Below are 72,089 nucleotides of genomic sequence, written 5' to 3'. Positions count from 1 at the left end.
TCTTGGTTCATGGCCCTTCTGCTACATTGCATTCAATATATCATTCCACTTCCTTCTGGCCTGTAAGGTTTCTGTAGAGAAGTCTGATGATAGCCTGATGGGTTTTCCTTTGTATGTGATATTTTTTCTCTCTGTAGCTGCTTTTAAAAGTCTGTCTTTATCCTTGATCTTTGCCATTTTAATTACTATGTGTCTTGGTGTTGTCTTCCTTGGGTCCCTTGTGTTGGGAGGTCTGTGCACCTCCATGGACTGAGAGATTATCTCCTTCCCCAGATTGGGGAAGTTTTCAGCAACAACCTCTTCAGTGACACTTTCTATCCCTTTTTCTCTCTCTTATTCTTCTGGTACCCCTATAATATGAATATTGTTCCGTTTGGATTGGTCATGCAGTTCTCTCAATATTCTTTCTTTCTTAGAGATTATTTTTTCTCTCTGTGTCTCATATTCTTTGTATTCCTCTTCTCTAATTTCTATTCCATTTACCTTCTTTTCTACTACATGTAATCTGCTTTTAAAACCCTCCTTTGTATGTTTCATTTCAGATATGGAATTTCTTAATGATTGAATCTCCAACTTAAATTCGTTCCTGAGTTCTTGAATATTTTTCTGTACTTCCATAGCATGTTTAAGATTTTTATTTTGAACTCACTTTCAGGCAGATTGGTGAGTTCAGTTTCATTTGACCCTTTTTCTGGGGTTTGTGAGATTTTGGTCTGAACCATGTTCTTTTGATGTTTCGTATTTCTGTGTGGTGCCCACTAATGCCCAGAAGCTCCAGTCTCTGGAGCTGCTCAGCCCCTAGTGTGAGGTTGGGGTCATAGGGGAGCAGACCTGATTCCCATCTGTGGTGCCTGTCTCCCGTGTCAGAGCCAGTGGGCCAAGCACACAGGTAAGCCTCTGTGCTCTGTGTCTCTAGCTGTTGTAGGTGGGGCCTCCCTGTGGATGCCCTGACAACAACACAGTGACTGCAAGTTTGTGAACAGGCTAGGAGGAAGGCTGCATGTCACAGTGGGGGGCCTTGGAGCTGAGTAGGCAGTGAGGGTGATGGGTCCCCTGAAGCTCCCCAAAGTTCCCAACCTGCTGGGCAGAGAGCATCCAGACAACCTTGTCCAGCTCTCCCCTCCCCCGTGCAGCAAGCTCCATGCAAACCCTGCCCCTTCAGCAGCCCTCTCACTGCTAGGAAGCCTCTCAGATCGCCTGTCTTTCCCTTGTCACAGAGCGGCCAGGTGTGGATCCTGTCCTCCACAAATGGCCGTAATCTCAGTCTCTCAAGTACTCCACCTGTCTGAGCTCCCCAACGTCCAGAGCACCACACAGTGTAGGTTTCTGCTTGCAAAGCAGACCTCCAGGGATGGGTGTTTCCCAGTCCCAGGCTTCCAACCCTATCCCTGCTCCAATTCTCTTCCTCCCGCCTGTGAGCTGGGGTGAGGGAAGGGCTTGGGCCTGCTGGATTAAGGATTTGGTATGTTACCCTGTTTTGTGAGGTCTGCTATGTTCATGAGATCTGCATGCAGTCTGGTCCAGCCTTCTTTCTTGTTGCTGCTTTAGGGTCAATTGTATCAGTTAACTACATTTTCATACTATTTGTGGTTTTGGGAGGAATTCTCCATCTCACCTCTCACACCGCCATCTTGAATATCCTCTATCCTGTTTTGCTTTGTTTTTATATTCCACAAATAAGTAGGATCATATGGTATTTGTCTTTCTCCACCTGGCTTATTTCACTGAGCATAAGACACTCTAGGTCTATCCATGTTGTTACAAATGGTAGGATTTCTTTTTTATGGCTGAATAATATTCCACTGTGTATATGTACCTACCCCCTCTTCTTTATTCTCTCATGATGGACACTTAGGTTGCTTTGAAAGCTTGACTATTGAAAATAATGTGGCAATATACACAGGAGTGTATATATCTTTTTGAATCAGGGAATTTGGTTTCTTCAGGTAAATTCCTAGAAGTGGAATTACTGAGTCAAGTAATATTTATATTTTTAGTTTTTTGAGAAATTGCCATACTGCTTTCCACAGTGGCTGCACATGTTGACATTCCCACCAACACTGTAGTTCCCTTTTATCTACATCCTTGCTAACACTTGTTATTTTTTGTCTTTTGGATAGTGGCCATTCTAACTGATGTGATGTGATATCTCATTGTGATTTTGATTTACATTTCCCTCATGATTAGTGATGTGGAGCATCTTTTCATGTGCCTGTTGGCCATCTGTATTTCTTCTTTGGAAAAATGTTCAAGTCCTCTGCCCATTTTTAAAAAACTGAATCATAATCATTTAACAATGAATTTTAAGAGGTATTTTCTAGAATTCATATACTTTGATAAGTTTAAATATCCTACAAAATATAAACAGACTCAAACACAGGGAACAGACTGGTGGTTGCCACTGAGAGGGGACAAATAAAATAGGTGTATAGGATAGAGTTACAAATCTCAATTTATTAAACAATTTAGTCACAGGGATTGAAGTACAGCACAGGCAATAGAGCTAATAATATTGCAATATATTTATGGTGACAAAATAACTACACTTATCATGGTGAGTCTTTGGTACCATAAACAATTGATGGATCATTTCGTTGTTCATCTGAAACCAACATCATCATGTTTTTAATCATCTACATTTGGTCAAAAATGTTTTAAGGAATAAAGGGAGAATAAGAGGGCCAATAGTGTCTAAAGGTTAAGAAACTAGAAAAATTAATTCACTTCATATTCAGTTCTCATTCTCCTTAAAATAAACATTCCAACATGTGTCTTATTATTCAAGGAACTATGAGGTCACAAAACGTATAGATGATTGAAACTCTTTTTCATAGCAAATCCTTTAATTTTTTTTTTACTTTTTTATTTTTTGGGGGATATCATTAATCTACAATTACATGAAGAACATTATGTTTACTAGGCTCCCCCCTTCACCAAGTCCCCCCCACATACCCCTTCACAGTCACTGTCCATCAGCAGTAAGATGCTGTAAAATCACTACTTGCCTTCTCTGTGTTGTAGAGCCTGTCCCGTACCCCACCACACAAATTATGTATGCTAATTGTAATGCCCCCTTTCTTTTTTATGCCCTTATAACTCCCTTCCCACCCATCCTCCCCAGTCCCTTTCCCTTTGGTAAATGTTAGTGCATTCGTGGGTTCTGTGATTCTGCTGCTGTTTTGTTCCTTCAGTTTTCCTTTGTTCTTATACTCCACATATGAGTGAAATCATTTGGTACTTGTCCTTCTCCACCTGGCTTATTTCACTGAGCATAATACCCTCTAGCTACATCCATGTTGTTGCAAATGGTAGGATTTGTTTTCTTCTTATGGCTGAATAGTATTCCATTGTGTATATGTACCACATTTTCTTTATCCATTCATCTACTGATGGACATTTAGGTTGCTTCCATTTCTTGGCTATTGTAAACAGTGCTGAGATAAACATAGGGATGCAGCTGTCTTTTTCAAACTGGGCTGCTGCATACTTAGGGTAAATTCCTAGAAGTGGAATTCCTGGGTCAAATAGTATTTCTATTTTAAGCCTTCTGAGGAGCCTCCATACTGCTTTCCACAATGGTTGAACTAATTTACATTCCCACCAGCAGTGTAGGAGGGTTCCCCTTTCTCCACCACCTCACCAACATTTGTTGTTGGTTGTCTTTTGGATGGTAGCGATCCTTTCTGGTGTGAGGTGATATCTTATTGTGGTTTTAATTTGCATTTCTCTGATGACAAGTGATGTGGAGCATCTTTTCATGTGTCTGTTGGCCATCTGAGTTTCCTCTTTGGAGAACTGTCTGTTCAGCTCCTCTGCCCATTTTTTAATTGGATTATTTGCTTTTTGTTTGTTGAGGTGCATGAGTTCTGTATATATTTTGGATGTCAAGCCTTTATTGGATCTGTCATTTACTAATATATTCTCCCATACTGTAGGATACCTTTTTGTTCTATTGATGGTGTCCTTTGCTGTACAGAAGCTTTTTAGCTTGATGTAGTCTGACTTGTTCATTTTTGCTTTTGTTTTCCTTGCCCAGGGATATATGTTCATGAAGAAGTTGCTCATGTTTATGTCCAAGAGATTTTTGCCTATGTTTTTTTCTAAGAGTTTTATGGTTCCATGACTTACATTCAGGTCTTTGATCCATTTTGAGTTTACTTTTGTGTATGGGGTCAGACAGTGATCCAGTTTCATTCTCTTACATGTAGCTGTCCAGTTTTGCCAGCACCATCTATTGAAGAGATGGTCATTTCCCCCAATTTAAGACCATGGCTCCTTTATCATATATTATTGACCATATATGTTTGGGTTAATGTCTGGAGTCTCTATTCTGTTCCACTGGTCTGTGGCTCTGTTCTTGTGCCAGTATAAAATTGTCTTGATTACTGTGGCTTTGTAGTAGAGCTTGAAGTTGGGAAGCAAAATCCCCCCACTTTATTCTTCCTTCTCAGGATTGCTTTGGCTATTCGGGGTCTTTGGTGGTTCCATATGAATTTTAGAACTATTTGTTCCAGTTCATTGAAGAATGCTGTTGGTAATTTCAAAGGGATTGCATTGAATTTGTATATTGCTTTAGGCAGGATGACCATTTTGACGATATTAATTCTTCCTAGCCGGGAGCATGGGATGAGTTTCCACTTGTTAGTGTCCTCTTTAATTTCTCTTAAGAGTGTCTTGTAATTATCAGGGTATAGGTCTTTCACTTCTTTGGTTAGGTTTATTCCTAGGTATTTTATTCTTTTTGATGCTACTGTAAATGGAATTATTTTCCTGATTTCTCTTTCTATTAGTTCATTGTTAGTATATAGGAAAGCCACAGATTTCTTTGTGTTAATTTTTATCCTGCAACTTGCTGAATTCCGATATTAGTTCTAGTAGTTTTGGTGTGGAGTCTTTAGGGTTTTTAATGTACAGTACCATGTCATCTGCAAATAGTGACAGTTTGACTTCTTCTTTACCAATCTGGATTCCTTGTATTTCTTTGTTTTGTCTAATTGCCATGGCTAGGACCTCCAGTACTATGTTGAAGAACAGTGGGGAGAGTGGGCATCCCTGTCTTGTTCACAGTCTCAGAGGAAAAGCTTTCAGCCTCTCACTGTTCAGTTGAGGTACTTTCCCCTCTATGCCCATTTTTTTGAGAGTTTTTATCATGAATGGATGTTGAATTTTGTCGAATGCTTTCTCAGCATCTATGGAGATGATCATGTGGTTTTTGTTCTTCTTTTTGTTGATGTGGTGGATGATGTTGATGAATTCTCAAATGTTGTACCATCCTTGCATCCCTGGGATGAATCCCACTTGGTCTTGGTGTATGATCCTCTTGATGTATTTTTGAATTCGGTTTGCTAATATTTTGTTGGGTATTTTTGCATCTATATTCGTCAGGGATATTGGTCTGTAATTTTCTCTTTTGGTGGGGTCTTTGCCTGGTTTTGGTATTAGGGTGATGTTGGCTTCATAGAATGAGTTTGGGAGTATCCCCTCCTCCTCTATTTTTTGGAAAACTTTAAGGAGAATGGGTATTATGTTTTCTCTGTATGTCTGATAAAATTCCGAGGTAAATCCATCTGGCCCGGGTTTTTTTTTCTTGGGTAGTTTTTTGATTACCGCTTCAATTTCGTTGCTGGTAATTGGTCTGTTTGGATTTTCTGTTTCTTTCTGGGTCAGTCTTGGAACGTTGTATTTTTCTAGGAAGTTGTCCATTTCTTCTAGATTTTCCAGCTTGTTAGCATATATGTTTTCATAATATGCTCTAACAACTCTTTGTATTTCTGTGGGGTCCGTCATGATTTTTCCTTTCTCGTTTCTGATTCTGTTGATGTGTGTTGATTATTTTTCTCTTATTAAGTTTGGCTAGAGGCTTATCTATTCTGTTTATTTTCTCAAAAAACCAGCTCTTGGTTTCATTGATTTTTTTCTATTGTTTTATTCTTCTCAATTTTATTTATTTCTTCTCTGATCTTTATTATGTCCCTCCTTCTGCTGACTTTAGGCCTCATTTGTTCTTATTTTTCCAATTTTGATAATTGTGATGTTAGACTATTCATTTGGGATTGTTCTTCATTCTTTAAGTATGCCTGGATTGCTATATACTTTCCTCTTATGACTGTGTTCACCGCGTCCCAAAGAAGTTGGGACTTTGTGTTGTTGTTGTCATTTGTTTCCCTATATTGCTTGATCTCTACTTTGATTTGTTCATTGATCCATTGATTATTTAGGAGCATGTTGTTAAGCCTTCATGTGTTTGTGAGCCTTTTTGCTTTCTTTGTACAATTCATTTCTAGTTTTATACCTTTGTGCTCTGAGAACTTGGTTGGTAGAATTTCAATCTTTTGGAACTTACTGAGGCTCTTTTTGTGGCCTAGTATGTGGTCTATTCTGGAAAATGTTCCATGTGCACTTGAGAAGAATGTGTATCCTGTTGCTTTTGGATGTAGAGTTCTAGAGATGTCTATTAGGTCCTTCTGTTCTAGTGTGTTGTTCAGTGCCTCCGTGTCCTTACTTATTTTCTGTCCAGTGGATCTATCCTTTTGAGTGAGTGGCGTGTTGAAGTCTCCCAAAATGAATGCATTGCATTCTATTTCCTCCTTTAATTCTGTTAGTATTTGTTTCACATATGTTGATGCTCCTGTATTGGGTGCATATAGGTTTATAATGGTTATGTCCTCTTGTTGGACCGAGCCCTTTATCATTATGTAATGGCCTTCTTTATCTCTTGTTACTTTCCTTATTTTGAAGTCTATTTTGTCTGATACTAGTACTGCAACACCTGCTTTTTTCTCCCTGCTGTTTGCATGAAATATCTTTTTCCGTCCCTTGACTTTTAATCTGTGCATGTCTTTGGGTTTGAGGTGAGTCTCTTGTAAGCAGCATATAGATGGGTCTTGCTTTTTATCCATTCTATTAGTCTGTGTCTTTTGATTGGTGCATCAGTCCATTTACATTTAGGGTGATTATTGAAAGATGTGTACTTATTGCCATTGCAGGCTTTAAGTTTGTGGTTATCAAAGGTTCAAGGTTAGCTTCTTTACTACCCTGCTGTCTAACTTAACTTGCTTATTGAGCTATTATAAACACAGTCTGATGATTCTTTATTTCTGTCCCTTCTTATTCCTCCTTCCCCATTCTTCATATGTTGGGTGTTTTGTTCTGTGCTCTTTTTAGGAGTGCTCCCATCTAGAGCAGTCCCTCTAAAATACCCTGTAGAGGTGGTTTGTGGGAGGCAAATTCCCTCAACTTTTGCTTGTCTGGGAATTGTTTAATCCCTCCTTCATATTTAAATGATAATCACGCTGGATACAGTATCCTTGGTTCAAGGCCCTTCTGTTTCATTGCATTAAATATACCATGCCATTCTCTTCTGGCCTGTAAGGTTTCTGTTGAGAAGTCTGGTGATAGCCTGATGGTCTTCCTTTGTAGGTGACTTTTTTCTCTCTCTGGCTGCCTTTAATACTCTGTCCTTGTCCTTGATCTTTGCCATTTTATTTATTATGTGTCTTGGTGTTGTCCTCCTTGGGTCCCTTGTTGTGGGAGATGTGCGGGCTTCCATGGTCTGAGAGACTATTTCCTCCCCCAGTTTGGGGAAGTTTTCAGCAATTATTTCTTCAAAGACACTTTCTATCCCTTTCTCTCTCATCTTCTTCTTCTGGTACCCCTATAATGCAGATATTGTTTCATTTGGATTGGTCACACAGTTCTCTTAATATTGTTTCATTCCTGGAGATCCTTTTATCTCTCTCTGAATCAGCTTCTCTGTGTTCCTACTCTCTGGTTTCTATTCCATTAATGGCCTCTTGCATCCTGTCCATTCTGCTTTTAAGTCCTTCCAGAGATTGTTTTATTTATGTAGTCTCCCTCTATACTTGCTCCTTTAGCTCTTGCATATTTCTCTGCAGATTCATCAGCATGTTTATGATTTTTATTTTGAATTCTTTTTCAGGGAGACTGGTTAGGTCTGTCTCTGCAGATCCTCTCTCAGGGGTTGTCTGGACTATTTTGGACTGGACTAAATTTTTCTGCCTTTTCATGGTGATAGCGGTGGCTGTAGGCAGGTTGCGGGTGTGTCAACTGGGAGAAGAAAGTCCTTTCCTGCTTGCTGGACACCTTGCCCTTCTCTGCTGCCTGTGTCAGTTAACCGCACTCCTGGAGCAGCCACCGGGTTAATCCCCTAAACTGCTGTGGGCGGGGTCTCCATCAGAGCAGGGCAGAGCCCTGCAGGGAGTGTCAGGCACACCAGGTGCGCTCCTCCATGATAGCAGCACCCCTGCTGGGCAGCTGTGTGCTGGCAGCAGCCTTTGGGTCGCTGCCACTGCCGGTACATGCGAGCCGCTCCTGGGCCACTCTGTCACCGCTGCCGCGGGCTTGCGTGGACCACTTCCAGTCCCCTCTGGCGCTGGCGCCCCTGGCCCACACTGCCACTCTCCCACTACTGGGCCGGTGTGTCGGGGTCCATGCCAGTTGGGGGAATGACTGGCAGGCTGCTTAGTACCGTGAGGGGCTTCAGAGCTGCGCTGCAGCCCATGAGTTAGGGCGTCTAAAGTTCCCCAGGATTCCCAGCTGCTGGCTAAGTGTGCCGGGATGACTTCGTCCAGCTGTTGGGTCCCTGTCTCTTTAAGACTTGCAAATGCACTCTCTGTGGGAATTTATATATAAAGTATAAAAATCATATGTATAATCACATTTGCCTTGATGGTTTGTTTGTAGTTCATGACAGAAACAGTAGCCAAGACAAAAACAGTTTCTGTAATACTAGTGCTCTTGTATTGTTCATCATGAGAACTTGTTCGTTACATTTCAGAAGGTTGGAAACTGTTGAGAGTTGGGCTTGATTAATGATTGTGCATGGAGACCCCTAAAGAGAACCTTATTGTTGTTAACAACCATTTCATCAATAAATATGAGAGATGTCTTCTCGGCACCACTCTTGCACTGTCACGCCTTGAGTCCCCTGGCTGGTCCTTAGGTCTTCAAAGAACAATCGTGTCTCTTCCCTCATCTGTGGGTCAGAGACAGGGAAGGGACCCAACAAGTGGCGCCCAAACAGGGACCTGAAAAATGGTCGAAACTTAGGACAGGGAACCTCCGCTCGGCGGCACTTGCAATTCATAGGCGGGGAAAGCACCGAAGATCGTCGATCCAGTAAGATTCCCAGGAAATCGCACGTAGGGAACAGGATCGAGACGTCAGGGACACTAAAATGGGCCAAAACAAAACTAAAGCAGCTAAACCAGAGGATTATTTAAAATTACTCTATGCCCTCCTAAAAACATCAGGAGTGAAAACTTCTAAAAAGGACTTTACTCAACTTTATAAATATATTTAAAAATATTGTTATTGGTTGCCACCACAAGGGACACTTAAACAAGCTGATTGGGATAATGTTTTAAGAGATTTAAAAAAGGCTCACAAGCAGGGCAACATCATCCCTGTGCCTGTTTGGTCTTTATGTAATTTGATCACTCTCGCCTTGCAGCCTTTGCAAATTCCCCCACTGTCTGAAACTAAGTGAGATACACAAGAGGGTGAGAGAGAACTCTTAGATAATGTGGAAAAATCAAATAAGCGATCTTCATCCCCACATCCATCTGACTCCTCTTCGTCCTCCTCTTCCTCTTCTTCAGAGACCGATGATGAGAGTTCTGTTCATTCCTCTCATCATAAAATATCCCCAGTCTCTGTTCCTGCTACATCTGCCTTCACGGCAGGAATACGTAAAGCCCAGAGGGAGGGAGATATAGATGCTTATCTGACACCCTTAGTAGCACCAGTTAACTTAACTCCTTTTGGGCCAGGTGAGGATCCTGATTTTCCGCAGGGAGGAGTTAAAGCACTTTATACACCTATTCCTTACAAGACATTGGAAGACTTTAAACAGGCTATTTCTTCTTATGGTACTAATGCTCCATATGTTGTGGGTCTCTTGAGAGGGTTAGCAGAACAGGAAAGGATGATTCCTCACGATTGGGATTTATTGGCTCGTACTTGTCTAGACTCTTCTGAGTTTTTACAATTTAAAACCTGGTGGTATGAGGAAGCAAAAGCACAAGCTTTGAGAAATCAGCATGCCAATCCTCCAATTCTTATAACTGCTGAACAACTAGCAGGACAAGAAGACTGGCTGCAGATAGAAAGACAAGCTGGACATGAAGACATAGCAGTAACACAAGTACATCTGTGTTGCTTAAAAGCCTGGGAGAAAACACAAGCAGCTGGAAAGCCTGCCTTGCCACTTAGTAAGCTTAAACAAGAGCTTAATGAATCCTATGTTGACTTTGTTGCGAGATTGCAAGATAATTTGAGAAAGACAGTAGCACATCCAGGGTTGAGAGATCTGTTGTTACAGATGTTAGCCTATGATAATGCAAATACAGAGTGTCATAGAGTTCTTGGACCTTTAAAAGCCACAGGAGCTAGAATGGAAGATTATATCAAAGCCTGTGTTGATATAGGTTCTCCTACATATCTAGCTAATTTACTAGCAACTGCTATGAAAGGAAAGTCAAGGAGAAATGCAGGAAATTTGACGTGTTTTGGTTGTGGCAGACAAGGGCATATGAAAAAAGACTGCTGATCACAGAAGAAAACAAAAGAGCCAAATTTTAAAAATAAACTGCCATCTGTTTGCCTAAAATGTAAAAAAGGGAGACATTGGTCTCACGAATGTCATTCAAAATTTGATAAAGATGGTAATCCTATCAATGAGTCCCAGCCTTTAAACCTCCAATTGGGCCAGCCTCTGAGGCCCTAGAAAATAATACAGACGCATCCTCTACAATTAAAAGAACATGGCACGATTTACAAGCAGCAACTAAAGGAAGTGCTGCTGTAGATCTTGCCTCTTCTCAATCTGCATATTTACACCCATCACAAGAAGTCCAATTACTTAGTACAAGAATTTTTGGTCCTTTACCAGCCAATTCTGTAGGATTACTTTTAGGCCATAGCATCTGGACTCTAAAAGGATTAATAGTAAGACCTGGAGTTATTGACCAAGATTATATGGGTGAGATCAAAGTAATGGTGTCATCTGATAAGGAATTATATATACCTCAAGGAGAAAGAATTGCTCAATTACTTTTACTTCCCCATCTCCCACCTTCAACAACACCTTATGAAAGAAGACAAGGTAGATTTGGAAGTAGAGATTAACAAATATGGCTTGATACAAAAATTACATCTGACAGACCTCAATGCAAGATCAGTATTCATGGCAAGTCTTTTACAGGATTGTTAGACACAGGGGCTGATGTATCTGTAATTGCTCTTAAATATTGGCCAAAAAATTGGCCCAAACAAGAAAAGCATATTCAAGTTTCAGGTATCAGTACAGCTTCTCAAGTATAGCAAAGTTCAGCTACCTTACATTGTCTAGGCCCTGAAAAACAATTAGCTTTGTTGAAATGTTTAATTGTTAATGTAGCAATTAATCTCTGGGGATGAGATTTAATGCACCAATGGCATATTATATTGTCTTTTGATGAGCCTTCATTAATTCAGTCTTTTTCTTAGGGGTCATTGATAAATAGCTGCCATTACAGTGGACCACTCAGACGCCTGTTTGGGTGGATCAATGGCCCCTCAATAAAGAAAAATTGGCAGCCTTACATACATTAGTTCAAGAACAACTTCAGCTAGATAGGTTAGAATTTTCCACAAGCCCGTGGAATTCTCCTGTATTTGTTATAAAAAAGAAATCAGGAAATTGGAGACTCTTACATGACCTAAGACAAATTAATGCAGTTCTTAAACCTATGGGACCTTTACAACAAGGCCTCCCTTCTCCAGCTATGGTTCCAAAAGACTGGAACATGGCTATAATTGATCTTAAAGATTGTTTTTTTTCAATTCCTTTAGCTATAATAGACAGAGAAAAGTTTGCTTTTACTGTCCCTTCTTTAAATTTGCAGGCACCTTCAGAAAGATTTCAATGGAAAGTACTTCCTCGAGGAATGTTAAATAGCCCTACAATTTGTCAAAATTATGTGCACAGAGCTCTTCAGCCTATACGTGAAAAATGGCCTTCAGCTTATATCATTCATTATATGGATGAGATTCTCATAGCCCTACCTAAGCATCCATCTCTTACCAATATTCTCAATGAGACTGAAACTGAATTAAAACAATGGGGATTACAAATAGCGCCAGATAAAATACAAATATAATACCCAATGAATTATTTGGGGAATAAAATTCAAGAAAATTCAATAATCCCTCAGAAATTCAGATTAGGAGAGATCATCTTAAAACTTTAAATGATTTTTAAAAGCTCTTAGGAGATATTAATTGGATCCGACCATTATTAGGAATTCCACCTTACAAATTACATCTTTTCAATACTTTGAAAGGAACCTCAGGTCTTTTTTTTTTTGTAGATAATTATTTTTTATTGAAGGGTAGTTGACGCACAGTATTACATTACATTAGTTTCAGGTGTACAACACAGTGATAAAACATTTATATACATGACAATTCTAGGTTCCAGCTATCACCTTACCAAGGTGTTACAATATCTTGACTATATTCCTTCTGCTATACATTACATCCCGGTTACTTATTTATTTTACCATTGGAAATCTGTACTTTTTTTTTCCTTTTTTTTTTGTGAGGGCATCTCTCATATTTATTGATCAAATGGTTGTTAACAACAATAAAATTCTGTATAGGGGAGTCAATGCTCAATGCACAATCGTTAATCCACCCCAAGCCTAATTTTCGTCAGTCTCCAATCTTCTGAGGCATAACAAACAAGTTCTTACATGGAGAACAAATTCTTACATAATGAATAAGTTACATAGTGAACAGTACAAGGGCAGTCATCACAGAAACTTTTGGTTTTGCTCATGCATTATGAACTATAAACAGTCAGTTCAAATATGAATACTCATTTGGTTTTTATACTTGATTTATATGTGGATAACACGTTTCTCTCTTTATTACTATTATTTTTAATAAAGCGCTGAAGTGGTAGGTAGATACAAGATAAAGGTAGAAAACATAGTTTAGTGTTGTAAGAGAGCAAATGTAGATGATCAGGTGTGTGCCTGTAGACTATGTGTTAATCCAAGCTAGACAAGGGCAATAAAACATCCATGTATGCAGAACATTTCTCTCAGAACGGGGGGGTGAGGTTCTAAGCCTCACCTCTGTTGATCCCCAATTTCTCACCTGATGACCCCCCTGCGACTGTGCCTGTCTTAGGTTGTTCCTCCCTTGAGGAATCTTACCTGTCTCTGGCTAACCAGTCATCTTCTGGGGCCATACAGGGAAATGTAAAGTTGGTAAATGAGAGAGAAGCCTTATTGTTTGAAATGGTTAGCTTTTTATTTCTTTGCATATTTATGCCCTGTAGCTTCTATGCCCAGCATTTGTCTTGAGGTATCTTTACCACTTGGAAGAATTATGATACTCGGTAAATTTGATATGAGGCATGAATTCTATTTAAGGGTTGTAATTAGGAAGGAAGAAGAAAACCTATAGAAGTAGCAGGCGGAAGAAAACATGGGAAGATTGATTATTTCTTTGACATATCTTCTTGTAGAGTAACTTCAGCATGTATAGGTTTTAAGCTACTACTTAAATTGCGCACACACATTAACATAATAGGAGTATAGTTACATAACCAAAGCATACCTGTAATTACCAGCCATCTCCAGTGAAACCAAGAAAACCAGTTAGGCACCTTAGGCATTTGTGAAAACTTATCTATGATATGGTGGATATTGTCCAACTGAACTTGAACAGTCTGAGAGAAATCAGACAAATTAAAACAACCCATTCCTGGGGAATGTTCACATCCCTTATGTTCTTTTAACAGTAAATAGTCTGTAGTTGTAAGATTTTGGAGCGCTACAATTTGCACTTCTCCTAATTCTTGGTTGAGTTCCAACAGTATAGATCCAGTCAAATTTGTTGTTTTACTGTATGCACAGGCCAGCTTAGATATCTCCTTCATTCCCATGGCAAGTCCAGGAGCTGGTGGGATGAGTGCACCTACAGCTGTAGCAGTGCGTGGATCTTTGTTGGGGTTTTTTGATGATCTTCTTCTGGCATGAGTCTTCCAGAGAGTGCTGATGTTGGAAGTTTTTTTCATATCGTATTTTAGTTCATTTTCGGGGAAGCTCAATTAGGCTTTGATCCTCTGTATAAACACAAACAGACCCTTTGCCTACACTTTTATATGCCCTTTATACCCTTGTGTAGAACTCATTGGAGGTTACCACACAGGAACTGCCCTTTTTTTGTTTGTTTGTTTTGTTTTGTTTTTGGTATCACTAATCTACACTTACATGATGAAGATTATGTTTACTAGGCTCTCTCCTATACCAGGTCTCCCCTATAAGCCCCTTTACAGTCACTGTCCATCAGCATAGCAAAATGTTGTAGAATCACTACTTGCCTTCTCTGTGTTGTACAGCCCTCCCTTTTCTCCTACCCCCCCATGCATGCTCATCTTAATACCCCCCTACTTCTCCCCCCCTTATCCCTCCCACCCCACCCATCCTCCCCAGTCCCTTTCACTTTGGTACCTGTTAGTCCTTTCTTGAGTTCTGTGATTCTGCTGCTATTTTGTTCCATCAGATTTTCCTTTGTTCTTATACTCCACTGATGAGTGAAATCATTTGGTATTTCTCTTTCTCCTCTTGGCTTGTTTCACTGAGCAAAATACCCTCCAGCTCCATCCATGTTGCTGCAAATGGTAGGATTTGCCCTTTTCTTATGGCTGAGTAGTATTCCATTGTGTATATATACCACATCTTCTTTATCCATTCATCTATCGATGGACATTTAGGTTGCTTCCTATTCTTGACTATTGTAAATAGTGCTGCGATAAACATAGGGGTACACTGGTCTTTCTCATACTTGATTGCTGCATTCTTAGGGTAAATTCCTAGGAGTGCAATTCCTGGGTCAAATGGTATGTCTGTTTTGAGCATTTTGATGTACCTCCATACTGCTTTCCACAATGGTTGAACAAGTTTACATTCCCACCAGTAGTGTAGGAGGGTTCCCCTTTCTCCACAGCCTCGCCAACATTTGTTGTTGTTTGTCTTTTGGATGACAGCCATCCTTACTGGTGTGAGGTGATACCTCATTGTAGTTTTCATTTGCATTTCTCTGATAATTAGCGATGTGGAGCATCTTTTCATGTGTCTGTTGGCCATCTGTATTTCTTTTTTGGAGAACTGTCTGCTCAGTTTCTCTGCCCATTTTTTAATTGGGTTATTTGTTTTTTGTTTGTTGAGGCATGTGAGCTCTTTACATATTCTGGACGCCAAGCCTTTATCAGATGTGTCATTTTCAAATATATTCTCCCATACTGTAGGGATCCTTTTTGTTCTATTGATGGTATCTTTTGCTGTACAGAAGCTTTTCAGCTTAATATAGTCCCACTTACTCATTTTCCTGTTGTTTTCCTTGCCCGGGGAGATATGTTCAAGAAGAGTTCACTCATGTTTATATCTAAGAGGTTTTTGCCTATGTTTTCTTCCAAGAGTTTAATGGTTTCATGACTTACATTCAGGTCTTGGATCCATTTTGAGTTTACTTTTGTAGATGGGGTTAGACAATGGTCCTGTTTCATTCTCCTACATGTAGCTGTCCAGTTTTGCCAGCACCATCTGTTGAAGAGACTGTCATTTCGCCATTGTATGTCCATGGCTCCTTTATCAAATATTAATTGACCATATATGTCTGGGTTAATGTCTGGACTCTCTACTCTGTTCCATTGGTCTGTGGCTCTGCTCTTGTGCCAGTACCAAATTGTCTTGATTACGATGGCTTTATAGTAGAGCTTGAAGTTGGGGAGTGAGATCCCCCCTACTTTATTCTTCTTTCTCAGGATTGCTTTGGCTATTCGGGGTCTTTGGTGTTTCCATATGAATTTTTGAATTATTTGTTCCAGTTCATAGAAAAATGTTGCTGGTAGTTTCATAGGGATTGCATCAAATCTGTATATTGCTTTGGGCAGGATGGCCATTTTGACGATATTAATTCTTCCTAGCCACGAGCATGGGATGAGTTTCCATCTGTTAGTGTCCCCTTTAATTTCTCTTAAGAGTGACTTGTAGTTTTCAGAGTATAAGTCTTTCACTTCTTTGGTTAGGTTTATTCCTAGGTATTTTATTTTTTTTTGATGCAATTGTGAATGGAGTTGTTTTCCTGATTTCTCTTTCTGTTGGTTTGTCGCACGCCCCGTCCTCGCCGGCAAGAACAGCACGCAACAACAGCAGGATTCTTCTGCAGAAAGCTTTAATCTTCAGCTCTTTTGTGATACAATCATCAGGGGAAGGACCCAAAGGGAAAGACTGGGCTAGCTATATAGTTCTCATGCTCCAAGCTGATTGCGCGCTGCCTGTGATGCTTCATTAGCATAGCTGCTACGATACGCCAATTGGTTAGCAGGTGAAGGTCTAATTAGCATGTGGTATGCGGCCAGGAAGTGGCGGGATTATCCAGAAGTAGTCTTTGTTTTGCCTACAACTTTTTCTCAAGCTGGGCGCCATTTCTAGGTGCGGCAGGTATGGCTACCAACATCTCCCCCTTTTTTGTTTTGTTGAAACTCAGGGCGGAACTTGTCAGCTGAGGTGGAGATAGAGACCTGATCTCCAGAAACATTTGATGTCCTATTTTTGGAGAGGGGTTTGTAGACATCCACCCCTATGCAATCAGGCATGTCTCTCAGAGGGGCCCATGACCTCTTGCAGTGCAGTGCCTCGCACCCTCTAGCTGACGTTGGGACCGCCCGGTACAAAGGGCTTGGGCCTGTGCAGTGACCCTCTTGTACCGAGTTTCGTATGAGAAGCTTCGGGTAAGCGAACAGGTACCTTAACCTGGTGCAATGCCACAAGGGCTCAGGGTGCAAGGGCTACCTCAAGCTAAAGCTGAGCTTCTTTATTGAGCATGTTGAGCCATACTTGGGGAGAGGCGCCAATATCTACCGCCATCAAGGCTTGAGCAAGGATCACTTTATCTTGCCTGTGTTGGGCACGGAGCCTGCATAACAACCAGAGTAGGAGCATGAGACCTCCAAGCATGAATACACCCATCCCAGCCATGCCCGCCCACTCTTTAACGTGGGAGAGAGCTCTGTGGAACCAGGAAGAGAGTCCTTCTGCTACGGAAATATCTAGCCGGGTGGAGTTGATGTGGGTTATTTCTTGCTGTAGCTCTTCTAACGTTCCATCAAAGTCTTGGGACCAGTTTCCTGAAAGATACTGGGACAGGCTTCGTGACAGATTAGCTGCTCGCGTAAAGTTTTCATATTGTATGCTAGTAATGCAGAGAGCACGAAATTTTTGCTCACAACCTAATTGGGCTAATTGCCACAGCACATCGATTTGTTCTTCTACAAGGTCAACTCGCTGATTGAGGACCATTATTCCCCCCTTTAGCTTGCCATTAAGCGTGGATTGCCGTTCAAGGGCAGAGGTCACTGATTCTGCAAGATCATTGAGTTCCGTAGCTGTTTTTATAGAGGTGTCCAAGGCAATGGCGGCTGCAGTGGCAGCCACTGCAGCCACAGACATGATGGTTACTATGACGGCAGTGATGCCAAAGTCGCGTTTTTCGCGGAACAAGGTCATGGAGTCAGGAGCATCAACTGGGACAGGGACCCAACGAGGAATGCGGGCTACTAAGGCATTGGTATACTTACGTGCATCCCAACATTGTGATAAAAAGCAGGTGGAATTGGAACACAGATCAAAACTATAATTGGACAGGATAAACAGGAATGGGGGATGGAGACAAACAGGGGTAGGCGGGATAGTCTGAGAGACAGTGTTATTAATAATTTGATAGAGGCGGTAAGCGCAGAGGTTGCCCATGCTCATTGCTCCAACGTAACGCTGAACCATGCTAGCGCTATATGGGGCTATGTTTCCTGCCAACTTTGTGAGGAGGGAGACATTCCCTACGCTACTGTTCCCTCCCAGGAGAAAACTAAGGGGAGAAAGGTCAGTGCATGACCCGTTAGCTCTACATAGCATCCATTTATGGAATGGGTTAAGCGATATGTCCTGTGAGATGCTAGACTCTCCCTGGGTTCTCCACAGGGTTTCTCTAGACATATCTGGCAATAAAGAGAAGTACTGTGCTTCGTCAACCCACGTAGTTACTCGGGACTGACACTCCGTCCAGGGCCATGGTTCTCTTTCATAGTCTCCCAAACACTGGGGGGCATATCTGGGCTGGTAGGGTCTATGGCAATACGGTGACTGGGTCGTCTTTTCAGACTGGCCACAGGACTTGGCTGTATTATAGCAACGGGTCATGTTAAGAGTATGGGGCTGGACAAAAGTACCATTGATCTAAATAACTTCAAGGGTAAGGTCGGCATAAATGAATGCAGTTCTGGAAGAGGAGGCGTCAGAATACCGGTCATGGGGATCATACCAGCCATATGTTTTCCGTGTGAGGGGAATGCAGTTTGTACAATTCACACCAGTGGTGAAACATAACGTCCCTTTGGTAGCAAAGGTCCGGTTTTCTCCCAAAGGCGCTGTCACTGTGTCTAGGGCTAAATATGGCAAGTTAATGTTCGAGCTAGTAGTGAAAAAACGTGGAAACACTGCTGCATTGTAGCGGACTGGCATAGGCTTAGGGAAGGCAGACAATATTCCCCATCTCAGTACTCCCTGAATCGGGGTTCTCAGCGACGAGAGCAGGATCAGTAGGCACAGAGAGGTCATCTCCTTTGTCTAGGACCTTCCTTGTCAGGGATCCAGAAGGGGTTTTCTTCACCCTGGGGGAAAACACATACAGCTCCCCTGGATCTTATTATAATTGGATCTGGGCCTTTCCATTGGTTAGATAATACATCCTTCCATTTTACCAGTTCTTGTGGGTCTTTTGGCCACTGATTATGGCGGTCCGCCGCTGTATGGCCTTGAGCATCCAGGTTCAAAAAATTGAGTGTGAAGAGTGCTAGGGCTATAGCTGTTTTGGGTGTGGGGGGTATGTCCTCAATTCCCCCTTTTTGTTTAATTAGATAGGATTTGAGAGTGCGGTTCGCACGCTCCACGATCCCTTGACCCTGTGGGTTGTAAGGAAGACCAGTGATATGTTTAATTCCCATGTGATGACAAAATTGAGCAAATTTGGCAGAAGTATAGGCGGGACCATTGTCTGTTTTGAGGATTTGGGGTAACCCCCATGCGCTCCAAGCCTCAAGACAGTGGTGAATGACATGGGAAACTTTCTCTCCAGACAATGGGGAGGCAAATATGACTCCCGAACAAGTATCTACAGATACATGTACATATTTCAGCTTCCCAAAGGAAGAAATATGTGTTACATCCATTTGCCAAACCTGTAAAGGCTTAATACCTCTAGGATTGATCCCAACATGAGGTGTGGGAAGAAAACTGCAGCAGTGTTGGCAGCTAAGAACAATGTTCCTAGCTTCGGCTCTGGTTATGCTAAACCGCTTGCGCAATGTTTCAGCAGTGACATGGAATTGTGAGTGGAATTTTGAAGCTGTGGCGACAGGGTCTAGCAGAGGGAAAGCTATGCTTCTAGTTGCAAGATCTGCTAAGTGGTTGCCTTGGGTCATAGGCCCGGGAAGGCCTGAATGTGCTCTAATGTGAGTCATATATAAAGGAGAGCGTCTAAGGAGTAATTGTGATTGTATTTGTTTGAACAGGGTAGCTACCGAACTTGATGCTTTGATCAGCCCAGCTACTTCTAGGGAATTAACTGCATTAACAACATAACGAGAGTCTGACACAATATTTAAAGGCCCATGAAAGGTTTGTAGTACTTCCAAAACTATATGGCACTCTACTATTTGAGGAGTATTGGGTGTATACCTTTTTGTTACTATATTGCCGTTATGGACATAGGCACCTGTACCTGTCTTGGATCCGTCTGTATAGACTGTGTCTCCGTGCGGTAACGGGGTGTGGCTAATGATTCGAGGGAATACTAAGGGATGAGCTTTAGCAAAATTAAGGAGAGGATGCTTAGGGAAATGATTATCAAATGTTCCTGAAAAGCTGTAAGCAAGTATTGCCCAATCGTCATTCATGGCGCATAATGTTTGTATTTGCTCTTTGTTGTAGGGTGTTATGATTGTATTTGGAGCTTTTCCAAAATGTGTGACTGAGATTTTTATTCCCTTTAGAGCGAGACTGGCTATGGTAGCAGGGTAATATTCTATAGTTCTAGCCTGAGAGGCCTGGGGATGGATCCAGATCATTGGTCCTTGCTGCCACAAGACTGCAGTTGGCAGTCTCGGAGTAGGAAGAATGCATAATTCAAAAGGTTCATTTGATTGTATCCTACTCAATTGTGCTGTCATTAAGGCCTGTTCTACCTTATGGATAGCTTGCACTGCCTCAGGTGTAAGGGAGCGCGGAGATGTTAGTTGTGAGTCTCCTTCTAGGATTTTAAACAGTGGTTTCAAGTCAGTGGTAGGTATCTTTAAAAATGGCCGCAACCAATTAATGTCTCCTAGGAGTTTCTGGAAATCATTCAAAGTTCGCAGCTGATCATGTCTTATCTCAAGCTTTTGGGGGCAAATTACATCTGTATAAATGGTGGCTCCTAGGAATTTGCTAACACTAGATTTTTGGACTTTCTCACTGGCTATATTCAGTCCCCAAGTCTCTAGGGATTTAGTGAGCTTTACATAGGCCTCTTCTACTTCTGCTGATTGTGGGGAGCAGAGAAGGATATCATCCATATAGTGAATGATTTTCAGTTTGGGGTAGTTTTCGCGAATTGGTGCTAGCGCTTGCTGAACATACAGTTGACATATGGTGGGGCTATTTGCCATCCCTTGAGGGAGGACTTTCCACTGAAATCTGGCGTCTGGTTGCTCATGGTTAATAGCTGGCAGGGTGAAAGCAAACCTTTCTCTATCTTTGGTGTTTAGGTGTATGGAGAAGAAACAATCTTTGATGTCTATTATGATTACTTTCCATTCTTTGGGTAGAGCAGAGAGAAGTGGCAGTCCTCGCTGGACAGGTCCAAATAGCCTCATTTGAGCATTTACTGCTCTCAAGTCATGAAGCAATCTCCATGATCCTGACCTTTTTCTGATTATAAATATGGGCGTATTCCATGGAGATACAGAGGGTTCTAAATGTCCTAATTGGAGCTGTTCTTGTACTAAATGGTGAGCTGCTTCTAATTTCTCAGAGGATAGGGGCCACTGAGGAACCCATATGGCCTCCTCTGTAAGCCAAGGTATGGGCATGGCGTCTTCAATGGCCCCTACGAAAAACCCAGGCCATGACGGTCATTTTTTACTTTGGGAAAGATAGGCTCTGTGCGTCCCTGTTGGTGTTTCCCTAGTCCTTTACCAGGAATATATCCCATATCCATCATCATGCCTTGGGCAGGGGTGGAGTATTCATTAATAAGTTTAAGGCCTAGGCCCTGCATAACATCTCTCCCCCACAAATTGACAGGCAGTGGGAGCACATAAGGGGTAACTGTACCTTTTTGCCCTTCAGGCGCCTGCCATCTCAATGGTTTGGCACTAATGGTAGGACTAGACTCATACCCTAAACCTTGTAAAAAGTGTGAGGACTGTGTTATAGGCCATTTGGAGGGCCACCAGGTTGCAGAGATAATACTTTTATCTGCTCTAGTGTCTAGGATTCCTTCAAAACTTTTTCCCTCTATTTTAAGGGTCAATTTTGGTCTGTCTGCTAAATCTAATACTATAAAGGCTGAGTTATAATTAGAGGAACCAAAGCCCTTTTCTCCTCTCTTCGTGGTGGTAGCTGGATAATTGGCATGGAGACTAGGCAACACTAAGAGTTGGGCTATGCGGTCTCCTGGGGATATAGGGTAGATTCCTCTGGGGGCTGAACACATGATTTTTACCTGTCCTTCATAGTCTTGATCAATAACCCCGGGGTGGACTACAAGGCCTTTCAAGGTAGCAGAAGAGCACCCCAAGAGCAACCCTACTGTATCTGGTGGTAAGGGGCCTTTAAAGTCTGAGGGGATGGGTTGAACTCCCATCTGTGGAGTTAACACTATTCTGGTGGTGGCACGGATGTCCAATCCCGCGGAACCTGGAGTGGCTCTCCTCGGGGGGCTTGGTTGCTCCCAAATGATACTTGTGTACTGGTTGCCCCATATATTTGCGGGCCCTGGCGGCGGGGGCCCCTCTGGGAGTTTTTTGGCGACTCTAAGGGTTTCCCTTCTATGTCTTTAACAGATCGGCATTCATTGGCCCAATGTCTGCCTTTTTTGCACTTAGGGCACAATCCAGGGGTCTTTTGGGTTGTGTGCTCTAAAGTTGGGCTTCTACATTCTCTCCTTATATGTCCTAATTTCCCACATTGAAAACACTTAACATTCCTATTAAGGTTCTTAGCTTGTCTATGACTCTGCAATATAGCGGCAGCTAGGCCTGCATTGGTGAGGGGCCCTCCTACCTCCCTGCAAGCTTTCAACCAAGCAGTCAATCCTTTCTGCTTCCAGGGGGTAATTGCCTGTCTGCATTCTCTGGTGCACTGTTCAAACACTAGTTGTTGGATGAGGGGCATGGCCTGTTCTTGATCTCCAAACACTCGGCCTGCAGCTTCCATCATGCGAGCAACAAAGTCTGAGAATGGCTCGCTTGGCCCTTGAATAATCTTCGTCAAATTGCCTGAAACCTCCCCTTTGTTAGTGAGAGCCTTCCACGCTTTGGCTGCGCACGCATTTATCTGCGCATACACTTGTACGGGGAAGGCGGTCTGGTTAGCAACCCACTGTCCTTGACCTGTTAACATGTCAAAATTCCACACGGGCTGTCCCTCAGCAGCATTGGTGCGTGCTTGTGTCAGGCTAAGATCATGCCACAATGCTTTCCATTCTATATACTGCCCCATGCTAGAAAGACAGGCTTTTGCTACGTACTGCCAGTCCGAGGGCGTCATAGCTGTTTCTGCCAGCCTCTCAATTTGTGCTAGGGTGTAATTAGCACTGACTCCATAGGTCCGAACGGCCTCTGCTAGGTCTTTGACTTCTTTATAGGTTAGGGGCTGATGGGCACGTGCTCCATTGTCTTCGATTACGGGGAACATCTGTCTAATTGCCCTTAAATCCTCTGGAGCACAGAAGGAATGTGCGCCGTTCGCATAGGGCGGCGGGGCTAAGAGCGATGAGGAGCGTCTCACTTTCATTTTCCCTTTGGTTTGCGTCTCCGTTTTGCTGGCATCTGTACTTTTGCACTTAGCAGTTCTAGAGACTCTGGTCTCTTCCTCCTCTTCCGAGGACATTAATTCATCTTCTGATTCCCTATTGGAAAGTTGGAGTTCCCTCAACTCTTTCCAGGGGTATTTGCTATTTTCTCCGAGGCGGTCGTCACCTGCTTCTCGGGGCTCTTTCGCTTTTGCCCTGGACGGGCTCTCTCCCTCACTCTGGGGCTTTTTAACTTTCGTTTTAGCGGCCCCTTTTCGGCCGCGAGCTAGCTCTGTCTCCCGTTCCGTTTCTGACATACTTTCTTGGATGTCTGACAAGGCTCTCTGACCTGCTTTTATCACCTTTTCACACTTTTCATCCTGCAGGCAAGCTCTAATCAGTTTCCATAGTGGTCTAGTGCCTCCTCTCAAGTGTCCCTCTTCTTCCTCTCTATCAAGATCTTTCCCTAACTTGTCCCAGCTCGGGATGGAGAGGGACCCTGAACAGATAAACCAGGGGGCAACACGGTCTATTTCTTTTACAAATGATCCTAAAACTTTGGTGGAGACCTTCAAATTTCGCTCTTTGAGAACTGCCTGTAATGCTGAGACTAACGATGGTGCGTTTCCCATGGTGCCTCTTTATTTACAGAGAACCATCAGCCACCACCCTTAAAAGCGCGTCTCTCGGAACTTACCTCTCCGGGCTATCTCTGCAGTTCTGAATCTTCTCCAGATGTCTGAAGGGTCCTCCCGGTGCCGGTGATGTTCTGGTTCCCGGGTTTCGGCACCACTTGTCGCACGCCCCGTCCTCGCCGGCAAGAACAGCACGCAACAACAGCAGGATTCTTCTGCAGAAAGCTTTAATCTTCAGCTCTTTTGTGATACAATCATCAGGGGAAGGACCCAAAGGGAAAGACTGGGCTAGCTATATAGTTCTCATGCTCCAAGCTGATTGCGCGCTGCCTGTGATGCTTCATTAGCATAGCTGCTACGATACGCCAACTGGTTAGCAGGTGAAGGTCTAATTAGCATGTGGTATGCGGCCAGGAAGTGGCGGGATTATCCAGAAGTAGTCTTTGTTTTGCCTACAACTTTTTCTCAAGCTGGGCGCCATTTCTAGGTGCGGCAGGTATGGCTACCAACATTGGTTCATTGTTAGTGTATAGGAAAGCCACAGATTTCTGTGTATTGATTTTGTATCCTGCAACTTTGCTGTATTCCGATATCAGTTCTAGTAGTTTTGGGGTGGAGTCTTTAGGGTTTTTTATGTACAGTATCATGTCATCTGCAAATAGTGACAGTTTAACTTCTTCTTTACCAATCTGGATTCCTTGTACTTCTTTATTTTGTCTGATTGCCGTGGCTAGGACTTCCAGTACTATGTTAAATAACAGTGGAGAGAGTGGGCATCCCTGTCTGGTTCCCAATCTCAGAGGAAATGCTTTCAGCTTCTCGCTGTTCAAAATAATGTCGGCTGTGGGTTTATCATAAATGGCCTTTATTATGTTGAGGTACTTGCCCTCTATTCCCATTTTGCTGAGAGTTTCTATCATGAATGGATGTTGAATTTGTCGAATGCTTTTTCAGCATCTATGGAGATGATCATGCGGTTTTTGTCTTTCTTTTTGTTGATGTGGTGGATGATGTTGATGGACTTTCGAATGTTGTACCATCCTTGCATCCCTGGGATGAATCCCACTTGGTCATGGTGTATGATCCTTTTGATGTATTTTTGAATTCGGTTTGCTAATATTTTGTTGAGTATTTTTGCATCTACGTTCATCAGGGATATTGGTCTGTACTTCTCTTTTTTGGTGGGGTCTTTGCCTGGTTTTGGTATTAGGGTGATGTTAGCTTCATAGAATGAGTTTGGGAGTATCCCCTCCTCCTCTATTTTTTGGAAAACTTTAAGGAGAATGGGTATTATGTCTTCCCTGTATGTCTGATAAAATTCCGAGTAAATCCATCTGGCCCGGGGGTTTTGTTCTTTGGTAGTTTTTTGATTACCTCTTCAATTTCGTTGCTGGTAATTGGTCTGTTTAGATTTTTTGTTTCTTCCTGGGTCAATCTTGGAAGGTTGTATTTTTCTAGGAAGTTGTCCATTTCTCCTAGGTTTCCCAGCTTGTTAGCATATAGGTTTTCATAGTATTCTCTAATAATTCTTTGTATTTCTGTGGGGTCCGTCGTGATTTTTCCTTTCTTGTTTCTGATACTGTTGATTTGTGTTGACTCTCTTTTCTTCTTAATAAGTCTGGCTAGAGGCTTATCTATTTTGTTTATTTTCTAGAAGAACCAGGTCTTGGTTTCATTGATTTTTTCTATTGTTTTATTCTTCTCAATTTTATTTATTTCTTCTCTGATCTTTATTATGTCCCTCCTTCTGCTGACCTTAGGCCTCATCTGTTCTTCTTTTTCCAATTTCGATAATTGTGACATTAGAGCATTCATTTGGGATTGCTCTTCCTTTTTTAAATATGCTTGGATTGCTATATACTTTCCTCTTAAGACTGCTTTTGCTGTGTCCCACAGAAGTTGAGGCTTTGTGTTGTTGTTGTCATTTGTTTCCATATATTGCTGGATCTCCATTTTGATTTGGTCATTGATCCATTGATTATTTAGGAGCATGTTGTTAAGCCTCCATGTGTTTGTGAGCCTCTTTGCTTTCTTTGTACACTTTATTTCTAGTTTTATGCCTTTGTGGTCTGAAAAGTTGGTTGGTAGGATTTCAATCTTTTGGAATTTTCTGAGGCTCTTTTTGTGGCCTAGTATGTGGTCTATTCTGGAGAATGTTCCATGTGCACTTGAGAAGAATGTATATTCTGTTGCTTTTGGATGTAGAGTTCTATAGATGTCTATTAGGTCCATCTGCTCTACTGTGTTGTTCAGTGCTTCCGTGTCCTTACTTATTTTCTGCCCGGTGGATCTATCCTTTGGGGTGAGTGATGTGTTGAAGTCTCCTAGAATGAATGCATTGCAGTCTATTTCCCCCTTTAGTTCTGTTAGTATTTGTTTCACATATGCTGTTGCTCCTGTGTTGGGTGCATATATATTTAGAATGGTTATATCCTCTTGTTTGACTGAGCCCTTTATCATTATGTAGTGTCCTTCTTTATCTCTTGTTAGTTTCTTTGTTTTGAAGTCTATTTTGTCTGATATTTATACTGCAACCCCTGCTTTCTTCTCGCTGTTGTGTGCTTGAAATATGTTTTTCCATCCCTTGACTTTTAGTCTGTACATGTCTTTGGGTTTGAGGTGAGTTTCTTGTAAGCAGCATATAGATGGGTCTTGCTTTTTTATCCATTCTGTTACTCTGTGTCTTTTGATTGGTGCATTCAGCCCATTAACATTTAGGGTGACTTTTGAAAGATATGTACTTATTGCCGTTGCAGGCTTTAAATTCGTGGTTACCAAAGGTTCAAGGTTAGCCTCTTTAGTATCTTACTGCCTAACTTAGCTCGCTTATTGAGCTGTTATATACACTGTCTGGAGATTCTTTTCTTCTCTCCCTTCTTGTTCCTCCTCCTCGATTCTTCATATGTTAGGTGTTTTGTGCTGTGCTCTTTCTAGGAGTGCTCCCATCTAGAGCAGTCCCTGTAAGATGTTCTGTAGAGGTGGTTTGTGGAAAGCAAATTCCCTCAGCTTTTGTTTGTCTGGGAATTGTTTAATCCCACTGTCATATTAGAATGATAGTCTTGCTGGATACAGTATTCTTGGTTCAAGGCCCTTCTGTTTCATTGTATTAAATATATCATGCCATTCTCTTCTGGCCTGTAGGGTTTCTGTTGAGAAATCTGATGTTAGCCTGATGGGTTTTCCTTTATAGGTGACCTTTTTCTCTCTAGCTGCCTTTAAAACTCTTTCCTTGTCCTTGATCTTTGCCATTTTAATTATTATGTGTCTTGGTGTTGTCCTCCTTGGATCCTTTCTGTTGGGGGTTCTGTGTATTTCCGTGGTCTGTTCGATTATTTCCTCCCCCAGTTTCGGGAAGTTTTCAGCAATTATTTCTTCTAAGGTACTTTCCATCACTTTTCCTCTCTCTTCTTCTTCTGGGACCCCTATAATACGGATATTGTTCCTTTTGGATTGGTCACACAGTTCTCTTAATATTGTTTCATTCCTGGAGATCCTTTTGTCTCTCTCTATGTCAGCTTCTATGCGTTCCTGTTCTCTGATTTCAATTCCATCAATGGCCTCTTGCATCCTATCCATTCTGCTTATAAACCCTTCCAGAGTTTGTTTCATTTCTGTGATGTCCTTTCTGGCATCTGTGATCTCCCTCCGGACTTCATCCCATTTCTCTTGCGTATTTCTATGCATCTCCATCAGCATATTTATGATTCTTATTTTGAATTCTTTTTCAGGAAGACTGGTTAGTTCTGTCTCCTTCTCTGGTGTTGTCTCTGTGATCTGTGTCTGCCTTTAGCTTTGCCTTTTCATGGTGATAGGAATAGTTTGCAGAGCCGGGACGAGTGACGGCTGGAAGAACTTCCTTTCTTGTTGGTTTGTGGCCCTCCTCTCCTGGGAGAACAGCGACCTCTAGTGGCTTGTGCTGCGCAGCTGCACGCAGACAGGGTTTCTGCTTCCTGCTCGGCTGCTACGGAGTTAATCTCCGCTGTTGCTGTGGGCGTGGCCTGGCTCGGGCAGCAACTCCAAAGTGGTGGAATCACGTTGGAGCGGGAGTGGCTGGGAGGCTATTTATCTCCATAAGGGGCCTCCCTGCTCCCTGCAGTCCAGGGGTTAGGGTGCCCAGAGATCCCCGGATTCCCTACCTCTGGATTAAGTGTCCCGCCCTGCCCCTTTAAGACTTCCAAAAAGCACCCACCAAAACAAAACAATGACCACCAAAAAAAAAAAAAAGAAAAAAGAAAAAAAGTTTTAAATTTAAAAAAAATATTGTTTTTTTAATTAAAAAAAAAGGTGGCCGCTCGTTTTTCTTTTTTCTCCGGCGCCACCCTCAGGCCTCTGCTCACCGGTCTTGCTGTCCTGTTTCCCTAGTTTGGGGGCCCTATCCCTTTAAGACTTCCAAAAAAAAGCGCTTTGCAAAACAAAACAGCAATAAAAAATAAAAAATAAAATAAAATAAAAATTAAAAAAAAAAAGAGCGCTCGCTTTTCTGGTGTCCTCCTGCACCAGGCCACCGGTGCCCGCTCACTGTTCTTGCTGCCCTGTTTCCCTAGTATTGGGGTCCCTATCCCTTTAAGACTTCCAAAAAGCGCTCGCCAAAACAAAGCAGAAAAAAGAAAAAAGAAAAAAAAATTGGTCGCGCGCTTTTCTTATGTCCTCCGGCGCCCGGCGTCCGGTGCCCGCTCACTGTTCTTGCTACCCTGTTTTCCTAGCATCCAGGGTCCCCTGGGCACGTACTGTGTCTGCGCTCTGGCCCGGATGGCGGGGGCTGGGTGTTCGGCAGTCCTGTGCTCCGTCTCCATCCCGCTCTGCCTATTCTTCTCCCGCCAGGAGTTGGGGGGATGGGCGCTTGGCTCCCGCCGGGCCGGGGCTTGTATCTTACCCCCTTCGCGAGGCGCTGGGTTCTCTCAGGTGCGGATGTGGTCTGGATATTGTCCTGTGTCCTCTGGTCTTTATTCTAGGAAGGGTTGTCTTTGTTATATTTTCATAGATATATGTGGTTTTGGGAGGAGATTTCCGCTGCTCTACTCACGCCGCCATCTTCCCTGTCCTCCCCTCAGATCTTAATAGTCCTAGAGACTTAACCTCAAAAGCTGAGGAAGAACTCAAGTGGATAGGACAACACATTCAAAAAGCTCAATTATCAAGAATTGACTTACACAAACCCTTACTTTTATTAACTTATTTTACTCCTCATTCTCCTACAGGATTGCTCTGTCAATGTGATGGTTGGTTAGAATGGGTATTCTTGCAGTATCAAGCTAAACCCTCGTTACAACCTTACATTTACAAAGTAGCCTCCATTATCCTTAAAGGACGACAGAGACTAGAAATGATTGGTCAAGACCCTCACTCTATTATTTTTCCCTTATCGAAACAAAATATTATGCAAGTATTTCAAGAAAATACTCATTGGCAAATTGCACTTTCAGATTATTTAGGAAATATTGACTATCATTACCCTAAGAATAAGTTATTTTCCTTTTTTCAGTGCCATCAATGGATCCTTCCTCAAAAAACTTCTCCTAATCCATTATTAAATACTGTTATCTGTTTTACAGATGGTACAAAATCTTTTAAAGCAGCCTATACAACTTCTTCTGGTTTGTCAAAAACTTTTCAAACATCTTTTACTTCTGCACAGCAAAATGAATTATATGCTGTATTGCAAACTCTGCAAGATTTTCCAGGTCCTCTTAATATTGTTAGTGACTCTGCTTATGGTGCTTTTTCTGTTCCTCTATTAGAAACTGCAACATTGGGCACCATACAATCTCCTATTAACACTTTATTTTCTCAATTACAGGTGTGTATTTGTCAACATCTTCATCCCTTTTTCATCACTCATATACGGTCACATCTAATTTACCAGGTCCTTTATCATATTAAAACGATAAAGTAGACAAGCTTGTTTCTTTAGTTAATTACTCACCAGCTCAACGATATCACGACCTGACTCATGCTCCTTCTTTCACCTTACAGAAGCGTTTTTCTCTCTCTGCATCTGAAGCTCAAAATACCTTGAATTCTTGCCCAACTTGTTCTCAATTAATTCTCCTCATTTACAAACAGGAACTGTTCCCAGGGGAATGCGCCCTAACACCCTATGGCAAATGGATGTTACTATTGTTCCTGAATTTGGAACTCTTAAATATGTTCATGTTTCTATTGATAGTTATTCTTCTGCTTCATGGGCAACAGCTTTAACAGGAGAACGATCTCATCATGTTATTACTCATCTTTTACAAGCATTTGCGGTACTAGGCGTTCCTGCCACCATAAAAACTGACAATGCTCCAGTTTACCTCTCCTCTATGCTAAGTAAATTTTTTCAGCTGTATAATATTACTCATAAAACAGGCATTCCTTACAATTCTACAGGTCAGGTTCTAATTGAACGTCGTCATCTTACTCTTCAGCATTATTTATTAAAACAAAAAGGGGGATTACTCCCTGATATGATAAAATTAACAGCAAATCAATGACTAATTCATGCTTTACATGTTCTTAATTTTGATCTTTTAAAAGGTGATGGATGATCAGCTATAGAAATACACTTTTCTGATAATATTTCTTTTCCTGAAACAACAGCAGTTCCTGTATGGTGGTCTCCAACAGGTTCTTCACAGTGTTATAAAGGTCATGTCAGGGTGTGAGGCAAGGGATTTGTTTGTGTCATTACAGAGGATCAATGCTTGATTTGGCTACCCAGAAAAAGAATTAAGATACGATATGAAGAAGAACTCCCAACATCAACATCCTCCAGAAAAGTTGCTCCAGAGGATGGCCACCAACAAACTTCACCACTGGAATGAAGCTTCCTGGATAGTGAAGTTTCTACTTCTATTTTTGGTGATAGCATTCATACATGTACACACTGCACAAGCTTGCACTATTAAAGGTAGTGTGAGCAGTCCTCCATATTTAGGCTGAGGAGTAGTCCTTAAGTGTGTATCCACCTGTTCTACTCCTGTAGGTCCTATAGTATGGAAAAAAGATGGCAAAGAGATATATAGACAAAAGTATGGAGGAAAACTTGGATGGTATAATGCAACAGATCAGTCTAAAAGAGATAATACTCGCTATGATATTTACAAAACAGTTTTGACCCAAAATGATATTGGTAATTATTCTTGTGAGAAATATCAAAAAGGAACTCCTGATATATTGTATAAAAATAGTTATGCACATCACCTAACATGTGGTTTTCTTCACCTAACATGTGGTTACAACTTGCAAGTCGAGGATTAAACAAGTCATCTTTTTGTGTAGCAGGAGATTCCTCTATTAGTGGATTATTAAAGAAGAATTTGATAGGTAGACTCCCTTTCTGTTTTCACTAATATTTCAGGAATAAACATTACTCACTCTCCTAAAGTTCTTACTCGTGAAGTTCAATTGAACTTACCTGTCAGTACTACTATAGTTTCTGAATGTAAATGTATTAATTGCACCCATATACCTTCCTACCGCAATTCTACCATTTGTGTTAAATGGCCTTTTGGATATAGACTTCCAAATGGCTGGGTATTCTTATGCAATAACAAAACATATCAAGCCTTTTCTTCACATTATCAAGGTGTTTGTGGTGTGGGACGTATTCTTCCTGCTCTTATAGACCATCCTGGATATAAACACAAACAAGTTTCTCGAGCCCTGCCACCTGATTGTGATGACAACTTGAAGTTGTTGGATCCTGTCACTGTAGCTGTAGCTGCTGCTGTTGGATTCTCCCAGAGGAGGGCGCTGCCCTAAATTACTCACAGAAGGCGTCTCTTGATGCAATAAGCAAGAGGAATTTATTCAGGAACTAGCTAGCTGGGGTCCAAGTGTCAGCCCGACGCAGCGGGTCTCAACAAGGGCCCCGAGCACTCAGAGCCAGAGGTTTTTATAGCATTTTCAAAAAGGGGAGTATTTTTCCACAAGCACATCACACAGTGTTTTTCCAAAAACACATAAATTTCGGCTGCCGCCACATCCTGGGGGCCTGGCGAGATAAGATCACCCTCGGAATGTTAGGGTGGTTCTGAGTAAGATAAGCTTGGTATGTATGATTAACTGATTGAGGTTAGCTAACTAAAGGTCACTGCAATCAACACTGGCTGACTAACTTGTTTTTCAAGGTTCTAATATTTTCCTATTTTCTTCCTTCTAGGTTAGAAAATGGTGTCTAAGCTTTTAAGATGGCTATGCTTATGCTAACTTTCTATCCTTGATAAGGTTGATTCTTGGTGGTGGGTTCTACATTTCTCACTTCTTTTTTAAGGAGCATTCCAATCATGGAATGTTTGTGTCTTCTTGTTGTGTGAGTGAATGATATTGTTGCTTCAACATTAGCACTTGAACGGTACTTACTCTTTCTCTAACAAAAGTTATTAGCTGATTTAGTATACAGGGTTTTAAAGTGAGGAGTAGTATAAGGATAAGTAAAGGCCTAGTCAAGGTGGATATTAAGGTTGTAAGCTATGGGGATCTAGTAAACTAGGACTTAAATAGCCCTTGGCCGGCTTCTCGTTCTTTCTTTCTTTGATCTAACTTTTCTTTAAGCTTCGACATTGAATTTCTTACTATCTTAGAATGGTCTGCGTAAAAGCAGCATTCTTCTTTTAAGGCTGCACACAATCTTCTTTCTTTTAAAAACAACAGATCTAGTCCGTGTCTGTTCTGCAAGACTACTTCAGACAGGGAGGTTAGAGATTTTTCAAGTTTGGTAATGGATTGTCCTATAGTCTTTAGGTCTTCATCAATTGCTGTCTTCAACTCCGCATAATGTTGGTTCTCTTGGATAATAGCAGCTGTCCCTGTTTTTACTCCAGCTGCGACTCTTATTCTTAATAACACAGCTAAGGTCAGCGAGATTGGTTCTCTTCTATATCTATGTTGTGGTTCAAATTCAGCTACGAATGAGAAATTATCATGATACATTAATCTAGGTACTAATTGAATGATACAGAAGTCGCGGGAAGAATTGAAGGCGGAAGTAGAGACACATGGGGTCAATCTAGTATTACAGGCTTACCACTCTTCGGGAGGAGGGACTAGATACTCATTTTTACTTGAGGAAATTACGGATATAGTTTCATTACACAAAGTTTTATGAGTGGGGGGAACCGAACTTAAACATTTTCTTCTTCTAGTCACTTCGGTCAGGGTCAGTTTCTTATGGCTTCTCCAGCTACAGATCTCATGGCTGGTTGTTCTGTTAAAATTGCCTAACAGCTTTAATCTTTCATAGTAAGGAGGTCTAGAGGAGAAACACAACTAACAGGATTTAGTAGTATTAGGGTTGGTGGTGTTTAGAACTTGGAAAGCTCTCTCAAGAAGATTGAAGAGGCGTTGTCTAGTGTCAGGAAAGGGGGCTATTTGGTCAGGGGTGGGGGCAGCGGAAATAGTGGTAGGGTCTACTGGAGGCACTGGAGTCTGCTTCGGGATCAAGGTTGGGAGACGCGGTTGATTTCTTAGGACAGAATTAGGTCTTATTGGGGCAGCCGGAAGGGTCTCAACTTTGAGTCTGACAGTAAATATGAGGCCTTTGTCATATCCAGATTTATAATATCTAAGTCCCCACTGTCGTCTAGTGATTCACTTATTATACTGGCGTCTTTTTTCACTGAACGTGTTATTTAAGGGGATGCATAGTCTTGTCCGTTCACAGTCGGGGGATGTGCGGTTCTGGGCTACTTTTAGGAGATCTCAATCAGACACGGGATTCTAATAAACGTTACTCGTAGTTTCACAACTCTAAGAATTACAATAAAAAGATTGCAAGCTCTCACATTGTTGGGTTTGTTGGTAGGTTCGTCTGTCACGGGGACAGACATAGAAAGTAGTGGTTTTTATCTGCTGGTGTGCGGCCGGATTTCTGCACTTAAAGCTCTATAAGCCACTCTGGCTCTGGGCTTGCTTTCTTCCAACGTAATACACTGAAGTTGCGGGCCTGACCCTGTTTGCCTGCACCCAGCTAAGCTCGGGTATATCCCAGTCTCTTATTCTAGCGACTAAGGCGCAGACATCAGGGTGCAGGGACGGCTACCAGGTTTTAAGAGGAGCAACCTTAGAAATGGACTATACTGTCTCTCTTGTTTGGGAACAAACCTGCCATGTCAGTAGTCTAGGTTCGTGGGGGTTGGGGTTCTGAAGAGTGGGGAGTAACTGGGCTATCAGAATTATCAGTGACACAATCATTCTTACACAAGCGAAGTTTAAGAGGGTTATCAGTTCGAATTACTCGCTAAACCGGGCCTGGTTGAGGCGCTCTCTTCAGATGTGAAGCGTGTACCTAGGAGGAGATGCTATCTACTTTCACAGCTGTGGGAGTGGTCAGGAGGACGATGAAGGGTCCTTTTTACTGAGGCTCAAGATTTCTCGTTCGGTGTCGTCTCACGTAGACAGAGTCTCTCACTTAGAACTGATGAGGTACTGAGATGTCCTCTGGTCGATAGACTTCTCGAATAGAGGCTTACACTTCTTTCTGCACAGCTTTTAGAGCCCGTAACTTTTCAAGCAGAAACTTATTAGTCACACATTCAGAGGATGTATGGAGGTGAGCTGCATTTAGCGGAGCTGGAGCTCTAAACATTATTTCAAAAGGTGTTAGTTTGAAACGGCTGGGGGTGTTTCTGACTCGAAATAAGGTGAAAGGAAGGAGGACTAACTAATCACATAAACTAGTCTCTATGGATAATTTAGTCAGGGTCTCTTTTAGAGTTCTATTCATTTTTTCTACCTGTCTTGAGCTCTGGGGCTTATATGCACAGTGCAATTTCTAATCTGTCCCTAGGATCTTGGCCAATCTCTGACTTACCTGGGCAACAAAGGCAGGACTGTTGTAAGAGCCGATTACTTTTGGGATCTCGAACTTGGGAAATATTTTTTCAAGGATCTTCTTGGACACTGTCTGAGCCGTCTCAGTTTTGGTGGGGAACGCCTCTGCCTATCTTGAAAAGGTGTCTAGGAAAACTAGGAGGTATTTATATCTATACTTAGCAGGCTTAATTTCAGTGAAGTCAACTTCTCAGTAGGCTCTTGGCCAATCTCCTCGGAGTCTCTTTCCGCATATTACTTGATGTTTGTTCACATTTACTAATTGGCAAGGAACACAATTTCTTACAACCTCGTCTGCCAATTTTTTCAAACCGATGACATGATAAGGGGAATCTCGAACTAGGGCTTTTAGATTATTGGCCCTTAAATGTGTCAACTGATGTAATTGCCTTAAGTATTCTCCTGCCTTTTTCTGGGGCAGGATAATTTTCTCATCTTCTGACTTATACATTTTAAGGGGTGAGGATTTTTGGATCTTCAACTTGTCTATCCGAGCAAGATCCTCGGGTGTATACTGGAAGCTCTTACTACATGTGTCTTCTGGGTACACTTGGAGGGGTAAAATATTCGTTCTCTGGGCTGCTTGTTTTGTGGCTTGGTCTGCTCTTCTGTTTCTTTGAGCTATTGGAGAGTCACTTTTTTGATGCTCAGGACAATGTATTATTGCTACTTCTCTAGGCTTATGGATGGCTTCTAACAGATCTAAGATTTCTTGTTTGTTCTTAACATCTTTCTCGGCAGAAGTCAGCAGCTTTCTCTGTCTATATATAGCCCCGTGTATGTGAGCAGTGGCAAAAGCGTAACGGCTGTCAGTGTAGACGTTAAGTCTCTTACCTTCTGCCATCTTTAAAGCCTGAGTCAGGGCAATGAGCTCAGCTCGCTGCGCAGAAGTGCCCGTTGGGAGTCCACTGGCCCACACAATTCGGTCATCATCTACTACTGCAGCTCCTGCCATCCTCTTACCTCTCATGATGTAACTGCTCTCGTCTGTGTACTAGGTCAGGAGTCCCGGTCCTTCTAAGGGCTGATCTCGTAAATCCCGACAGGTCTCCATCTCCTCAGCCAGGATTTCCTGGCAGGTATGAAGCACTTCTTTTTCTACATCGGGGAGCAGAGTAGCTGGGTTTAGGATGGCGGGTGGGTCAAATTTTACACGATCACGATTCAGGAGTAAGGTTTGATAGTGAGTTATTCTGGCATTTGACATCCATCTTTCGGGTGGTTGCTGAATTACGCTTTCTAGCGCATGTGGAGCAACCACAGTGAGTTTTTGTCTCAGCGTTAGTTCGTCAGAATCTTTAACTAGGAGGGCCACGGCTGCTACTACTCTCAAACAAGTGGGCTATCCGCTACTCACGGGGTCTAATTTTTTAGACAAATAGGCGACTGGTCTCTTCCAAGGTCTCTACTGTTGGGTCAATACTCCTCGAGCTACTCTGTTCTGTTCATCTACGAAAAGGATAAATGGCTTAGTTACGTCTGGCAATGCCAGAGTGGGTGCCGAGAGGAGGGCTTTTTTGATATCATCAAAGACCTGTTGTTCAGATCTCTAAACAAACGGGGCTGCCCCTTTGGTAAGGGGATACAGAGGGGCAGCCAAAGAAGCATATCCGGGTATCCACAGTCTACAAAACTCTGCTGTCCCCAGAAATTCGCGAACCTGGCGTGCAGTAGTGGGAACCGGAATCTGCGTCACAGTCTGCTTTCGGGCTTCAGTAAGCCACTTTTTCTTATCTCTCAGGGAATATTTCAAATAAGTCACTTGTTGTTGGCAGATCTGTGCTTTCTTAGCGGATGCCCTGTACCCTAATTTGGCAAGCTCAGTCAAAAGGGCTCCAGTGGCCTCTTGGCAGGTTTTCCGAGTAGGGGTGGCTATCAATAAGTCATCAACATATTGTAACAAAGTTACCTGTGGGTTAGAAGCTCGGTAGAAAGCTAAGTCTTGATGTAGAGCCTCGTCGAAGAGGGTGGGCGAGTTCTTAAATCTTTGTGGCAAACGAGTCCAGGTCAATTGCTCAGTAGTTCTTGTGGAGGGATCTTTCTACTCAAAGGCAAACAGTGGTTGGCTGCTCTGGTGCAAGCGCAGACAAAAGAAAGCATCTTTTAAATTTAAAACTGAATACCAGGTGTTTTCCGGGGCTAGGGAACTTAGTAGGTTATAAGAATTTGGTACGGTGGGGTGAATGTCCTGTGTCTTCTTGTTAACTTCTCTTAAATCTTGTACTGGCCGGTAGTCTCCCGTTCTTGCTTTTTTTACAGGCAGCAAGGGGGTGTTCTATGGGGATTGACATTTTACTAATATCTCTTGTTTTATAAGCTTCTGGATATGTGGCTTAATTCCGTCCCTGGTTTCTTTACTCATTGGATATTGTCTCACAGTCACTGGTAAGGCTGAAGCTTTTAGTTCTATGACTACAGGGGGCTGATTCTTGGTGAGCTCTATGCTGGCCGTTTCCGCCCAGGCTCCTGGGAACCGGTTAAACTACTCTTGATTAATTTTGGAGGGCTCTGGTCCTTTAAAAAGACGGTATTCATTTTCTAATCTTATGGTCAGGACACTTAAGCTCAAAGGTTTATTCTCTTGATTGGTCACCAGAGGTTGGAAAGGCGGGTCCCCTTCCTCTCCGAGGATGGGGGCCCTATAAGACCGGAGGGGAAAAATACCCGGTGGGTCCACTGTGGCCCCTCGGCGGCGTCAAGTTCCCTGGGCCGGTCCCGGAGCCGGCCCCATTGCCCCGGCGCCTGAAACTAGAGGCAATGGGAGTGCTGGGGCCGGGGGCGCCGGAGCTGGGGGCGCCGGGGATGGGGGCGCCGGGGCTGGAGCAGGAGGGTAGGGAGGGGGATCATCAACCATGAGTAAATCTTGAGTGTCAGGGTGAATTTTGGTAGTTTCTTTTTCCTTGCTCTGAGGTTGAGCCTGGGTCACTAAGACTCGAGAGCCCATTTTCTTTTGCACCCAGGGCTTTACCCAGGGTGGTGGATTTTCCACTAACTCCTGCCAGACCACAATGTAGGGTTGCTTATCCGGATGTCCTTGAGACGAACTCTGAAAAACAACAGCTTTTACTGCAAGTAAAGTGGAGAGGTCAAATGTCCCCTCCGGGGGCCACCCAACGTTAAAGGCGGGCCACTCGGAGGTACAGAAAGTCTGCCATGGCCCCTTCTTAACTTCTACTGACAAATTGTGTGCCCTCGCTCTCACTTCTGTCCAATGATCTAACGTCAGACTAGGTGGAGTCGTTACCGTCTGTCCCATTGTCAGTATAACAATTATTAAACACGTAAAGGACACAAAAAACAGAGACACACAGAGATTAGACACACAGCGGCCGCACTTAGTTTTCTTCAGATTTTTGACCAAAAACCGAAAAGAATCAGTGGGTTGATATTCTTGGCGCCCGAAAATCAACCTTATCTCATCAGATTCACTTTTCTGAAAAAACAGGTAAGAGGCCACCAGGCGTCCCTGGCCCTCCCTGGCCCTCCAATCTCCCCGAGGCGTCCCCCAGGGTTGCAGCCTGCGGTTCTCCAAGTACGTCTACCGACCGCAGTCTCGATCCCTTTACGGGATCGGGACGACTGCTAGACAAGGGTACCCTTTTCAGAATTCTGACCGGTCTCACCAAGAAACAGAAAACAGAACACAGACAACTCTAGGCGCCACTTAATCTTACCTTTCCCTCCAAGGGCGACTTTCAGGAGTGAAACGGGGCGAGCGCACGATCCCCGACGAGCCCCCAAATGTTGGATTCTCCCAGAGGAGGGCGCTGCCCCAAATCACTCACAGAAGGCGTCTCTTGATGCAATAAGCAAGAAGAATTTATTCAGGAACCAGCTAGCTGGGGTCCAAGTGTCAGCCCGACGCAGCGGGTCTCAACAAGGACCCCGAGCACTCAGAGCCAGAGGTTTTTATAGCATTTTCAAAAAGGGGAGTATTTTTCCACAAGCACATCACACAGTGTTTTTCCAAAAACACATAAATTTCGGTTGACGCCACATCCTGGGGGTCTGGCGAGATAAGATCACCCTCGGAATGTTAGGGTGGTTCTGAGTAAGATAAGCTTGGTATGTATGATTAACTGATTGAGGTTAGCTAACTAAAAGTCACTGCAATCAACACTGGCTGACTAACTTGTTTTTCAAGGTTCTAATATTTTCCTATTTTCTTCCTTCTAGATTAGAAAATGGTGTCTAAGCTTTTAAGATGGCTATGCTTATGCTAACTTTCTATCCTTGATAAGGTTGATTCTTGGTAGTGAGTTCTACACTGCATTCATCTTGCCAGTTCCAGGACTCGTCGTAGGAATGCAGAACGAAATATCCAAGCTGGCCTGTGCATACAGTAAAACAACAAATCTGACTGCTTCTGTATTATCTGAACTCAACCAAGAACTGGGAGAAGTACGAGTTGCAGTACTTCAAGATTGCGCTACTATAGACTATCTGTTGTTAAAAGAACATATGGGATGTGAACAGTTTCCAGGCATGTGTTGTTTTAATTTGTCTGACTTTTCTCAAACTATTCACAATCAATTAGATAATATTCATCATATTATTGATAAGTTTTCTGAAATGCCTGAGTTACCTAACTGGTTTTCTTGGTTTCACTGGATATGGCCAGTAATTGTAGGCCTGATTCTTTTTTTTTTTTTTTTTTTTTGTGAGGGCATCTCTCATATTTATTGATCAAATAGTTGTTAACCACAATAAATTTCTGTATAGGGGGGTCAATACTCAATGCACAATCATTAATCCACCCCAAGCCTAATTTTCATCAGTCTCCAATCTTCTGATGCATAACTAACAAGTTCTTACATGGAGAACAAATTCTTACATAGTGAATAAGTTACATGGTGAACAGTGCAAGGGCAGTCATCACAGAAGCTTTCGGTTTTGTTCATGCATTATGAACTATACACAGTCAGTTCAAATATGACTATTCATTTGATTTTTTTTTTATTATTGAAGGGTAGCTGACAACAGTATTGCATTACATTAGTTTCAGGTGTACAACACAGTGATTCAACATTTATATACATGATAATTCTAGGTACCAGGTATCACCATACCAGGTTGTTACAATATTTTGACTATATTCCTTATGCTATACATTACATCCCGGTTACTTATTTATTTTACAATTGGAAGTGTGTTTATATATATATATATATATATGTATATATATATTTTGTGAGGGCATCTCTCATATTTATTGATCAAATAGTTGTTAACCACAATAAATTTCTGTATAGGGGGGTCAATACTCAATGCACAATCATTAATCCACCCCAAGCATAATTTTCATCAGTCTCCAATCTTCTGATGCATAACGAACAAATTCTTACATGGAGCACAAATTCTTACATAGTGAATAAGTTACATGGTGAACAGTGCAAGGGCAGTCATCACAGAAGCTTTCGGTTTTGTTCATGCATTATGAACTATACACAGTCAGTTCAAATATGAATATTCATTTGATTTTTAAACTTGATTTATATGTGGATACCACATTTCTCTATTATTATTATTTTTAATAAAATGCTGAAGTAGGTAGATACGAGATAAAGGTAGAAAACAGAGTTTAGTGTTGTAAGAGAGCAAATGTAGATGATCAGGTGTGTGCCTGTAGACTATGTGTTAATCCGAGCTAGACGAGGGCAATAAACATCCATGTATGCAGAAGATTTCTCTCAGAACATGAGGGGGGAGGTTCTAAGCCTCACCTCTGCTGCTCCCCATTTTCTCACCAGATGGCCCCCTGCGACTGTGCCTGTCTTAGGTTGTTCCTCCCTTGAGGAATCTTACCCGTCTCTGGCTAACCAGTCATCTTCCGGGGCCATACAGGGAAATGTTAAGTTGGTAAGTGAGAGAGAAGCCTTATGTTTGAAAAGGTTAGCTTTTTACTTCTTTGCATATTTATGCCCTGTGGCTTCTATGCCCAGCATTTGTCTTGAGGTGTCTTTACCACTTGGAAGACTTAATGATACTCGGTAAATTCGACATGTGGCACGAGTTCTATTTAAAGGTTGTGATTAGGTAGGAAGAAGAAAAGCTATAGAAGTAGCAGGCAGAAGAAAACCTGGGAAGATTGATTATTTCTTTGACATATCTTCTTGTAGAGTAACTTCAGCATGGATAGGATTTACACTACTAATTAAATTGTGCACACACATTAACATAATAGGAATATAGTTACCTAACCAAAGCATACCTGTAATTACCAGCCATCTCCAGTGAAACCAAGAAAACCAGTTAGGCACCTTAGGCATTTGTGAAAACTTATCTATGATATGGTGGATATTGTCCGACTGAACTTAAACAGTCTGAGAGAATTCAGATAAACTAGAACAACCCATTCCTGGGGACTGTTCATATCCCGTCTGTTCTTTTAACGATAAATAGTCTGTGGTTGTAAGATTTTGGAGTGTTACAATTTGCACTTCTCCTAATTCTTGGTTGAGTTCCAACAGTATAGATCCAGTCCAATTTTTGTTTTACTGTATGCACAGGCCAGCTTAGATGTCTCCTTCCTCATTCCCATGGCAGGTCCAGGAACTGGTGGGATGAGTGCATCTACAGCTGTAGCAGTGCGTGGATCTTTGTTGGGGTTTTTTGATGATCATCTTCTGGCATGAGTCTTCCCGAGAGTGCTGATGTTGGAAGTTCTTTTTCATATCGTATCTTAGTTCATTTTCGGGGTAGCCAAATTAGGCTTTGATCTTCTGTATAAACACAAACAGACCCTTTGCCTACACTTTTATATGCCCTTTATATCATTGTGTAGAACTCATTAGAGGTCACCACATAGGAACTGCTTTTTTTTTTTTTAATCATTAATCTACACTTACATGACGAATACTTTGTTTACTAGGCTCTCCCCTATAGGCCTGATTCTTTTGTGTATTTGCCTTCCTGTCTTGATAGCCTGGATGTGTCATATAGTCACTAGTTTATTGAAACCAATACATGCTTATGCTACTTTCCTAGAAGTGATGTCTAAAAAATGATTGTTCTTTGTTTGAATTGTTACTCATGAAAGTCCGTGCACTAAATCTTTGTATTTTATGATTTTTATGATTAAGGCTGGACATAAGAGTGAGAGTATGAAAACAAACATCATCAAATATCAGTCAACTCCTAATGCCTCCTTTTTCTGTACGTTCTCCCCCTGTGTGGCCCCAGGAGATGGCTGGTTAGCCAGAGATGGGTAAGATTCCTCATGGGAGGAGAAACCTAAGACAGGCACAGTCATAAAGGGTCAACAGGCGAGGAGGTGGGAGCCAACTGAGGCGAGGCTTAGAACATCATCCTCCCATTTATATGAGGCATTCTCTGCTGCTTTCGTCCAGCTAAGTTAATACTTAAAAAATTAAAAACGGACCTTTCGTTTGAGTTACAACAATCATTACTTTGAAGCTCTTTAATAAAAAAAAAAGGGGGGGAATGTGGGAATTTATATATAAAGTATAAAAATCATATGTATAATCACATTTGCCTTGATGGTTTGTAGTTCATGATTCGTAGTCCAGACAGAAACAGTAGCCAAGACAGAAACAGTTTCTGTGATACTAGTGCTCTTGTATTGTTCATCATGAGAACTTGTTCGTTACATTTCAGAAGGTTGGAAACTGCTGAGAGTTGGACTTGATTAATGATTGTGCATGGAGACCCCTAAAGAGAATCTTATTGTTGTTAACAACCATTTCATCAATAAATATGAGAGATGCCTTCTTGGCACCACTCTTGCACTGTCACGCCTTGAGTCCCCTGACTGGTCTTTAGGTCTTCGAAGAACAATCGTGTCTCTTCCCTCATCTGTGGGTCAGGGACAGGGAAGGGACCCGACAAATCACTTTTCTTTTGTCTCAGGGGTGCCGGTTGCAGAGACCTGCCCGCAGGTTTTGCGTTTCCGTTTCTCTAATATCCAGCACCCCATGCACCTTGTGTCTGCACTCCAAGTGTGGATTTCTAGAGCTGGTTGTTTAGCAGTCCTGGACTTTCACTCCCTCCCTGTTCCGAATCCTTTCTTCCCACTGGGTTCTGGGGTGGGGGGGGTGTTAGGGTCCAGCCGTGCAGCGGCTTGTATCTTACTCCCTTCGTGTGATGTTGAGTTCTCACAGATGTAGATGTATCCTGGCTGTTGTACTGTATCCACTGGTGTCTCTTTTAGGAATAGTTGTATTTATTGTATTTTCATAAATATATATGTTTTTGGGAGGAGATTTCCACTGAACTACTCACACCACCATCTTGGCTCTGCCCCTAACTCCTTTAATTTTTAAATTGCATTTGTATATATTTTTAAAGACCTCATAATCATAATGTTCAAGACTATTTATAAAATCCACTTAACTGAAGGTCTAACAATCAGTACTTCTATGGATGGTTCTGTTACACTGAAAGCCACATACATTTTTAATACCAGATGTGGGTGACAGATTAACAGGAAAATGATTAGATGATAAAATATAAACATCATTTTCCATGATTCCACCTCCACATTTATTTTGTCTGCTGGAAACTGTTAATGATATATTTGCTCAGATAAAATGTATAGTATAAGTAATACAAATTATGTATAATTATTTATTCTTATAAATGGAATTAAATTATTTTCTACCAACTTTTTTAATGCAGTAGGTCATTATATCCTTTCCTTTCTTTCCTCCCTTTCTTCTTTTTTATTTTATTTTAATTTTTATTAAGGTATACTTGATATACACTCTTATGAAGGTTTCACATGAAAAAACAATGTGGTTACTACACTTACCCATATTATCAAGTCCCCACCCATACCCCAATGCAGTCACTGTCCATCAGTGCAGCAAGTTGCCAGAGATCCATTATGTGCCTTCTCTGTGCTACACTGTTCTCCCCGTGATCCCCCACACCATGTGTATTAAACATAATACCCCTCAGTCCCCTTCTCCCTCCCTCCCCATCCACCCTCCCACACCCCTCCCCTTTGGTAACCACTAGTTCGTTCTTGGAGTCTCTGAGTCTGCTGCCATTTTGTTCCTTCAGTTTTGCTTCATTGTTATACTCCACAAATGATGGAAATCATTTGGCATTTGTTTTTCTCTGCCTGGCTTATTTCACTGAGCATAATGTCCTCCAGCTCCATCCATGTTGTTGCAAGTGATAGGATTTGTTTCTTTCTTATGGCTGAATAGTATTCTATTGTGTGTATGTACCACATCTTCTTTATCCATTCATCTACTGATGGACACTTAGGTTGCTTCCATATCTTGCCTCTTCCCATTTTTTAATTGAGTTATTTGTTTGTTTGGTGTTGAGGCATATGAGTTCTTTATATGTTTTGGATGTTAGCCTCTTATCAGATAAATCACTTATGAATATATTCTCCCATACTGTAGGATGCCTTTTTGTTCTGCTGATGGTATCCTTTGCTATACAGAAGCTTTTTACTTTGATGTCATCCCACTGGTTCACTTTTTATTTTGTTTCCCTTACCTGAGGAAATGTGTCCAGGAAAAAATTCCTCATGCTTATATTCAAGAGATTTTTGCATATGCTTTCTTATAAGAATTTTATGGTTTCATATCTTAAATTCAGGTCTTTGATCCATTTCAATCTTACTTTTGTGTGTGGAGTTAGACAGTAACCCAGTTTCATTCTCTTGGATGTAGCTGTCCAGTTTTCCCAACACCAGTCATTGAAGAGGCTGTCTTTTCCCCATTGTGTATTCATGGCTCCTTTAATATGTACTAATTGACCATGTATGTGTGGGTTTATATATGGGCTCTCTATTCTGTTTCAGTGATCTGTGGGTTTGTTCCTGTGCTGGTATACAATAGTTTTTTTTATTACTGTAGCTTTGTAATAGAGCCTGAAATCAGGGAGCATAATTCCTCCAGCTTTGTTCTTCTTTCTCAGGATTGCTTTGGCTGTTCAGGGTCTTTTGTGGTTCAGTTTGAATTTTAGAACTGTTTATTTTAGTTCTTTGAAGAATGCTGTTGGTATTTTAGTAGGGGTTACACTGAACCTGTAAATTCTTTGGACTGTATGGCCATTTGGACAACATTAATTCTTCCTATCTTTGAACATGGGATAGAGATCCATTTATTTATGTCTCTTTAAAGCCACTTGAGTGTCTTATAGTTTTCAGAGTACAGGTCTTTCACTTACTTTTTTAGGTTTATTCTTGGGCATTTTATTCTTTTTGATGCAATTGTAAATGGAATTGTCCTCCTGGTTTTTCTTTCTGCTAGCTCATTGTTAGGATATACAAATGCAACAGATTACTGTGTATTAATTTTGTATCCTGGAACTTTGCTGAATTGGTTATTAGTTCAAATAGATTTTTGGCAGTGTTTTTAGGGTTTTCTATGTATAATATCATGTCATCTGCAAACAGTGACAGTTTGACTTCTTCTTTACCAATCTTGATGCCTTTTATTTCTTTGTGTTGTCTAATTGCTATAGCCTGGACCTACAGTACTATGTTGAATAAAAGTGGTGAGAGTAGACATCCTTGTCTTATTTCTGATCTTAGAGGAAAAGCTTTCAGCTTTTCACCATTCAGTATTATGTTAGCTGTGGGTTTGTCATATATGGCCTTTATTATGTTGAGGTACATACCCTCTATGCCCTTTTTGTTGAGAGTTTTTATCATGAATGGGAGCTGAATTTTGTCAAGTGCTTTTTCAGCATCTATTGAGATGATCATGTGGCTTTTATTCTTCTTTTTGTTGATGGGGTGTATGATATTGATTGATTTACAAATATTAACCATCCTTGCATCCCTGGGATAAAACCAACCTGGTCTTGATGGATGATACTTTTGGTGTATTTTTGAATTCGATTTGACAATATTTTGTTGAGGATTTTTGCATCTATGTTCATCAGGGATATGGTCTGTAATTTTCTTTTTTTGCAATGTCTTTGGTTTTTGTATTAAGATGTTGCTGGACTCATAGAATGATTTTGGAAGTATTCCCTCCTCTTCTACCTTTTGGAATATTTTAAGAAGGATGGGTATTAGCTCTTCTTTAAATGTTTGGTAGAACTCTGCTGTGAAGCCATCTGGTCCTGGGTTTTTTGCTTATTGGGCTTTTTTTAAATTACCAAGTCAATTTCATTGCTGGTAATTGGTTTGTTCAGATTTTCTGTTTCTTCCTGGGTCAGTCTTGGAAGGTTGTATTTTTCCAGGAATTTGTCCATTTCTTTTAGGTCGTTGTGGGGAAAATGAAAGTTCCTATGGCCAGGATCCTCACCTCACCCTGAACTACTTAATTATGTAATTGGCCTAATGTTAGGTTAATGCTGCCACACTCATAGGAAATAAGCTATTATTGACTGAGTCACTATGTAAAGACCTCTGCCCAGTGCTCTGGGAAGATGCAGAGATGAAGGAGGATCACACATCTTCAGATTGTTCGATGCAGACATGATTCTAGTGTTTGACCTATCACCAGGAAAATAAAGCTGAGTACAAACCCTTTTACCCCAAGAACATTCCATTGACAATTCTTGGTCTCACTGAATCCATCGTAAATTTGCCCAGGGCTGAAACCCTCAGGCAAGACTGTTGTCCAGTTTATTGGCATATAATTTTTCACAATATTCTCTAATAAGTATTTGTATTTCTGTGGTATCCATTGTGACTATTCCTACTTCATTTCTTATTTTGTCTACTTGTGTACTTTTTTTTTCTTGGTAAGTCTGGCTAGGAATTTATTTTGTTTATTTTCTAAAAGAACCAGTGCTTAGTTTCATGGATTCTTTTCTATTGTTTTTTATTTTGTTTGTTTTGTTCTCTATTTTATTTATTTATGCTCTGATTTTTATTATGTCCCTCCTTCTGCTAACTTTGGGTTTCACTTATTCTTCTTTCTATAGTTTCTTTAATTGTGAGTTTAGACTGTTTATTTGGGGTTGTTCTTATTTCTTGAGGTAAGCCTGTACTGTTTTGTACTTCCCTCTTATGACTGACTGACTACCTTTGTGTCATCCCACAAATTTTGGACTGTTGAAATTTTGTTTTCATTTGTTTCCATATATTGTTTGATTTCTTGTTTTAATTTGTTCATTGATCCATTGCTTATTTATAAGCATGTTGTTTTGCCTCCATGTGTTTCTGGGTTTTGTTTCCTTCATGTAATTTATATCTAGTTTTATACCATTGCAGTCTGAGAAGTTGCTTGATAACGATTTTAATCTTTTTGAATTTATTGAAGCTGTTTTTGTGGCTTAGTATGTGCTCTATTCTGGAGCCACGTGCACTAGAGAAAAATGTGTATTCTGTTGCTTTGTTCTGTAGATACCTATCAAGTCTATCTTTTGTAATGTGTTTTTCAGTGCCTCTGTTTCCTTATCTATTTTCTGTGTGGTTGACCTATTGATGTAAGTGATGTGTTTAAGTCTCTTAATATGAATGAGTTGCAGTCTATTTCCCCCTTTAGTTCTGTTAGTATTTGTTTTACATATTCAAATGCTCCTATGTTGGGTTCATAGATGTTTATAATGGTTATATCCTTTTGCTGGACTGATGTGCCTTTATAATTATGTAATATCCTTCCTTGTCTCTTATTATTTGCTTTGTTTTGAAGTCTATTTTTTCTCATATAAGTACTCCTACTCCTGGGGGTTTTTTTCTGCATATTATTTGCATGAAATACATCTTCCATCCCTCCAACTTTCAGTTCATGTATGTTTTAGGAAAACACATTCCATGTAAAAGTTTTAATTGGTACTTGCCCTTTGAAAATAAAAATAGCATTATATATTATGATTAAAATATATTATACCTAATACTCCAGTGTTTGATTTACAAAATCCTGAAACAATATTTCAGTTTGGCTTAAACGTGTAAGTAAATTATTTGATACTCCTACCTTCCAGAGGTGGAGCTTATTTTCCTCCTCTTGAGTGTGGGCCTCCCTTACTGAATCACTTCTAATAGAGAAAGGATGATGTAATGGTGTGTGACTCTGGGTTAGGACATAGACTCGTTGCAGCTTCCATATTGGTTTCTCTCTCTCTCTCTCTCCCTTCCTCTCTATGATCACTTGCTCTGGGAGAAACCAACTAGTATGACAAAAGAAGCCCTACAGAAAGGTCCAGGTGGCTAGAAACTGAGGCCTATTCTCAGAGCCATGTAAGTCAGCCATGTTTCATTTGAATCAATCCATTAGATGATATAGCCTTGGATGACAACTTCACTGCAACCTTAAGAGAGGCCCTGAGCTAGAATAACTCAGATGAACCTCTCTTGGATTCTTGATCATCAGAAATTGACAAATATATGTTTGTTACCTTGATCAGCCAAGTTTTGAATAATCTGTCACACAATAATATATAACTAATATAGCACCTAAGGAGGAAAATGAATTATTGCACTTTAATTTTCATTTGCTCTAAATTAAGATATTAAATACATAATTTCATTTTAAGATTTAAAAAGAATTGCCATGGCTAATAGACAGGATATATTGTATTGCCATTCAAACAATCTACTTGAACTTTAATTTCCAGCTGTTGACCCAATCAAATACAAAAGGAAGAAACAGGCTGTTCTAGGCTGTTTCTATGAAGGACCACCAACAACTACCCACTGCCTATTCACTTTTCCCTGTTATTCAATCAAACAATAATGTAGGTGCTGCTGGGAAGGGATTCGCAGATGTAACAAAGGTTTCAAATCAGTTGATGTTAATATAGAGGGATTACCCCTAGGTTGGACTGTCTTATTCAGATGAGTCATTAAGAGGACTGGTTCTTCCTGAGCAAAGAGATTCAAAGTGTGAAAGGGATTCAGTGTGAAGGTGGTTCTCCATTGGCTCCATTGTTGCAATATGGAGGAGCATTTCAAACATGGCAAAATATGCTCATGGGCACTAGGAGTTGAGACCAGCACCTAATACCCCAAGCCAGCAAGGCAGGGGACCTCAGTCTTACAACTGTAAAGCAGAATTCTGCCAATAGCTCTGTATGCATTTGAGGGAGGATCACACCTCCAGACAAGAACACAGTTTTGTGAAATCCTAAACAGAGAACACAACCACATGCCCAGATTTAATTAAGAAAGTGGGAGTATAAAAATGCGTGCTGTTTCAAGCCACTAAGTTTATGGTAGTTTTTTTATTATGGTATCATTAATATACAATCACATGGTTATCAAGTCCCCTCCACATACTCCACTACAGTCACTGTCCATCAGCATAGTAAGATGCTATAGAGTCACTACTTGTCTTCTCTGTTTTACACTGCCTTCCTGGTACGTCCCCCACATTATAGGGGGGCTAATCATAATGCCTCTTAATCCCCTTATCCCTCCCTTCCCCCCAACACTCCCCAGTCCCTTTCCTTTTGTTAACTGTTAGTCCATTCTTGGGTTCTGTGAGTCTGCTGCTGTTTTGTTCCTTCAGTTTTTGCTTTGTTCTTATACTCCACAGACGAGTGAAATCATTTGGTACTTGTCTTTCTTTGCCTGCCTTATTTCACTGAGCAAAATACCCTCTAGCTCCATCCATGTTGCAAATGGTAGGATTTGTTTCTTATGGCTGAATAGTATTCCATTGTATATATGTACCACATCTCCTTATCCATTCATCTACTGATGGACACTTAGGTTGCTTCCATTTCTTGGCTACTGTAAATAATGCGATAAACATAGTGGTGCATATGTCTTTTCCAAAATGGGTTCCTGCATTCTTAGGGTAAATTCCTAGGAGTGGAATTCATGGGTCAAATGGTATTTCTATTTTGAGTATTTTGAGGAACCTCCATACTGCTTTCCACAATGGTTGAACTAATTTACATTGCCACCAGCAGTGCAGGAGGTTTGCCCTTTCTCCACATCCTTGCCAGCATTTCTTGTTGTTTGTCTTTTGGATGTTGCCCATCATAAGTGGTGTTAAGTGCTATCTCATTGCGGTTTTAATTTGCATTTCTCTGATGATTTAGCGATGTGGAGCATCTTTTCATGTGTCTGTTGGCCATCTGAATTTCTTCTTTGTAGAAGTGTGTTCAGCTCCTCTGCCCATTTTTTAATTGGGTTACTTACTTTTTGTTTGTTGAGGCATGAGAGCTCTTTATACATTTTGATGTCAACCCCTTATCAGATATGTCATTTATGAATATATTCTCCCATACTGTAGGATGCCTTTTTGTTCTACTGATAATGTCATTTGTTGTATAGAAGCTTTTTAGTTTGATATAGTTCCACTTGTTCATTTTTGCTTTTGTTTCCCTTGCCTGGGGAGATATGCTTATGAAAAAGTTGCTCATGTTTATGTTCAAGAGGTTTTTGCCTATGTTTTCTTCTAAGAGTTTAATGGTTTCATGACTTACGTTCAGGTCTTTGATCCATTTAGAGTTTACTTTTGTGTATGGAGTTAGTAATCCAGTTTCATTCTCTTACATGTAGCTGTCCAGTTTTGCCAACCCCAGCTGTTGAAAAGACTGTCATTTCCCCATTGTATATCCATAAGTTTATGGTAATTTTTATGCAGTAATAGAAAATTAATATGCAGGCTTTACTGTGCAATAGATAAGCACATAGCATTTTTTCCACTGGAGTGAATTTATGATCAGCCATACATACTAGTTGCATAAAACAAAACTTTTCCTGATATTTGGTATTTTTTGTTTTTTGATTTAATTGTGATAGAAGTAAATTCTAATACAGTCATTTCACTCACTCTTTCAACAACAATTAATTGAATGCCTACTAGGTACCAAGAGCAGTTTCATATGCTGGGGATACAGCATTAACCACAACAGCCAAAGCCCCTGTGCCTTACACTCTAGAGCATCCCAAGTATGAGATGCAGACATTAGAGATTTTGGAGACATTGGAACTTTTTAACTGAAGATATGATACCACCTGATGCACATTAGTAGGATCACAGACTCCTGTGGGTAGAACAGCCCTGGGTGGCAGGTGAGGGGTGGCACTAGTGCCACAATTCAGGAGTGAGAGGGTGGTGGAGACTGAGGGGAGAAGAGGGCCTGAGGCATGAGAGAGACAGAGAGCAAGGCTGGGGAAGCTGGGGTGAGGAAAAGAAGCAGAGGTAAAGAATGCTAAAGCAGTGGAATTCCCAGATTTAAATCCATTATATAGATTTTTAATAAACATATATCTACAGGGGCTTAGCAGGATATTCTTTGTATCTAGTATTTTATACTTTCTGTAGGCTACCTAAAAACCAGTTCCTCCTTATGTTACTCAGGATACAGAAATAATACCAAGTGCCCCAATAAAATGTGCACATCCCTTAGGCATTACTTCATAAACATAGGCATTGCACAATGATTGATGAAGGGCATTTTGACTGTACTGAATGCTTGTAACTTTGAGGTGATTAAAGTTTTATGTCTTACTGAAATATACAGAAACAAATTGTGCTTTCATACATTGAGGATATGTCCAGGACTCCCACAGTCTGTTTCAGGGCTATACAATGAAGATAATTTTTAAGTACAACACAGGAGTCACTGATGCATTGTTTGAGAAAAAGTGAGAATGTTTTGATAACTTGATCTGGGCAATTGTTACTAGTGCATATACATGTCAAAATCCACCAAGCTGTACACTAAGGTTAGTGCATTATATGTACCTTAAGACATAAAATAATACTTAAAAAAGAAAAGAAAAACAAAAAGTATTGCTTGGGAAAGCAAAACTGTGGAGCTTTGTTGAGTCTGATTGCAATGCTGTTTAGACACATTTCTAAATGCTGGGTCCAAAATCACATTTAGATTAGATACCTTATGCCAGGGGTTATCAACATTGTGCTACCCGCTGTAGTTGATAAAAAGGAAGCAGGCCTCATCGGGAATCTCTACTTGGTGCTTTCAGGCACAACCCCTCCAGGTTTAAAGGAAAACCTCTGTCTCAGCACCTCTATTTCCACTTCAAGGTCACTCTCTGGCATTAAGTTCCCCGGTAGTGAGGTTTCTCCTAGAAGAGACCAGGGGAAGAGGAAAGGGGTGAGAGGCAGAGGCTCCAGTTCAGCGAAAGGGATTCCAAAAAGGTCAGTGGAAGAAAAGGAGCTCAGCCCAGTGTTGGGTTTCTCCCGTTTCCACACAACAGTCCTGGATCAGGACAGTAAAAAGGAGCGCTCCCTGCGGGAGTTAGGAGTCCGGACAAAATCCCAGCTCCCCCGGGAGGACGTGGCTCTCAGGGACTTGGCCCGAGGGCTGTATCTGGTGAGGGGAAGCTCAGTGTCAGGAAGTCCACAAGTCCCCGGGTTTCACTTTGCGCCTCACAGTCTGTGTCGGGTCCTCCTGCTTGGATACTAGTGACGCAACGCTCCTTCGCGCTCCCATTGCGTGTCCGGTTTCCGGACAAGCCAATCAGCGTCACCGCCTTTTCCGGTGTAACGCCGGGTCTCGGCTTCTTCCCAGACCCAGGGGGTCTGGGCCATGGCTCCCCGGGCCCTTCTCCTGCTGCTGTCGGGGACCCTGGCCCTGACCCAGACCCAGACCCGGGCGGGTGAGTGCGGGGCTGGGAGGGAGCGGCCTTTGCAGGGAGGAACGAGGGGACCGCCCGGAAGGGGGCGCAGGACCCCTGGGGAAGGCACGTCTCCCCCGCCCCCGGCCCAGACCCCCACCTCAGCCCCACCCTGTCACCCCTGACACTCTCCAGCACCCGCCCCCACCCTCCCTCGGGTCTCCCGCCTCCCCTTTCGGTTTCCTGAGTCCCAAGCCCCGAACCCCTGGCCCCACCCACCTGGGACCCGGGACCCGGGACCCGCGCGGGGAGGAGGGTCGGCCCGGGTCTCAGCCCCTCCGCTCCCGCAGGTTCCCACTCCCTGAGGTATTTCTACACCGCCGTGTCCCGGCCCGGCCGCGGGGAGCCCCGCTTCGTCGCCGTGGGCTACGTGGACCACACGCAGTTCGTGAGGTTCGACAGCCACTCCGCGAGTCCGAGGATGGAGCCCCGGGTGCCGTGGATGCAGCAGGAGGGGCCGGAGTACTGGGACCGGGACACGCGGATCTACAAGGACACCGCACAGAATTTCCGAGTGGGGCTGAACAACCTGCGCAGCTACTACAACCAGAGCGAGGAGGGTGAGTATCGCGAGCCCGGGTCGCCGGTCAAGACCCTCCATCCCCCAGGGTCGCCCTGAATATCTTCTGAGCATCACTCTGAGGCCTGACAACAGTCTCCTAGACTCCAGAGTCTGTGGTAATTCGCTTGCGTTTTGCTTTCGCTTTCGCGGAACAGGCTCTGGCCATACACCGCCCACAGTTTTTTTTCGGGGTGGGGGCGGGGCCAGGGTGTCACACCTACCAGTGGCTCTGTGGATGCGACGTGGGGCCAGATGGGCGCCTCCTCCGCGGGTACAGTCAGTTCGCCTACGACGGTGCCGATTACCTCACGCTGAACGAGGACCTGCGCTCCTGGACCGCGGCGGACACGGTGGCTCAGATCACCCAGCGCAAGTGGGAGGCTGCCGGTGGGGCAGCGGATCAGAGGGCCTATCTGGACGGGGAGTGCGTGGAGGGGCTGCGAAGGTACCTGGAGAAAGGGAAGGAAACGCTGCAGCGTGCAGGTATGTGGGGGCTCCCTGATCTCTTGGGCTGGGGCTGGTGTACCTCGTTTAGGGAAGAAAATGGGATCAGTCCCGGAATGCCACCTCTACAGTGGATAGGTAAAGGGAAGAGTCCTCCCCTCCCCCGACACACACCCAGTATTCAGCTTGGGTACCAAAGTGAGTTGGCCAGAGTGCCCACCCTTCTCTCTGGACAATTAAGGGTATACTCTCTCTGGGATGAAGGGGGAAGCCATCATCAAAATAACTGATCAGAGGTTTCCCTGGACTCTGGCAGCGGCTCTGGAAGACGTGGGAGTCTCTCTGCCTTGTTCTCTGCCCCACACGCAGTGTGTTTGAGGTCTGACTCACAGCTTTTCTGAGTCACTTGGCCTCCACCCAGGTTACGACCAGGAATGCCTTTCTCCCCCTCAGAGACCTACCTCTTATTCTAGGCTGTCTCACTTTGAATCCGGAACTTTCCAAACAATAAGAAATTATTTCAGATGTCTGTGTCCAGGACACAGGTTTTGTGCTTATTTCCATCCAGTTGTCCTGTCCATTCTCAGGGTGGTCACAGGAGTGTGGTTGCATTGGTCCATGGAGGGAACACAAAATGTTAATTTTCTGATTCTTCCTCCTCAGAACCCCCAAAAAGACACGTGACCCACCACCCCTTTTCTGACCGTGAGGTCACCCTGAGGTGCTGGGCCCTGGGCTTCTACCCTGCGGAGATCACCCTGACCTGGCTGCGTGATGGGGATGACCTGACCCAGGACACAGAGCTTGTGGAGACCAGGCCTTCAGGGGACGGAACCTTCCAGAAGTGGGCGGCTGTGGTGGTGCCTTCTGGGGAGGAGCAGAGATACACATGCCACGTGCAGCATGAGGGGCTGCCCGAGCCCATCACCCTGAGATGGGGTGAGGAGGGGTAAGGGGTGGAGCTCGTCTCAGGGAGCAGAGCCCTGTGGAGACTTCAGCAAGGTCAGGACTCAAACCTGAGGTCAGGCCTTCACCTTCCCTTCCCTCCCCAGAGCCACCTCAGCCCACCATCTCCCTCGTGGGCCTCATTGCCGGCCTGGTCCTCTTCGGGGTCACTGGAGCTGCGGTGGCTGGAGCTGTGATGTGGAGGAAGAAGCGCTCAGGTAGGGAAGGGGGGTGTTTCTGAGTGCTCCTGGCCCACTGGGGGGCTCAAGCCCTGGGTGGAAGTTTGTCCTGCCTGTTAGTGAGAAATGCCATCCACACCCCTGTGCTTGCCCAGACTGGAGCTGAGGGCTGACACTGGCTCCTGTAAAGCACATGTGAAAATGAAGGATGGATTTTCCCCTTAATGAATGTGGCCATGGGGATGGAAATCCCAGCAGCCCAAGGTCAGAGGGAAGATCCCTGCTGAGGACAGATTCCAGGAGGGCAGGTGGTCCAGTCCCCCCCCACACCTCCTTCCTCCCTGTTTCCTGATCCTGTCCTGGGTCTGTAGTAGCAGTTCTGGAAACCCCTGTGGTCCAGGGCTATCAAGTCGCACTAGGCCCTCATGGCCCTGCCTCCTCCCTGCCTCTCACAGGGTGTTTTCTTCCCACAGGAGGAAAAGGAGGGAGCTATGCTCAGGCTGCAAGTAAGTATGGAGGGGGTGGTCCCTGAGCCCCTTGGGGGTGTAGATGGGAGCCCATTGGGGAGCTCACAGTCCCCATAACGCCTCCTTTACTCTCATCTCCTGTGGGCTCTGACCTCGTCCTGTTCTGTCCCACCCCAGGTGGGGACAGTGACCAGGGCTCTGATGTGTCTCTCACGGCTGCTAAAGGTGAGACCCTGGAGGTCTGAAGTGGGAGGGGTTGGGGCAGAGGGAGACACACTGGGTGATGGGGACTCTGAGTGGGACATTGTGAACATGGGGTGGGCTAGGAGAATGTCACCGTTAGGTGACTGCCCTGAATTTGTTCATGATGATTTTCTCTCACAGTGTGAGACGGCTGCCTTGTGGGGACTGGGTGATGCAAGATTTGTTCACGTTCCCCTGTGTGACATCGAGATCCCCTGACTCCTTCTGCAAAGAGCATCTGAATTGGTCTGTGTTCCTATTGTCATAATGTGGGGAGGTGGGAAGACTGGTCCACCCCTGCCCACCAAGAGCCCTCCCACCCCACACTGACTGTCCTGTTCCAGCAAAGGTGGGCTGGGCCTTGTATTCACTTCATGTTGGGGTGAGTAATGATATCCTACTTATTAAAATCTGATATGAGAATCTGATACGCACTTGTGTTTTCTAATTCCTGCCATAAGGGTTGATGTATTAATTAAAGGGGATGAATCTTAAAATTGAGAGAGGAAATAAATGGAAGCATTGAGAAACTTCCAGAATCTGTGTTTGTTGTGCTGAGTCTGTTAGAGGTGAGAATGGGAGAGGCTGTGAGGAGCCCAGTGTGGATGGGGCCTGTGCCCAGTGACACTCAGTGCATCGTGGGCTTTGATGTGACCTCAGTTGGGTCATCTCTGCTCCTTTGTCCTTGTTCCTTCAGTAGATCTTTGTCCTGCCACAACCTGTGATCACAGGGACTCAGGTATCACCCAGGCCATGTCCTGTCTCCACGACCATGGGCATTAAGGGGTTGTGTGCATGGGTCAGCCTAGGCTTAGGCCTGGGTCTGGCCCTCAGCCCCCATCCTTTGAGTTGTTTCTTTATTTTTGTAGAGAATTAGGCCTGTTCTTGTTCTTGTGTACAAGATCATGTTTTGTTCTCCTCTGTGTGTCCCTGTCTCTGATAGCAACAAGTGTGATTTTGTCTGTTGTCTCCACATGGCCCAGGATGGCCCCTCTACACGGGTGACTCTGCTATTGAGAGGTACATTTTTAGACTCTCCCAGCTCCTGCCTGCCTTCTAGAGCTTGCTCCTTTCAATCTTTTCCCCAATCTTCTCAAAGAAACCAGATTCTGGAATTAGCAGAGAGGAGGGATCCCCTAATTTTTTTTTTATTTATTTATTTATTTTAATTTTTTTATTTTGGTATCATTAATCTACAATTACAGAAAGAACACTGTTTACTAGGTTCCCCCTTCACCAAGTCCCCCCAACATACCCCTTCACAGTCACTGTCCATCTGCGTAGTAAGATGCTGTAAAATCACTACTTCTCTTCTGTGTTGCGCAGCCCTCTCCGTGTCCCCCACACACTATACATGCTAATCATAATGCCCTCTTTCTTTTTCCCCGCCCATATCGGTCCCTTCCCACCCATTGTCCCCAGTCCCTTTCCCTTTGGTAACTATTAGTCCATTCTTGGGTTCTGTGATTCTGCTGCTGTTTTGTTCCTTCAGTTTTCCTTTGTTCTTATACTCCACATATGAGTGAAATCATTTGGTACTTGTCCTTCTCCACTTGGCTTATTTCACTGAGCATAATACCATCTAGCTCCATCCATGTTGTTGCGAATGGTAGGATCTGTTTTTTTCTTATGGCTGAGTAATATTCCATTGTGTATATGTACCACATCTTCTTTATCAATTAATCTACTGATGGACATTTAGGTTGCTTCCATATCTTGGCTATTGTAATCAGTGCAGCGATAAACATAGGGGTGCATCTTGTCTTTTTCAAACTGGAGTGCTGCATTCTTAGGGTAAATTCCTAGAAGTGGAATTCCTGGGTCAAATGGTATTTCTATTTTGAGCATTCTGAGGAACCTCCATACTGCTTTCCACAATGGTTGAACTAGTTTACATTCCCACCAGCAGTGTAGGAGGGTTCCCCTTTCTCCACAACGTCACCAACATTTGTTGTTGTTTGTCTTTTCGATGATGGTGATCCTTACTGGTGTGAGGTGATATCTCATTGTGGTTTTAATTTGCATTTCTCTGATGATTGGCAATGTGAAGCATCTTTTCATGTGCCTGTTGGCCATCTGGATTTCTTCTTTAGAGAACTGTCTATTCAGCTCCTCAGCCCATATTTTAATTGGATTATTTGCTTTTTGTTTGTGGAGGCGTGTGAGCTCTTTATATATTTTGGATGTCAATTCTTTATCGGATCTGTCATTTATGAATATGTTCTCCCATACTGTAGGATACCTTTTTGTTCTATTGATGGTGTCCTTTGCTGTACAGAAGCTTTTTAGCTTGATATAGTCGCACTTGTTCATTTTTGCCTTTGTTTCTCTTGCCCAGGGAGATATGTTCATGAAGAAGTCACTCATGTTAATGTCCATGAGATTTTTGCCTATGTTTTTTTCTAAGAGTTTTATGGTTTCATGACTTAGATTCAGGTCTTTGATCCATTTGGAGTTTACTTTTGTGTATGGGGTTAGACAGTGATCCAGTTTCATTCTCTTACATGTAGCTGTCCAGTTTTGCCAGCACCATCTGTTGAAGAGATTGTCATTTCCCCATTGTATGTCCATGTCTGATTTATCAAATATTAATTGGCCATATATGTTTGGGTTAATGTCTGGAGTCTCTATTCTGTTCCACTGGTCTGTGGCTCTGTTCTTGTGCCAGTTCCAAATTGTCTTGATTACTGTGGCTTTGTAGTAGAGCTTGAAGTTGGGGAGCGAGATCCCCCCCCACTTTATTCTTCCTTCTCAGGATTGTGTTCGCTATTCGGGGTCTTTGACTTTTCCATATGAATTTTTGAACTATTTGTTCCAGTTCATTGAAGAATGCTGTTGGTAATTTGATAGGGATTGCATCGAATCTGTATATTGCTTTGGGCAGGATGGCCATTTTGACGATATTAATTCTTCCTAGCCAGGAGCATGGGATGAGTTTCCATTTGTTAGTGACCTCTTTAATTTCTCTTAAGAGTGTCTTGCAGTTTTCAGGGTATAGGTCTTTCACTTCCTTGGTTAGGTTTATTCCTAGGTATTTTATTCTTTTTGATGCTATTGTGAATGGAATTGTTTTCCTGATTTCTCTTTCTATTAGTTCATTGTTAGTGTATAGGAAAGCTACAGATTTCTGTGTGTTAATTTTGTATCCTGCAACTTTGCTGAATTCCGATATTAGTTCTAGTAGTTTTGGTGTGGAGTCTTTAGGGTTTTTAATGTACAGTACCATGTCATCTGCAAATAGTGACAGTTTGACTTCTTCTTTACCAATCTGGATTCCTTGTATTTCTTTGTTTTGTCTCATTGCTGTGGCTAGGACCTCCAGTACTACGTTGAATAACAGTGAGGAGAGTGGGCATCCCTGTCTTGTTCCCGATCTCAGAAGAAAAGCTTTCAGCCTCTTGATGTTCAGTATGATGTTAGCTGTGGGTTTATCATATATGGCCTTTATTATGTTGAGGTACTTGCCCTCTATGCCCATTTTGTTGAGAGTTTTTATCATGAATGGATGTTGAACTTTGTCAAATGCTTTTTCAGCATCTATGGAGATGATCACGTGGTTTTTGTCCTTCTTTTTGTTGATGTGGTGGATGATGTTGATGGATTTTCGAATGTTGTACCATCTTTGCATCCCTGGGATGAATCCCACTTGGTCATGGTGTATGATCCTCTTGATGTATTTTTGAATTCGGTTTGCTAATATTTTGTTGAGTATTTTTGCATCTACGTTCATCAGGGATATTGGTCTGTAGTTTTCTTTTTTGGTGGTGTCTTTGCCTGGTTTTGGTATTAGGGTGATGTTGGCTTCATAGAATGAGTTTGGGAGAATTCCCTCCTCTTCCATTTTTTGGAAAACTTTAAGGAGAATGGGTGTTATGTTTTCTCTGTATGTTTGATAAAATTCCGAGGTAAACCCATCTGGCCCGGGGGTTTTGTTCTTGGGTAGTTTTTTTATTACCGATTCAATTTCGTTGCTGGTAATTGGTCTGTTTAGATTTTCTGTTTCTTCCTGGGTCAATCTTGGAAGGTTGTATTTTTCTAGGAAGTTGTCCATTTCTCCTAGGTTTTCCAGCTTGTTAGCATATAGGTTTTCATAGTATTCTCTAATAATTATTTGTATTTCTGTGGGGTCTGTCGTGATTTTTCCTTTCTTGTTTCTAATTCTGTTGATGTGTGTTGACTCTCTTTTTCTCTTAATAAGTCTGGCTAGAGGCTTATCTATTTTGTTTATTTTCTCAAAGAACCACCTCTTGGTTTCAGTGATTTTTTTCTATTGTTTTATTCTTCTCAATTTTATTTATTTCTTCTCTGATCTTTATTATGTCCCTCCATCTGCTGACTTTAGGCCTTATTTGTTCTTCTTTTTCCAATTTCGATAATTGTGACATTAGACTATTCATTTGGGATTGTTCTTCCTTCTTTAAATATGCCTGGATTGCTATATACTTTCCTCTTAATACTGCTTTTGCTGCGTCCCACAGAAGTTGGGGCTTTGTGTTATTGTTGTCATTTGTTTCCATATATTGCTGGATGTCCATTTTAATTTGGTCATTGATCCATTGATTATTTAGGAGCATGTTGTGAAGCCTCCATGTGTTTGTGAGCCTTTTGCTTTCTTTGTACAATTTATTTCTAGTTTTATACCTTTGTTGTCTGAAAAGTTGGTTGGTAAGATTTCAGTCTTTTGGAATTTACTGAGGTTCTTTTTGTGGCCTAGAATGTGGTCTATTCTGGAGAATGTTCCATGTGCACTTGAGAAGAATGTGTATCCTGTTGCTTTTGGATGTAGAGTTCTAGAGATGCCTATTAAGTCCATATGTTCTAGTGTGTTGTTCAGTGCCTCTGTGTCCTTACTTATTTTCGGTCTGGTGGATCTGTCCTTTGGAGTGAGTGGTGTGTTAAAGTCTCCCAAAATGAATGCATTGCATTCTATTTCCTCCTTTAATTCTGTTAGTATTTGTTTCACATATATTGGTGCTCCTGTATTGGGTGCATATATGTTTATAATGGTTATATCCTCTTGTTGGACTGAGCCCTTTATCATTATGTAATGCCCTTCTTTATCTCTTGTTACTTTCTTTATTTTGAAGTCTATTTTGTCTGATAGTAGTATTGCAACACCTGCTTTTTTCTCTCTGTTGTTTGCATGAAATATCTTTCTCCAACCCTTGGCTTTTAATGTGCATGTCTTTGGGTTTGAGGTGAGTCTCTTGTAAGCAGCATATAGATGGGTCTTGCTTTTTTATCCATTCTATTACTCTGTGTCTTTTGATTGGTGCATTCAGTCCATTTACATTTAGGGTGATTGTTGAAAGATATATACTTATTGCCATTGCAGGCTTTAGATTTGTGGTTACCAAAGGTTCAAGGTTAGCTTGTTTACTACCTTACTGTCTGACCTCACTCGCTTATTTAGCTGTTATAAACACAGTCTGATGATTATTTCTTTGCCTTCTTTTTCCTCCTCCTCTATTCTTCATATGTTGGGAGTTTTGTTCTGTGCTATTTTTAGGAGTGCTCCCATCTAGAGCAGTCCCTCTAAGATACCCTGTATAGGTGGTTTGTGGGAGGCAAATTCTCTCAACTTTTGCTTGTCTGGGAATTGTTTAATCCCTCCTTCATAGTTAAATGATAATCGTACTGGATACAGTATCCTTCGTTCAAGGTGCTTCTGTTTCATTGCATTAAATATATCATGCCCTTCTCTTCTGGCCTGTAAGATTTCTGTTGAGAAGTCTGATGATAGCCTGATGCGTTTTCCTTTGTAGGTGACCTTTTTGCTCTCTCTGGCTGCCTTTAATACTCTGTCCCTGTCCTTGATCTTTGCCATTTTAATTGTTATGTGGCTTGGTGTTGTCCTCTTTGGGTCCTGTCTCTCGAGAGTTCTGTGTGCCTCTGTAGTCTGAGCAATTATTTCCTCCCCCAGTTTGGGGAAGTTCTCAGCAATTATTTCTTCAAAGACACTTTCTATCCCTTTTTCTCTCTCTTCTTCCTCTCGTTCCCCTATAATGTGGATATTGTTCCTATTGGATTGGTCACACAGTTCTCTTAATATTGTTTCATTCCTAGAGATCCTTTTCTCTCTCTCTGCATCAGCTTCTATGTGTTCCTGTTCTCTGGTTTCTATTCCATCAATGGCCTCTTGCATCTTATCCATTCTGCTTATAAATCCTTCCAGAGTTTGTTTCACTTCTGTAATCTCCCTCCAGACATCTGTGATCTCCCTCCGGACCTCTGTAATCTCCCTCTGGACTTCATCCCTTAGCTCTTGCATATTTCTCTGCAGCTCTGTCAGCATGTTTATGATTTTTATTTTGAATTCTTTTTCAGGGAGACTGGTTAGGTCTGCCTCTGCAGATCCTTTTTCAGGTGTAACTATCTTGGTCTGGACCAGATTTTTTTGCCTTTTCATGGTGATTGCAGTGGCTGTAGGCAGGTTGCACGTGTGTCAGCTGGGAGAAGAAAGTCCTTTCCTGCTTGCTGGATGCCTTACCCTTCTCCGCTACCTGTGACGGTTACCCACCCTCCTGGAGCAGCCACCGGGTTAATCTCCTAAGCTGCTGTGGGCGGGGTGTCCATCAGAGCAGCGCAGAGCCCTGCGGGGAGTGGCAGGCACGCCAGGTGCGCTCCTCTGTGGTAGCGGCAACCCTGCTGGACAGCTGTATGACAGCAGCAGCTTTGGGTCTGGCCCGGGCGACTGTGCATTGGGCTGGGATTCCAGTCGGCTCCTGGGAGCGCACCTGCTCCCTTTGGCTCCGCTGTCAGTGCGCGCGGGGCTTTTCCGCGCAGGCTTCTACTGGGCTCTGGCTTCACTGCCGCCGGTGCCCGCAAGCCATGCCCGGGCTGTTCGGTTGCGCTGCTGCGGGCTAGCCCTGCGGCGCATGGATCTGCTCTTGGTTCCTTCTAGCGCTTCCGCCCCCGGCGCGCGCTCCCACTCTCCTGCTACTGGGCCCGTGTGTTGGGGTCTGTGCCAGTTGGAGGAACGACTGGCAGGCTGCTTAGGGCTGTGAGGGGCTTCAGAGCTGCCCTGCCTCTGTTTAGGGCGCCTAAGTTTCCCAGGTGTTCCCAGCTGCCGCGACAACTTCGTCCAGCTACGGGGTCCCTGTCCCTTTAAGACTTGCAGAAAGCACTCGCTTTTCTTTCATCTCGGGCGCTTGTTGTGGGGACCTGCCCACAGGTTTTGCTTTTCTGTTTCTCTAATATCCAGCACCCCGTGCACCTTGTGTCTGCGTTCCGGGTGCAGATTTCTAGAGCTGGTTGTTTAGCAGTCCTGGGCTTTCACTCCCTCCCTGTTCTGACTCCTTTCTTCCCGCCAGGTTTTGGGGTGGGGGAGCGTTCGGGTCCCGCCTGGCCGCGGCTTGTATCTTACCCCCTTCGTGTGATGCTGAGTTCTCGCAGATGTAGATGTATCCTGGCTGTTGTACTGCATCCACTGGTGTCTCTTTTAGGAATAGTTGTATTTATTGTATTTTCATAAATATATATGTTTTAGGGAGGAGATTTCCTCTGAACTACTCACGCTGCCATCTTCCCATGATCTCTCTAATTTCTTACCTTAGATAAATTCCTGTTGGGTTTCTCTCTTCTCTGCTCACCTGCCCTCTGTCCCTGCCCTTAGTTTAGGATTCCTCGTGCTGGTTCTGACAAAGTTCAGTCTAATTTACAATTTTATTTGGCTGGAAAACAAGTCAAGGATCTTTGTTTTCTGAAGGGAGAAATACAACTGTGCTGGTATGCAGGAGGGTTGGCATGGGAGGGATGGAGGGAGGGAGGAGGTAGAAGCACTTATGGGAAAGTCATCAGTGTAAGTGGACATTGTGCTGTAGCTGCCACCAAACAGTTATAATCTGAGGCCACATTAGGAAAGATACTGTCCCTAGAATAAGGGAGTGCTCTGCACGGATCATTCATTCAAATGATGTTTGTTGTATGACACATACATGACACGATATTCCTGCATCTGGAAAACATCATTTAAGTGCCTTGTGGAGCATACATTCTAGTGGGAAGAGACAGGCCATATACTACAGTTGTAGTAAAGAAGGGAAGTGTTTTTGTTGGAAAGTAGGAAGTGCTATGGGAAAATTCAGAGGGAAAATGATCCAGAGTGGGTCTGTGGGGATAGGAAGATAGCTGTTTAATTTGGGTTGGCCTTGTGCGGGAAGGTGAATTTTGTGGAAGAACTTGAAGGAAATGAGGAATTTCTCACAGGAAGTCCTACCTAGGCAGGGTACCCTCTAGTGCAGATGTACCAGGGCAGGGACATGTCTGTATGCTCTGGGAAGAGAAAAGAAAGCACTATGGCTGGAGCAGAGAGTACTTGAGAGGAGATCAGGGTACAGTAGTACCCTGGAGCATGTTTGGAAGGGTGGGTTTTTTCTGAGTGAGATGGGAGTTACAGTTTTGATTTTAAAAAACACATAGTATGAAGCCTCCTTTAAAAGGTTTCCTTTGGCTGCTGTGCTAAGATCAGAATTAGGAGAAGGGATGCATTCACACTGGGAAAACAGCAGGAACCTAGTGCTGTGTTCCAGGCTGGAGGTGCCCATCTTCTACTGAGGCATGAGTGTTGGAAATGATGGAAAGTGATGGGATTCTGAAGGCACATTGAAGGGGGATTTCACAGCACAGCCTAAAATACTCTAGGTTATGAGAAAGTGGAGACAAGACACCTCAAATTCTGGTTTATGCAAGTGGAAAGATGAGGTTGCTGCCAGCAAAGATGGGGAAGATTCTGGAAGCAACATATTTTACAGGCATTCACTTTAAGACATGTAAAGCTTAGATGTCTATTAGAAATGCAAGTGAAATAGTTGGATTGAGGTGGACGCATGAATGCAGTTGAAGAGAAATATTTGGGTTAGATAAATCGATTTGGAATGTGATGCCATAGAAATGATGTTTAAAGCCTTGAGCACAGATGAGGTCACCAAGGGAGTGGTGGGTATAGAAGAGAAAGGACCAGGGACTGAACTTTGGTCCTGAGCGATCTGATCAGACCACATGCCCAATGCAGACTGCACAGTTCTGGGTTCGTGTCTAGAAAGCATGGAGACCATGAAAACCCAAACTTTCCTATGCAGGAATCACATGGATATCTTGTTACAATTCATACAGTATGGAGTAGAGCTTGAGAGTCTGTGTTCACAACAAATCACTGTTAGTATAGATTCTGCAGGTCTTCAGATCACAATTTTGGCAGCCAGATCAGGCTTATCTGTAATGCTGGTTAAATAAGTGATTCCTTTGTCTAATATTCTGACACAATGGGCCTGGGGAATTCCTGAGCATATTGTAAGAAGCCCCAAAGGCAATCCTGGTGCTTAACCAGATTGGGAACCTGAGGTCAGTATTCAGACATGCCCAGGGTGAGGAGGGACCTTAAATCCACATTTAAATGCTTTTTTTCCTTGGACAGAAAAGAGGACATACAAATATATTGTTTTACTTCACTTTGTAGATATTTCATTCTTGATAAATGGATTTCATTTTTATAAATGAAGCAGTAGACCTGCTTCAAGCAAGTCTACTGAGAACATTCTATCAACAACAATTGCTCACTTGCTGTTTCTGTATCATATTTTCATAATTCTTGTAATATTTCAAACTTTTTCATTATTATTACATTTGTTATGGTGATCTGTGATTGATAATCTTTGATGTTACTATTGTAATTGTATTATTTTAATAGATTGTAAATGTAAAACACATTGTAAAGATGTTATTATTATAAAGCCTTATTGCTGATATGGAGAAAGTGTTAATGATCTGGATGGAAGATCAAACCAGCCACAACACTCCCTTAAGCCAAAGCCTAATGCAGAGTAAGGCCCTAACTCTCTTCAATTCTAGGAAGACTGAGAGAGGTGAGGAAGCTGCAGAAGGAAAGTTGAAAACTAGCAGAGGTTGTTTCATTATGTTTACGGAAAGAAGCCATCTCCATAACATCAAAGTGCAGGGAGAAGCAGCAAGATGTAGAAGCTGCAGCAAGTTATGCAGATGACCTAGCTAAGATCATTAGTGAGGGTGGTTAAACTAAAGAGCTTCTCACTGTAGATGAAGTATCTTCATACTGGAAAGATACCATGTGTCTTGCCTGAGGCTTTCAGCCCCAAGCAGTTTCACTATGGATTCAGTGAGACTGAGAAATGACAACAGTCCATTCATGATAAAAACTCTCAACAAAATGGGTGTAGAGGGCAAGTACCTCAACATAATAAAGGCCATATATGTCAAACCCACAGCCAACATTATACTTAACAGCGAGAAGCTGAAAGCTTTTCCCCTAAGATGGGGAACAAGACAAGGATACCCACTCTCCCCACTTTTATTCAACACAATACTGGAGGTCCTAGCCGTGGCACTCAGACAACACAAAGAAATAAAGGGCATCCAGATTGGTAAGGAAGAAGTCAAACTGTCACTGTTTGCAAACAATATGATATTGTACATAATAAACCTAAAGAATACACTCCAAAACTACTAGAACTAATATCTGAATTCAACAAAGTTGCAGGTTACAAAATTAATACACAGAAATCTGTTACATCCTTATACACTAACAGGGAACTAGCAGAAACAGCAATCAGGAAAACAATTCCATTCACAGTTGCATCAAAAAGAATAAAATGCCTAGGAGTAAACCTAACCAAGGAACTGAAGGACCTATACCCCGAAAAATATAGGACACTCTTAAGAGAAATTAAAGAGGACACTAATAAATGGAAATTCATCCCATGCTCTTGGCTAGGAAGAATTAATATTGTCAAAATGGCCATCCTGCCTAAAGCAAACTACAGATTCAATGCAATCCCTATCAAAATACCAACAGCATTCTTCAATGAACTAGAGCAAATAGTTCAATAGTTCTAAAATTCATATGGGACCACAAAAGACCCCAAGTAGCCAAAGCCATCCTGAGAAGGAAGAGTAAAGCAGGGGGAATCTTGCTTCCCAACTTCAAGCTCTACTACAAAGCCACAGTAATCAAGACAATTTGGTACTGGCACAAGAACAGACCCATAGACCAGTGGAACACAATTGAGAGTCCAGATATTAACCCAAACATATATGGCAAATTAATATACAATAAGGAGCCATGGATATACAATCAGGAAATGACAGCCTTTTCATTAGTTGGTATTGGCAAAACTGGACAGCTACATGTAAGAGAATGAAACTGGATCATTGTCTAACGCCATACACAAAAGTGAATTCGAAATGGATCAAAGACCTGAATGTAAGTCATGAAACCATAAACTCTTAGAAAAAAACATAGGCAAAAATCTCTTGGACATAAACATGAGCGACTTCTTCATTAACATATCTCCCTGGGCAAGGGAAACAAAAGCAAAAACGAACAAGTTGGACTATATCAAGCTGAAAATCTTCTGTACAGCAAAGGACACCATCAATAGAACAAAAAGGTATCCTACAGTATCGGAGAATATATTCATAAATGACAGATCCAATAAAGGGTTGACATCCAAAATATATAAAGAGGTCACACACCTCAACAAACAAAAAGCAAATAATCCAATTAAAAAATGCTCAGAGGAGGTGAGCAGATAATTCTCCAAAGAAGAAATTCAGATGGCCAATAGAAACATGAAAAGATGCTCCACATTGCTTGTCATAGAGAAATGCAAATTAAAACCACAATGAGATATTACCTCACACCAGTAAGGATCACCACCATCCCAAAGACACAACAACAAATGTTGGTGAGGTTGTGGAGAAAGGGGAACCCTCCTACGCTGCTGGTGGGAATGTAAATTAGTTCAACCGTTGTGGAAAGCAGTATGGAGGTTCCTGAGAAAGGTAAAAATAGAAATACCATTTGACCCAGGAATCCCACTTCTAGGAATTTACCCTAAGTATGCAGCAGCCCAATTTGAAAAAGACAGATGCATCCCTATGTTTATTGCAGCACTATTTACAGTAGCCAAGAAATGGAAGCAACCTAAATGTCCATCAGTAGATGAATGGATAAAGAAGATGTGGTACATATACACAATGGAATACTATTCAGCCATACGAAGAAAACAAATCCTACCATTTGCAACAACATGGATGGAGCTAGAAGGTATTATGCTCAGTGAAATAATCCAGGCAGAGAAAGAAAAGTACCAAATGATTTCCCTCATATGTGGAATATGAGATCAAAGGAAAAACTGAAGGAACAAAACAGCAGCAGAATCACAGAGCCCAAAAAGTACTAACAGTTACCAAAGGGAAAGGGACTGGGTAAGATGGGTCAGAAGGGAGGGAGAACGGGGGGAGAAGGAAGGGGGCCTTAAAATTAGCATGTATAATGTGGGGGGGGGCACAGAGAAGACAAGTAGTGATTTTACTGCATCTTACTACCTGATGGACAGTGACTAATGGGGCATGCGGGGGGTCTTGGTGAAGGGGGGAGTCTAGTAAACATAATGTTCCTCGTGTAATTGTAGATGAATGATACCCCAAAAAAATACTGACAGCATTCTTCAGTGAACTGGAACAAATAGTTCTAAAATTCATATGGAACCACATATGACAAATAGCAAAAGCAATCCTGAGAAGGAAGATTAAATCAGGGGAAATCTTGCTTCCCAACTGCAAGCTCTCCTACAAAGCCACAGTAATCAAGACAATTTGGTACTGGCACAAGAAAAGACCCACAGACCTGTGGAACAGAATAGAGAGTCCAGATACTAACCCAAGCATATATGGTCAATTAATATATGATAAGGACCATGGATATACAATGGGGAAATGACAGCCTCTTCAACAGCTGGTGTTTGCAAAACTGGACAGCTACATGCAACAGAATGAAAGTGGATTACTGCCTAACTCCATACACAAAAGTAATCTTGAAATGGATCAAAGACCTCAATGTAAGTCATGAAACCATAAAACTCTTAGAAGAAAATATAGGCAAAACTCTCTTGAATATAAACATGAGCAACTTCTTCATGAACATATCTCCCTGGACACGGAAACAAAAGCAAAAATGAACAAGTGGGACTATATCAAACAAAAGCTTCAGTATAGCAAAGGACACCATCAATAGAACAAAAAGTCATCCTACAGTACAGAGAATATACTCATAAATGACATATCCAATGAGGGGTTGACATTCAAAATATACAAAGAGCTCATGCACCTCAACAAACAAAAAGCAAATAAACCAATTAAAAATGGGTAGAGGATCTGAACAGACACTTCTCCAAAGAAGAAATTAAGATGGCCAACAGGCACATGAAAAGATGCTCCACATCACTAATCATCAGAGAAATGCAAATTAAAAGCACAATGAGATATCACCTCACACCAGTTAGGATGGCCAACATCCAAAAGAAAAACAACAAATAATGTTGGTGAGGATGTGGCAAAAAGGGAACCTTCCTACACTGCTGGTGGGAATGTAAATTAGTTCAACCTTTATGGAAAGCAGTATGGAGGTTCCTCAAAATACTCAAAATAAAAATACCATTTGACCCAGGAATTCCACTTCTAGGAATTTACCCTAAGTATGCAGCAGCCTATTTTGAAAAAGACATATGCACCCCTATGTTTATCGCAGCACTATTTACAATAGCCAAGAAATGGAAGCAACCTAAGTGTCCATCAGTAGATGAATGGATAAAGAAGATGTGGTACATATACACAATGGAATATTATTCAACAATAAGAAGAAAACAAATCCTACCATTTGCAGCAACATGAATGGAGCTAGATGGTATTATGCTCAGTGAAATAAGCCAGGCAGAGAAGACAAGTATCAAATGATTTCACTCATATGTGGAATATAAGAACAAAGAAAAAATGGAACAAAACAGCAGCAGACTCACAGAACCCTAGAACGGACTAACTGTTACCAAAGGGAAAGGGACGGAGGAGGATGGGTGGGAAGAGAGGGATACAGGGAATAAGGGCATTATGATTAGCACACATAATGTAAGGGGGGTCACGGGAAGGCAGTATACCACAGAGAAGACAAGTAGTGATTCTATAGCATCTTACTATGCTGATGGACAGTGACTGTAATGAGGTATGTGGTGGGGACTTGATAATGGGGGGAATCTAGTAACCACAGTGTTGTTCATGTAAGTGCATATTAATGATATCAAAAAAATAAAAAGAAGGAAAAGAAATTATTAGTCCCAGTACTCCAAGAAGCTGATGCCAAATGTTAATAAACACACCAGTATTTTTTTAGGGCAACACCTGTGAGAGAATGTGGAGAGTGAGCCAGAAAACTGGAGAGACCCAGCAGATGAAGATCCAAGTCTGATCCCACATGATGGACAGAAGGAAAGGTTTGTTAGACTATCCTAGACCCCTAGGGAATCTAAGTGAAGTTGAGCAAGGCAAGAGGTAGTCATCAGTCACAGCTGGCCATCAGGGGAGTCCCATGTCTTCCAGAAATGACACTGCCTTAGGGTGCCTGCTGTGACCAGTTATTGGCTGGGAACAGCCCATCAGAAACAGGCTTCTTCACAAATGCTGTCATGGATTTCAGACACAGGAGTAGGGAACCTTGCATTTTACATGAGGTTTCCGACATAAATTTCATACCTAATGGGTCTGGGCCCCTGAAAATCAAATGCTTCTTTCATGGACTGAATTGTATCCCTTCCCACCAAATTTTTATGTTGAAGTCCTAACGCCCAATGTGACTGTATTGAGAAATAGGGTTCCTAAAGAGGTAATTAAGAATAAATAAGATCATAAGAATGGGGCCCTGAAGCAGTAGGACCAGTGACTCTTCAAGAAGAGTGAGAGGGATGCTTAAAGATAGCGGCATGAAAGGTGAGACAGAAACCTCCTCCCAAAACCACATATAATATGAAAATATAGTAAATACAGCAACAGAAAAAAAACCTGCAGCAGACTGCCTACACTTGGGGAAAATAGAAGACCTCAAGGAAAAGGGTAAAGTACCAAAGCTGTGATCTGGAGGGACCCAAACCCTTCCTCTACCCCAGCTCACCAGAGGAAGGAAGAGAAATGGAGCAGGGAGAGGGTGGAGGCCTAAGACTACTGAACACGCAGCCTTGGAGATCTGTTCTGGGAGCACAAATCTACATTACATGGTGCTCTGGAGATCAGTGATGGTGGAAAGCTAGGACAGGCAGAATACTTGGAGAGACTGAGATTCCAGCCTCTTGTGAAAAACACATATCCACAACGAGCTGCTCTTGGAAAAAAGAAAGGTGGGCATTCTGAGAGACTTCCTAACAGTGAGAGGGCTGCTAAAGGGTCAAGGATTACACAGAGCTTGATTCTCAGGAGAAAGGACAGGTGGGCAAAACTGTCCAGGTGCACTCTGCCCAGTAGGTTGGAAACTTTGAGGAGTGTCAGGCACTCCATCTCCCTGGCTGGCACACAGTTACAAGGCCCCCAACCATAATACCAAGCCTGCTGTGCCTTCCTCCTGGCTGGCAGCAGTTCACAAACCATCTGCCCTGACCATTGCACCAGGCAGGTGAGAGGGTGGTCCCAGTATGGCAGCTACAAGCACAAAGCATAGAGGCTTTTCCCTGTACACTTGTCCCATTGGTCCTGGCAGTGGAGGCAGGAACTGCAGCTGGGAAGCAGGAAACAGCTCTTTCCTCCCCCCAGGCACCAGTACCACTCCCTTGTGAACCCCGACATCACTCCAGGGGCTGAGCAGCTCCAGAGAGTAGAGCATCTGGGCACTAGAGCACCTACAAATGTGAAACATCAAGGGTGCCTGGTTCAAACCAAAATTCCACCAACACCAAAAAGAGGGCCAAGTGAAACTGAACTCATCAATCTTCCTGAAAGAGATTTCAAAATAAAAATCATAAACATGCTCATGGAGGTACAGAAAAATATTCAAGAACTCAGGGAAGAATTCAGGACTGATATTCAATCATTATGGAATACATTATCAGAAATGAAACATACAATGGAGGGATTTAAAAGCAGATTAGATACAGTGGAGGAGATGGTAAATGGAATAGAAATTAGAGAAGAGGAATACAAAGAAGATGGGGCACAGAGAAATAAAAGGGTCTCTAGGAATGAAAGAATATTGAGAGAACTGTGCGACCAATGCAAACAGAACAATATTCTCATTATAGGGGTACCAGAAGAAGAAGAGAGAGAAAAGATGATAAAAAGTGTCTTTGAGGAGGTAATTGATGATAACATCCCTAATCTGGGGAAGGAGATAGTCTCTCAGTCCATGGAGGTGCACAGATCTCCCAACACAAGGGACCCAAGGAAGACAACACCAAGACATATAATAATTAAAATGGCAAAGATCAAGGACAAAGACAGACTATTAAAAGAAGCCAGAGAGAAAAAAAGATCACATACAAAGGAAAACCCATCAGGCTATCATCAGACTTCTCAGCAGAAACCTTACAGGCCAGAAGGGAGTGGCATGATACATTTAATGCAATGAAGCACAAGGGCCTCAAGCCAAGAATACTTTATCTGGCAAGATTATCATTTAAATTTGAAGGAGGGATTAGACAATTTCCAGATAAGCTAAAGCTGAGAGAATTTACCTCCCACAAACCATCTCTACAGTGTATTTTGGAGGGACTGCTATAGATGGAAGTGTTCCTAAGGCTAAATAACTGTCACCAGAAGAAATAAAGCCACAGAAAAGAAAATAGAACAGTTAATTACTAAGCAAATGCAAAATTAAATCAACTATACCAAAGACACTTAAGGGATAGACAAAGAGTACAGAATATGATACCTAATATACAAAGAATGGATGAGGAATACAAAGGGGCAGAAAAAAAACCCTTTAGATTGTGTTTGTAAAAGCATACTAAGTGAGTTAAGTTAGACTGTTAGATAGTAAGGAAGTTATCCTTGAATCTTGGGTAACCACAAATCTGCAATGGCAATAAGTACATACCTTTCAATCACCCTAAATATAAATGGTCTGAATGCACCAATCAAAAGAACTAGAGTCACTGAATGGATAAAAAAAAAAAAAGCAATACACTGCCTACAAGAGACACACTTCAAAACCAAAGACATACACAGACTGAAAGTAAAGGGATGGAAAAAAAGATTTCATGCAACTAATAGGGAGAAAAACCAGGAGTTGCAGTACTTATATCAGACAAAATAGTCTTCAAAACAAAGAAAGTCACAAAGGACAAGGAAAGACATTACATAATGATAAAGGGGTCAATCCAACAAGAGGATATAACTATTATAAAT

General features: G+C 42.2%; 1 protein-coding gene and 1 long non-coding RNA gene across 3 annotated transcripts; both read left to right on the top strand.

Annotated features, from left to right (window-relative positions):
• Positions 1 to 30,356: 30,356 nt before the first annotated feature.
• Positions 30,357 to 39,203, top strand: LOC130681186 (uncharacterized). Its single transcript, XR_008994244.1, has 3 exons — positions 30,357 to 30,583; positions 31,330 to 31,448; positions 38,835 to 39,203. It is a non-coding gene; the product is annotated as an uncharacterized LOC130681186 (long non-coding RNA).
• A 12,679-nt stretch (positions 39,204 to 51,882) lies between these two features.
• On the top strand, positions 51,883 to 55,321 carry LOC118907271 (patr class I histocompatibility antigen, A-126 alpha chain-like). Of its 2 annotated transcripts, none has more exons than XM_036875679.2 (8): positions 51,883 to 52,035; positions 52,344 to 52,613; positions 52,823 to 53,098; positions 53,723 to 53,998; positions 54,112 to 54,222; positions 54,657 to 54,689; positions 54,828 to 54,875; positions 55,035 to 55,321. In XM_036875679.2, exons 1-8 carry the CDS (start codon positions 51,966 to 51,968, stop codon positions 55,037 to 55,039), a joined length of 1,089 nt encoding a protein of 362 aa, XP_036731574.2. In that variant the 5' UTR covers positions 51,883 to 51,965; the 3' UTR covers positions 55,040 to 55,321. The 2 variants fall into 2 exon arrangements, with proteins under 2 accessions (XP_036731574.2, XP_036731575.2); XM_036875680.2 differs by having other exon boundaries at positions 54,657 to 54,691; positions 54,833 to 54,875.
• Positions 55,322 to 72,089: the final 16,768 nt, after the last annotated feature.

This window comes from Manis pentadactyla, chromosome 16, assembly GCF_030020395.1.
Source record: "Manis pentadactyla isolate mManPen7 chromosome 16, mManPen7.hap1, whole genome shotgun sequence".
NCBI lineage: Eukaryota > Metazoa > Chordata > Mammalia > Pholidota > Manidae > Manis > Manis pentadactyla.
Note: the sequence above shows the minus strand (reverse complement) of the source record. Positions and strands in the feature narration are given on the sequence as shown.

Coding starts and splice junctions, on each gene's coding strand:
- LOC118907271 (XM_036875679.2), top strand. CDS start 51,966: ATGGCTCCCCGGGCCCTTCTCCTGCTGCTGTCGGGGACCCTGGCCCTG. Junction 53,099..53,722: donor GGAAACGCTGCAGCGTGCAG/GTATGTGGGGGC, acceptor CTTCCTCCTCAG/AACCCCCAAAAAGACACGTG. Junction 54,223..54,656: donor GTGGAGGAAGAAGCGCTCAG/GTAGGGAAGGGG, acceptor TTCTTCCCACAG/GAGGAAAAGGAGGGAGCTAT.